This window comes from Styela clava, chromosome 4 (genome assembly GCF_964204865.1).
Source record: "Styela clava chromosome 4, kaStyClav1.hap1.2, whole genome shotgun sequence".
NCBI lineage: Eukaryota > Metazoa > Chordata > Ascidiacea > Stolidobranchia > Styelidae > Styela > Styela clava.
Window position 1 is genome coordinate 11,494,074 of NC_135253.1, and position 72,089 is coordinate 11,566,162.

A 72,089-nucleotide genomic window follows, 5' to 3' on the forward strand; every position below is an offset into this window, starting at 1 on the left:
TATATGCATTCCTTGTCAGATAGATGACACATACATATTAGGATCGGGAATTAGCTGATTCATATAAATTACATACAAACATGTTTATGTGTGAATTTCACACCCTCAATTTTGCTGTATTTCCAAACCATATACTAATTATCAATCATCATTAAAAATGATTATTCCGGAAATTAAGTACCAGTAAGTTAAAATCTTGATATAAATTTTGTGACTGGTGCATTCAACAATTTTTAATGTTATCATACTTTATTTTTACTCTTCTACAAATACAATAAATGTGTTTTTCAAGGGTTAAAACTGAATTGCAAAAAATATGGAAATATTTGTTATAAACTTATAATATCAAGCAAACAAAGATTTTTGTTAGTTCCACTAAGCCACATATAAGCAATGATCCTATTCAGTATGCTTAAACCCAGAACCTTAAATCTGAGAAAACAACATAATTATGCAAGACTTACCAAAATGCTGATACTTTGTCACCGAGTATCAAATTAGGCCAGTGTATTTCTAAATCAGGTTGAATATCCTGAAAATATTTTGCATATAAGTTGTTGCAAAAAAATCGAAAAAAATTGGAAGTATGGGACCAACTGATGCTTGCAAGATTCATGTAGCTCGTGAGATTATTTATGATTCATGCTACCAACGTAAAAAAAATATCACACATATAAAAAAAAACAAAATGTTTATATGTAAATGCGTTCATAAAATGACATTGCCAATGGTGGTATTCCATTTAATGTAAGCATTGCTAATCAATACATTTGAGAAGTTTTGACTACTACAAAAATTCTATTTTCAGCATAGCTAGTAAGCTTCTTTCCGGTTCAGCATTGCCTGCCAGCTTATTAAACCCTATGTGATATGGTGGGCATGGGATGTCGACATAGCTATAAATACAAAGCTTTCAGTACTCCCATAGTATGTGTACCAGCCAGGTTAGCGTTAGGCCATAATTTTATTCTGATATTCCTATTTTAGTTTTATAACGAGTTCGGGGACTGTTTCCGTTAGCTAAGTGAATATACCCCCGGCCCATAGGCTCTCCTCCCTTTACACAACTTGATGTAAAGTAGGCGAATAAAATTAGTTATCTTCATATTGGTACACATACTTCTGGATCACCAAGCTTTTAACCACAAAGCCCTAGTGTTTATGAGAATTTTATAATAAAATCTGCCCTACCTAGTGCCTACTAATTTTCAAAGTTTGTGTAACCTGCTATACTGTGCTGGTCACCCACTCTTTGATTAAAAATAAAATGAATTTTTCGACTGATTGTGTAGGATACATGTAGGGGGAATGTGATACTCACCGCTCGGAATACACTTGCTGATTTATATTGAAACTTTAGACTTAGACCACTTATATAATCATTTCCTAAACCTTTGTTACTATTTTTGAAAGTGTAGTTGTCAACCTGTTTTGATTAAATTCAAAAGCTGTTGTCCTATTATGATCCTTGTTAAATATGATTTCACTGACTCCTATGAGTGTAACAGTGAGTAAAAATTCCAGTAGAAAATGCTAACCAAATAATTTGAACAAAATCATCATTTGACTGACCTTTATATCATTAGGAACAAATGGCCAAGAATCATTGCAATATGATGGATTTTTTCCTATATGTACATTTGGCCTGTAAAAAAAATATTAAAAGCTTTAAATAAGTTGATTAACAAAAATGATTTACCCGCCATTCAAAAACAGTCCAGATCTATGTCTGAAAATAACTAGAATTATTATCCTATCCTTGTTGAACATGCAATGACATGTGTTTGCTGCGATGGAGAAAACATTGTTTGGATTCGGAGTCACCATTTATCAAAGACCTCAAGTGAAATCACTTGAACTCGTACTCTAATATCAGCCAGTAAAACCTAACTCAGAGATTGACTAGTTTTTGAATTACCAAAGGCCTCGTATAAAATATAACAGATTGATATTTTATTTTGGAACTCCGCTATGGTTCATGGTATGAAAATACAATACACAAGATAAACACGCCAAAAATTCAGCAAAGTTGCCAAATCTCCAGGTTTAAAACACGTGACGTAACAGTACTACATGGAAAATCTTAGATTTGAGTCATATAATATAAATACTCATGAGATTTTAAGCTTATGCAAGCATTTTGAAAGCTATTTATGACAAATGGACCAAAGGTCACAAGTTGTTATTATCAATGAAATGCAATATGAAAATAAAAATGCTGCAAGAAGCATTATATTCATCATCATTTAGTCAGATTTGCTTTTGAATCAAGTCCATAAACAGCCTTGTCATTGTTCATGGTCATGCAGCCTAGAAGATTATAAGTTTTTGAATACTGGTCTTAAACTTTAAAAATAGGTCTGTTCATAGAACGAAGTGCGAGTTATCAAGCAATTTTACAAAAATAATTTAAGGGTAGTTGAAAGTTTGTAACAAAATTAGTTCTTATTTACTTCAAGCATCAATATTAGCAAAATGTTCTCCACTTACCATATACCATGGATTGTCCAGGACTTAACATTGTTAGGCATCACACATTTGCCATCTCCTATTGTTTCCTGGAAATACGAATTACAAAGTTATAACATTTGAATATTAGACAACATGGAATTTAGATAAGATTCCTTGCGGATGTAAATCCTTTTGAAATTTATTTGATGATTCAATATATCACATGAAAATTTGTGATATATATGAAGTCACATTATTTATTCATTTAAAAAAAAAAAATTTAAAATTTTAATTTTTTTTAAGTTTTTGTCCACTCTTATCCAGGTTGAATGAATTGAATGAATATGTGCTAGCTGCTAAAAAATTTTGACCATAACTCCAGCTCGACTTCACAACCCCAATCAAGAATGTTGCTCGAAAGAAACAATAGTTATTTTATTTATACTTTTGTGTAATCAATATATGAAAGTTTCAATTTGACATGATTGAATTCAGTTCATTCATTTCTATGAAAAAAATATTGATAAATAAACTTACATTTATTTCAATACAAGCAGATTGTGGCCAGATCTGGGTATATACAAGATAGTCCCATTTCACTTCATTCTTTTGCATAATTGTAAAAATACCGCCGAACCCAAGAACGAAAAGTACCCTGAGCAAAGTTTGCATGCATGTTCGTAAAGGCTGAAAAAGTGAACACAACATTGAAGGACACATTTACTTGCCACTCATAGCAATAACCATAACAAAATCTCAAATCTCAAACTTCAAATTTCAAAAATTAACAAATTCACTTTCCAATCTGCATGAATCTTTGCCACATTGCATTATGTATGCATAGACTATATGGATTCACCTCAAAAGCATAGCGGTAATCAAATTTTAAATTGCTTGGTAACAGATTCAGTACATTCATATATGTCTAGAAAGGCTAGGATATTGATTCTTGCAAACATATGAAAAAGGTAGGTTTCAGCCGACTCTAAACAATATAATCCGGAGGATTTGATGATATGCAAATCCTTTTTCCACATCTATGGAATACATTTCTAAATAAGAGAATTCTAATAATCTACACAATTCATCCAACATGCGTTAAATAACTCGGCACACTTCAGTCAGATGAAGGGTACAGAGAACAGTAGCTTCAAATCCAAAATTATATAGAAATACATATAACAGTCAGTAAATATCTATTTTGCAAGCTATAAAATGGGTGAATCAATCAGACAAATTTATTAAAGAGTTCGCTAATGACGATGTAAAACTGCAAACTGGTAACAATTGATTTTCGAATAGCACAATAGTCTCAAATATTCAATAGTTTTAAAAAATATTTTTTACCATTCTTCCACAAAATATTATCCAACGCATAGAAGATTCGGTCTCTTCTTTTGCTGAACTACTCAGCAACTGACAGCTGGAGAGAGTCAGATTATTTTCCGATAATCTTTCAATTTTTGTTCGCTAATATCTTGCTAACCAATTCAGTTCTTTGTCTGTAGAAAATAAGAATACCAAGATGAGCATAATCTAATGCCTAATGGTTTGAATTCCCCTTCCTCCTCTCCAGGTTGAGAGAAATTTTGAATCATACTCACGCTTTGAGAAACCAAATTTAAAAAACAATAGCTTTCTCTAATTTACTGTAAAAACCGCTTAATCCAGTAATCAAAAACGCTAAATTCAGATTCCAACAAATCAAAAATTTGAAAAAAAGAATATCAGCACTTACTGGACACAAGGTTAAGATGAGATTTCTCTGACCCTCTTCAGCTCCTTCTTTACCTTTTTGCTTAGATCCTTTCTGGCCACTACTTTTTCACCAATAAAGTCCATTGATAAACATAATTTTTAAAAAAAAAAAAGTTATACAAAAACATATAGTAAATTGAATTTTTATTCATCAATTCATAAGTCACAGAGTCTGGGTTATATAGTTAGACCGTAGACTGTGTTACACCAATCTGTCAATCCTGCAATCCTAAAATCATCAATTCTCAGATACCGGTACTGCAGTCTGGCAGTACGGTACTGTAGTATATGCCAGTATGCGGTAACGTTAACGTATAGGTGCTAGCCTACCATACTTAAACCTAAAATTTATAACAGTGAAAAACGATCGATAGTTTCCCATGTCTGAGTCTGCCAGGACAAAGAAGTCAAAAAACCAGACCAGTCCAAATTCTGCAAATGAATGACCCTTGGAATAAAAGTTGGATATATAAATTGGAATGATTGACATTTTAAAACACATCCCACGCGGAATGAAAGTTTATTTCATAAATTAAATTACAATTACATCAAATTTGAATCCAGCCATCACTGCATCAATAGAAACAGTTCTCTTTGTCAAAGTAGCATGCTGGGCCCTTTCTTTCTCTTATAGGTCATAGCACAAAATCTAATAGACTATATTCCTCCCTTTCTTCCCCCCATGAAACTATATTACTCTATTGCAGGGGTGGGCAATATACGGCTGCGGGCCGGACGAGATTTTGACCGGCCCGCTGACTGTACATCAGTACACTATGATATTACATTATTACAGTTTTAGTACCTACATTATGATAAATTCATTATGTGTTTTTTGGTCTCTATTTTTTTGTAGTTCAAACTTTACTTTAAACGCAAATTATAATTTTCTTTCTTGCATTAGCGAATAAATATGTCATTAAGATATTGAATACTATTCATGTTATAATCGGGCCCGCCGAAAAACTTCATTTTCCCACATCTGGCCCGCCGACTAGAGAAGTTGCCCATCCCTGCTCTATTGTGATCCTAATACAATTAGGGCAATCCATGACATGGAAACAATGCTTCTTTTTATAAAATATTAGCCTTAATTAAATATTACTTTTATACAGTTATTTTCTTCTGACAAAAATGCAATCATGACAGGCTTTGTTGAAATGCCTTTCTTTAAGATTATTTTTTCTTTAATTTTTACCACATTCGGCTTCAATTTTATAAATAAAACAAGAATACCTAAGAATTTGACACTTGAACTGAAGTATTGCAACAAAATCTGTATGATTCACATTTTTGCTGAAATAGATATATTCTATCAAAGACTCTACTAGCACTCTTGAGTAACGCATACCATATACAGATAGGGAGGCGGACAACTCGACTACACGGACAACTCACCAGAGACAACTCGACTACCTTGAGACCTGGTGAGTTATCCGTCTTTTCGCATTTTCTACGGTGGTGTTTTAGGTCTTTAGAAATGCGTTTTCGCTATTTTTAGTGCTCAAATGTTGAGAAAAATACATAAATATTCTCTAGAAAGCATTTTTATTTGTATAAGTGGCTTATTTTCTTCATGTTGTATGAATACAAATACAGTCTACAGACGAAATTGGAGTAACGTTAGCGAAGTTAGACTGTTGACTTATAGGACTGTGTTCGTTTAATTTTATGAACTTTATTGGTATTAAATGTTTTGAATGAGCACATTTGAATATATTAAAACCTTTATACTTCACAGTAACACTTAAATACTTATGAATGTGAGCTTAGTAGTCTGTGGTTGCAGTAGTCTAAAGTCGCCTACGGCAGTCGCCCGTCAACTCACCAGTCGAGCAAACGCTCTGCGACGTGACGTCATCGATGCTCGAGGTAAAGACAACTCGACTACCGAGCAACCTCACTAGTCGAGCAATCGCTCTGCGATATCGATGCTCGAGGAGAAGACATTGCTTTGCAAAACGCAGACTCAATAGTTGCATAGCATTTACTTAGTGCCGACTGATATTAGTTGTTAAGCCAACTCACCACGGCAAGGTTTCAGTCATAGAGTTGGAATTTCTTTTTGCAGAAGAAAACCAGGAACAGATAGGCACTGTCGCTGCGCCTGGCAAAAAAACTGGGCCGAAGAATGGATAAAAGATGTTTACTTTTTGTTACGATTAATGAATTTAATATGATATTTGAATACTGAACGTTATGGGGAAATTTAATGGATGGAAGGTTTTGTTTTCTTTTTCGTTACGAATATTGAATTTTATTTGAATACTAAACGTTATGAGAAATTTGCTGCGATACATACTTACTCTTTGCAATACTGCGGCCCGTAGATTCTTGAACACCTCCGAAGAAGAGAGTCCACAGATAACTCTCCTTCCTTAAACTGTTCCCAAACATGTTTCACCCTCTCGTTGATTTCCGCATACCTGCCGTTGACATGCCCCACAACATTCTCTTCCAAAATATCCACAACGACCGCCTCTATCCCTATACTTACCTCGTACATTGTTGAGATTAAACTGTGAAAAGGCATATTTTTCTGAGTTATACTGTTGAAATGGCGGTGCCAACCTTCCAGATGATTGTTAGTTTTTATTGGACACGTTTAGTGGCCATGACGATCGTTTCAAAATTTTGTTGTTATTGTTATTGGTCTCCGTCTCCATTTTTAAAAAAATCGCTTTTCTCTTCGAATACTGGACCAATTGCTTTGATATTTTCAGTGGTTAAAGATAAAATTTTTCTCCAGAAGGCTATAACTTTTTTTTTCTCGCTATGACGTCATCAAAATTATTGCCACTGTGTGGCGCTACGTGTCCATATTTGAGCATAGCTCTCTTGTTTCTACGTCGAATACTGACCTATCCTTGGGAGTCCGGACACTGTTGTATAACCATGTGTTTTGAAAATATTCGGCGAAGTTCTTGAGATCTTGAGTATGCATTTTTTCTTTCAGTGATTTGAACCTGGACGTGATAAACATAGCAGGTATATAGCACAGCGCCATGACATGCTTTATTAGGTCTCTTGTTCCAGCGTCCCTAAAACAAAATAAAACATGTTGAAACAAAAGAAGTGGAAGAAGTACAAAGACATGTATGAATATGGTTAACCACTCCATTGTTGTATAGGCGAGCCAAATTATTGTGGCGCACATTCTTCATGATGGCCTGAGTGAAGTGGAAAGAGCATCCCTGCTTTTCGACGTCCGGCCATACTGAAGAAAGTGCTTGTCACGTTGCGGCTTCGAAGTCCAGTACGAATCTCTTCACACGTGCACCGGAAAACGAAAGGGTGAGTAGGTTGTAATTACATTGAAGATGTGGACGTAGTCAATTTTCCTGCGCCGGGACATAAGGACAAAAACCAACGGAATTTGTTTCGAGCATTCGCCGCTCCTCCCAGGGGCGGATTAAGCCCCTTTGGTGCCCTAAGCACTGAAGACTTTAGCGCCCCCTCATGTGTAATTTAATTATAAAAACAATAAACCACATAAGTGTATTATCCATTAAAAATAATCACAGCCAACAGTAAATAAACAACTTTTACGAACATTTTTAGGTTTTTTAACTGTTGTATATAGCCGATATACATATATCGGCCGTTCACTGCCGATAATATATATGTGCAAACACGCAATATCGGGCCGATATATCGATTGAGCTCTAATCCTGAGGAAGTGTGACAATAAAGATTCATGCCTCCAGTCTCAACGTGAATCGAAATGCCAAAGGATACAAGTCACAACTGTAGTTTGAAATTTTACCGGTATCTAGTAGTCTACCTCAGAGTGGTTCAAGGGAGCTAGGTTGAAAGACCGCAAAAACTTTTGAGGAGGTCTCGCGGGCCGCAAGTCGGAGAAAACTCAAAAGTGATCAAAATATCGCGAGTTTACTTACTTTAAATTTATTAAACAACGAGAGTTTACCGTTCTAATCAGACTATTATTATGTTGCATGGTTGGGGTCCGTTTAAAGAAGATATATATATAAAGCCTTCAGGTATTTTAAATTTAATTCCCGAGAATTACCGCTGTATGTTGCGCATCTCGCGTTTAATGTCGCTTCAAATTATATTCTTTCGTGACAGATATTACCTGAAATCAAACCAGACACTGCGTGATGGGCAAGGAAATACATTTCCGCCGTGTTCTCTTATGTCACCTTTCTTGCAACACTCATTTTATTACGAATTGTTATATTGAGTAATTTAAAAACTTGCAGCGTGAGCAAGCTTAGTGACATCGTCAAATACCAACCAAGTCAGTCTAAGTTGGTTTTCGAGACCTAGCTAAAAAAAACTGGATTACGCGGCGTTATGTCGGCTTTGCGTTTCGTCACTACTGTCACATGGCCGACGCTTGTAAACAGAGGAGTGTTTTTACTAAAATAAAGGCACAAAACGTTAGAAAAAGGGTTTGAATTTCGGGATCCCAACCCCAGTTGAAATATCTAAAAAAAACTCAAAAACGTTACTCCATTAGATTCAAATATACGCTAAAATTGTTCTGTGAGCCGCACGGAATGTATCAGCATGACAGAGTTTGGACCACCCTGGTCTACCTTATCAAGAAACTCCCGACTTTGCTGACCAATATATCGTTGAAATGCGATCGTGGAACCGCCACATAGTGTAAATAGTTCATTGGTCCAATTGTTGAAGAGAATAGAAATTTTTTCAAAATAAAAATGCGGCAACAAGGTGAATACTAAAAAGAAAAAACAACAACAATTTAAGAAAACGACTCTCAAGGTCCATTTCGTGTCCAATAAATAAGTTTCAGTGTTTATTTTTAGTAAAGAAGGTTAATATGATACTTGAAGACAAAAAATAAGCGAACATGTTGAAGTTTGAGTCGCCTGGTGAACTCGTAATATTTTAATAAACACCGATAAACTATATAAAATTCTGCTCTAAAGTTTCTGTGGTGTCCCTCTTTGCTTGGTGCCCTAAGCACATGCTTATATTGTTTAGTGGTTATTCCGGCGCTGATTAGAGGTGATGTCACATTCAAATCGATTAAAGTATTCCTGGCGCCAAGAAGATCTTCCGCTGTTGGATATATGATGTTGGTTTATACACTCCGATCCATCGAATACCTGAAAAATTTGAAACTATGTTATAAATAGCGTTGCATTTCGAAAATAATTATCATAGCGAATATTGGTATGAACTAATCACGGCGCCACAATTCAGTTTTGAGACCTTATTTTACACACTTTGGAATTATTTCATTTTATATGATTATGGCATCATTTATTTTGTGCTGAAAAAGTACTATAGTTTTATTTCATTTAATGCGTTTGATGTTTTCTGAAGCGGTTACTTAATAAATAAGATCTTCGCCCAAGTTCCTAAACTTGCGGTTGTATGCAAAGTAAAAGTTAATTTGTTTCCTGCACTTGTTACACTTCAAAAATTACCTTCAAATTTATTACAATCAACAGTCAGGATAAATGTTGAATAATCTGATGCAAACACGATCAGCTGTGATAATAAGCACATAAATTAAACAAATGTTTGTGTTACAAGTGGTCACAGTCACAAGTAATTGTTTACTTACAGTATACAAATATTGAAGGGATTAGATCATAAACAAGAGAGCTATGCTCAAATATATAGACACGTTACGCTGAAATTCACTGTGGTACGGTACGGTAACTTACCAGCAGGCTTGACCACGGAACCTGTTCGTTGATCAAGTGATCGATGTATGTTTGCGGAATCGCCACATGGTGGCAAATTCTGATGAAGTCATAGCTCAAAATAAAAACGAATCTCATAAAGCTCACAGGAATATTTTAAATTAATAAAAGTAATAGCCTTCTAGAAAAAAATCCATCTTTAACTACTGAAAATTTCAACGCAATTGATCCAGTAACCAAAATGAAAAGCGACTTTTTAAAAACGTGTCAAAAAACAAGAACAGGAACAATAAGTACAACGACTATATTGCGGAAACTGGCTGTAATCCAATCACAATGTTGGGTTGCATTAAAAAGTACTTCTATTATAGCGTTACAATCCCAGTGTAACGAAATGCCTTTACATATTATACATTATAGAAAATGTCTACATTACAAATGCAGAAAGATTCCTAATGACAGCGAAATTACAGCACAATTATTCAAACAGTCGTGGGAAGAATATTTTTCTGGCAAACCGTCATTTGCAACGTTTATTATGAAAACAACCAACAGCTTTTTTACCGACTTCTCTGTTGCAAAAGATGACAATTTCAAGATTCCTCCCTGGATAATAAAGCCACCGCAAATTGATACATCGTTAACGATTTATGGTACAACATGTTCACCAACAATACTTCAAACGTCATTTCTTGACCATATACACGAAAACTATCGAGACTATGTACAAGTATTTACTGACGGTTCGAAAAATCCATTTGGCGTAGGTGCTGCATATTATGTGCCTCAAGCGAAAGTAGACAAAACACTGAAATTACATCATAAAAAGTTTTAATATTCCGTGGCGAAAAAAGTTTGGGAAGCGCTAGCTTAGGGTAGGGATGGTGGGAAGAAGCCGCCAGCAATCATCTGGTACTAAACTATCCGTAGTCAACTGCAGTGCACTGGCTGACATAGATACTAAACACATTAATATACGTCTATACCCTTACGCTGGATGACGAAATCTCAGGATTGTTCTTTATGGCCGTACATACCTGTATCATATTCGCTTTTTACCAAGAGGTCTATTGTAAAGACAAACTCAAAGTGCTTCATACAGAACTAGAGTCTCCGTTAACTATTAATTTACTCAAAATGACATTAATAAAATTTAAGAAGCAGCAAATACATCCGAGTTATTTAAATAGAGTAATTTCAAATCACTCATTAATATTAATCGGTAGGTAACAATTTGTTTTTGTTACGTTCTTATTTTGGGGCTCCGTAAATAACAGTCTACCTCTTCACGAGCTCCATAACACCAAATATGTGAATCAGTCGTTGTCGTCGGTATGCACTTGTCTTGAGCAGTCAATTACCGTATTTACTTCACATAGAACCGTGATTAATGCTGTTGCTGATGTTATGTCTCTGCCGTTTGGTTTGGGCGGAGAAATTACCTTTACTGTAGGGGTAGGCATCGAAACAACGTCACATTGTGACTCCACCTTTAAGGACATCGCCGACACGTTATTGTATGAAAACATTCTCGGCTGCGAAAGTCAATAAGCTAAGATTTGTACGTCAATTAGAGAATGCTTTGATATACGCTAAACACGCCGTTATTCTTTCATTGAGTGGAAGGAAGGTTACATTTTTGATGACATCCACGAGCAAGTTTACTCGACAAATATGAAAAGACAAATATAATGGAAATGCTGGATTCTTTGTACTAAGCTCCCGTCACTGATGTAAAAATGTGAGATCTGATATGAACGGTTCCATTACATTTGAACCCGTGTACATTTGAACCCACGACAATTGCACCTGCGTACTATTGCACTTATGGATTTTTTTTTGTTTTACGGTTATTTGAACCCATACTAACCCTAACCCATGGGTCTTAGCACCCGCGTATAGATTGAACCCGCGGATATACACATCGGTTCAAATGTACATGGTTCAATGTACGTGGGTTCAAATGTACGGTCACCGAGATAAACACCCCCGAAAATACTATGAACTAGGTATTATGCGATCAGAAAATGTATGAAGCAAATCCCAACCGTCATCTTCATTCTGCAACTTTGAGATCACGCGTTAGAAGCGTGGTCGGCACGTAACGGCAACCTGGAGTAATTAAAGTAATCAGTTAAAACTATTTGATTACTAACAATCAGTTAGCCTTTTTCGTCAAATATTTGTGCGCGGGAAGCCACAAGCGACATCGCAGTCACAAGTGTTCGTCGTAGGAGGAGATTCGATTTTGTGTAAGATGTATGGATAAGCTGACTGTTGGGTTATGACAGCGATTTCAAAACGATATTCAGGTGAGCTAAATGTTTTTTATACTTATTGTTTTCATTGCTATTCTATTGCTTTCATTTTTCTATTGTATAAGTGGTAAATTAAAGGTTTTCGGGCCTATACGAATTGGAATTATTAACCTAATACAGAAGTCTAGATTGGTGGGGGATTCTCTTTTGTATCGAACTCACTAACATCGGGTTCCATCGTTTTCTCACAACTAGTCGAACTTTCAGGGCTATATGGCAATACATAGACTTATCATATTAAGAAACATAAACGTAATATACTGATCTACGTCACTACGTAAGCTGCATTCAACAGGACAAGATTTACATGAATGTATTGCATAACTTTCAAAACTTTCGCAAATGTAGCGCAAAATCAATGGTTTATTAGAGATTCGCGTAGCCTTTTCACTTTCATATTTTATTGTGTATAGGGTGCTCCCATAGTATTCGTACCAAGAAGGCGCACAACCTGAACACAGTATGTGTACCTGGTTAGGGTTCAGGTTGTGCGCCATCTTGGTGGTTTAAGTTAGGAATGCAGATTGTGCTGGAAATTCAAATTTTTAAATCATTCCTAACCCCAAATAGATAATTACTAATATGTCATTTTAAAACATGGCGGGAGCCTTGTGCAAAAGATCCGATAGATTCAGCCCCGCTGTTCATTGAATATGCTAGCTACAGTTCTGCGACAGTTTATTTATCAATATTTTAACTTTTTTTCAGATGCAAAACTATTAAAGGTTGGAGGTTTAAAGACACAAAGCAACGAACGAGGAATGATACAAGTAAATATCATTTAAACATTTTATTTGACTTTTGACGCCTATTTTATTCCTGTACACCACTGTTTTCGTTTAGAATGCTAAACAATTAGATGCGAGCGCACCGCGTCTCGGGTCTTGCGATCAAAGTCGGCATCGTTATGCCACATATTTGATCGTGTGTTTTCCCTCGAGATTTATATTTTTACAAGTTTTAATAATTGTCTTTCGAATCAAAATTTCAAAAAAGTAAGACCCACATTCACGTTTAAAATGCTAAATAGTTCGATGCGAGCCAACATTGTTATTGCGCTTATTTTATCCTGTGCATTCTATCGAAATTTGAGATTTAGATTTTGCACATGTTTTAATAATTTTGTTTTGAGGTCCGAAATAGTACTATAAATATAGTACCTTGTATCAAATTGGTGTACTCTCTTGAGACCCCTAAAATTCGTTGCTCGCTTCTCTGCTGGATAGCGATCTCCAGTTTGCGATCCCCACCGTGAACAAGGTGATAATTCTACAAGTTACTGATCAGAGGTAATTAGTCATATACTCCACGAAACAGTTATAAAAGTTCATTAGGTGTTTTACTTTTATTGTAATATTTGCAACTCGTGCAGTTTGAAAACTACACCTGATATGTTATAAAATATTAAGCTGAATTTATGAAATTGAATAATTACATATACTTGTAACTGTTGAGTTGATGAATAGCAATTTTTATGGTAATCTATAATATTTGAAATTTTATGGCAATCGCTGAATAAATTTTGTTCGTTCAAATTTTCTTAGTTTTGTGTATTTCGGGAAATCTACATACAAATATTACTTTCAATATACTGAGTATAAGCTCAGTTTTGGTTTGTGTGTCAAATGAAATTTTCTAAAAATTACAATCTCAAAATTTCATAATAACATAATACGCACAACTACCGTTTTATTCTGGCTATTGAGTCGGCCCAGTGAATAAGGATAGGGCCATGTTTTAGAAATAAAAATTAAGCTTTTATTCGTTCCCGCCCAATAGTCGAGATACAGGAATGCATTAAATTGATCTTATTTTTGTCAGTTTGGGCACCAATGCGCGCTCATAATTGTTTATGGCAAAATCTGTTAAACCAAACCATGCTCATTTCGTAGAATCGCGGAATTAAATATTCTGTCATACGAATTAACTGTAGCAATATCCGGTGAATAATGACATAGTCAGTACAGCGCAGGGGCTAAATTTTTTCATAGTGATACTTTTAGCTCAGCAGTGTATATCTGCAGAGATACTGGAAGAATTTGAACTATGCCTCGTTAAGTGCAATTCGGTTAAAACACAACCCCAACTTGATAACCATGCGAATATTAAAACTTATTGTTTAACTTGTTGTTTATCATAGGGTGTCTATATATACTAATATGTCTGACATCTTTGAAATCGTAGTCCTGGCCTTTTTCATTAATCTGATGAGCGTTTTTGCCACAAATGATAGTTGACACTAACTAACATACTATATAAAGTAATCAGGCTAATTTTTTAAATGTAACTGTGGCTCATTGTGACCTGTACGCTCTGGTAGTTCACAGTTGATATTCATGGAATCGTCCCAAATTTCCAATAATGATATTATAAGAGTGAGTCATACTATGTGAATTAAGATAGCCGTTAATCTTACACCTTAAAGAACTCGTGTTTCAACTAAATTTTCCAAGAACGGTAATGTATAAATTATATTCAACCAAGTGTAAACTCCTTTTTGGTTCTTATCCCCTTGCTAAAAGTTCTATGTCATCATAGCATCCATGTTCATAACTATTTAAAAATAGAGAAATAGAAATATATGTCATATTTTCCCCATTGTTAGTGCGGGTCACGTCATGTTATGCCTAATCATGTGTATTAAGAAGAGCTTAATTAATATAAACTCTCCTATATAATTTCTACTGAATGGTCTCTTTTATATACGTCACTCACCGTCAATATAAGATATAGTAGCTTCAAAACTTTAGAATTCTTACATTTTTAATTAGATATTAGGAGCTTTGGTGTCGCTGCTCGATAATCAGTTTGGTTCCCCGCGACGTCCCTTCCCCAGTAAAACGGTGTAAATTTTCTTTGTGTCGTATTTTATGGTTGTGATACTTTTTACTGGTTGGAAAAAATAAACTTGACTTGACTTGACTTGATTAATCGTGTATCTTATCCCCTTTGGTACTAGTTAACCATGACATTCGTGTTCATATGTGTTTCGAACTAAAATCGCATTAAGTTTCCAAAAACGATATTATATGAGTGAGTAGAATCAAGTGCATCAATATGCATCAATATAACCGGGAATTGTACACCCTTTAGTACTGGTTAACAATGGGATTTGTGTCCAAAACTAAAATTTCTATATATACGTGAGATCCCACCAATTGTAAATCTACTATAGTCAGCCTATATCCCTATTGCTAGTAGCCTTATGTTCATTAGCGTTTGAATCTGGAAATATATTCCTTATTTCTCTATCGTTTATTACCTAGTTATGATCTGTCATGTTCTTATATTTATATATATAATGTCTAAAATGTCTTTAGCTGAAGTTATTTATAGATGTATATTTTCAGGTCTCTGGGATGGGAAGGAAAGACTATAGAGAACTTGAAGGTAAAATATAACACACTAATAAATAATTCACTAGTTAAGATATAGATAATGAGATACAACATAGCACACTGACAGATCATTCTGAATAAGTAATATTTATAATATTGAAAATCTGCAAATAATATAGAATGAACGTAAATGAATATCAGTACAAGTTGTCGTCCGTGTATCTTTAGAATAAGCATAGCTTATCACAAGAGCGTGGAGAATTTTTCGAGGGGCGTAAAGGTAATTAGAAACAGAAATATTTGTTAAATTTTATCTTTTCCGCCCTATTTTTGATATTTACATTTCTTAATAGCTGTATTTTCAACGTGTTTTTCTATGAATATAAATATAATTTATATGATGTGTTGCAATATTATACACTGACAGATCATTCCAAAGTAATGTTAGTAAATAAGGGGGAAATCTGAATAATTTGTCAATGAACTGAAATTAATATTTTTATTTTATGTATCCAAAGTATAAGCATAGCTTCTCTGTCAAATTACATTTTCTGTAACTTATAAATCTAAAACTTAATAATGACTTAGTTCGAACAACTATATTTATTCAAATCAATATTATACAAAATTTACTTACAGTTCATTATCTCGCATAAATTTCAGCTTTCTGAAACTCTTCTTGAAAGCGGAAAAGACAGTTTATCATTACACATCAAAAGACATGCGGAGTTATTTGTCCGATTATGCATCACTGAGAGAGGTGGTTGCATCGAGTCCAAAGAGCAAGTATGTTTTTAAAATCTTCTGAATCTTTCTAATTTACATTAATCACAAACAAGTTAGAATACAATATTATAAAAATCGGTGAAGAAATAAATGATAAAGAGGTGAATTCGCAACCCAATTTCTTGATTGCGGCATTATAAAATATTAAAATTGAAATATAAAGCGGAAGATATCACCATAAGTTTTGTTTTAGCAGTCTCGCAGCAGGTTGAAAACGCTTTTTAGACATTGTAAATCACAAAATTTGGTGTTATGTTAGGATTTCTTTAAAATATATACCATAATAGTAACTGAAACCGAAACACCGTAAATTGGTCACGCGATGTACCCTTTGTCTATTTTGAAATTAACTACCTATGGAGCCGCATACGACGTTTTCTCGGTATGTGACGATATATAAAACAATTAATGCAAAATATATCGATTGATTTTTTTTCGCAATAATTTAAATTACAATCGTTCATATTTTGTCTATATCTTGGGATATTTCAAACGGTGAAACCTTAAAAGGAATCAGAGTGACAGGCCTGCGGCGGGGCGGATTCAGTGTTGTTACACTTGGTTTCATTGTTCTTCATTTTAAGTCCGCTGATTGACGCGGTAATTTTGAGTTGTAATGATTTTATATTGTCGTAAGACGTAAGTCGTCGCAACTGCAGGTTTCATTGAACACAATTAAGCCAATAAATACCGCATTTTAAATATTGCCGCATCCAGGGGTGCAGCCAGGATTTTCCAATGGGGGTTACGTTGTAGCCCGTCTTTCTTTGCCTGATGGTGTTGGTGAATATTTTACAAGTCGTATTTCAAACGTCGACTATTAATCCGTAGTCAGCGGGTACCCGCATTTGGAAATAAAACATCAAAAATTCGGGAAAATTAATTTCAGAGAGAACTAAATCTCGCAGATGTCAGTAGTGTCATAATGGTTTATATGTACAAAAATACGCTCGCATGTAGCGCCGATCAAATGAATGAAATGTGAAACTATTACTTGGAATTTATTGTTATGAAGTTGAAGTTTTATTTCCATTCAATGATTATTTACTTGCGCCGTGATCACTGGCGGGCAAAATCGTATTTTTTAATCGAGTTAATCGAATATTTTTAACGGACACCGAATAATCAGTATTGTCATTTTGAACGACATCAATTGGGATGTCGGCCGCCGAAACCATCGCCGTGACAATATTTTTTTTTCGGATTTTACTAGAACAGTACGGCTTTTTTTATTTCATAATTTTGTCGTAATCGAAGGCCTCAGTGAATTATTTGTCACCGCGATCGTTTTGGCGGCCGACAATCCAATTAATGTTGTTAGACTATATTAAAGCACATTTTTATTCACTAGTAAATATTAATTATTACGGCGGATATCGTAGTTTTTATATTTCGGACATGATTGTGAGTTCACAATCACGTACAACAAGTGCATTCACAACACAAATTAATTTTATTATGATTTCTATCTTCTGTGTAGGATTTCTATCACAGTTTGTAAATTACGGTCCCAATTTTAGGCGAACAATACAATCAATATTGACCCCGGGGTGCGATATTTTTGAAGCGGATAGTTGGACATTTCTATGCGTTTAATTTTAGATCGTGTCGGTGTTACTTTTGTGTTAAATAATAATTACAGAACTTCGCAAATTGGTAATCACTACAATACTCACTGTTGACTGTTCACGTAACTCAACTTTGTTAAAACACTTTTTTAATTGATACTAACCCACTTACTTACTAACTTACCTTTGCTTTACCTCTGTTGATAAGCATTTTTTGTGATTTGTAACTCCAAAACTTGATAATGAAACTATATATTTATTTTCAGTTTTCTAAGTCACTGCTTGAAAGAGTCATTGCATCAAACGGACATTGTTATTCGTCTGGTGCCTCACGGAGTGAGATGGAAGCCTATATAGTGTAAAGAGTAAAGAGCAAGTATAAAATCTTATAAATCTTTCAATTCATATTTTGTCAGGTATAAACTGATATATCATGTTAAATCCCGCTAGTCCGGAAGAACTGCAAATATTTGAATTATCCTCACAATATGTCCATAATATTCCGCCCAATTTTATTTATTTAATTTCGTAAAGTCATATAATGCAATGGTTTCCACCCGCTAGCTCACGGAAAGTGTGCAGTTTTTAGCTGGTATGCAATAAATGTTCCTGCTTTGTTAGTTCGTATGCACAATTCCCGAAAAGACGCGGGTTATGTTTCTTTTCGGGCGTTCTCCCATCGTTTGACAAGTATCGTCAGCAATCGGGTTATAATACTGGTAATGGGGCAATTGCGGCTGCATTAATACAGTTAGTCGGGCCTCATTTTATAGCATTTATTGTATTCGTACTTTATGGGTTTATTTCGTTGCCATAGCGTTTTGTTAGTTTTTCAATAGTCTAGAAGTGTAGTTTTTAACCAGGGTTCAATCGACTATTTGTTTTTTGTTGGAGTAACAGGGGTTCGACGAGCTTCCTTTAAATTAAAGCAGTTTTCTATTATGGGAATTTCTATCCCAGCGTCTACTAATTATGCAAATTTAACTACAATTCAACTCAGATATTTAAACTTACACTTTCAACAACTTATAAATTAGCGTTGCTGTTTGTATAGCGTTGCGCAGTTATAAGTTTTAGTGAACCCGTCATCTCCACGGATGTCGCGCGCTTTGGTGTTTGTGCTTATATCATAGTGCCCTTTGATGCTTTCTGCTTATGACTTTAAAACATCTTTGATTGCTATGGCAAACCAAGAATTTTCAACCTGAATCCTTTCATTTTCTATAACCTTGCACGAAATTATGCTTCCCCTTTATAAAGTCTTAATTGGCACCTAATTTCAACCATCTGGTACAATGGGGTTTGGCGGGAGCTTTCAGGATAGCGCAGGAGTTCGACAGGCTTGGAATGGTTAGGGTTTAGAATTTGGAAAATCTACGGTGTATTATTTTATTTGATGTTGCCATATCGCTAGAGCATACAGGTACGAATAGATTTGTTTAAATATATCTTCAATTCATATCTAATTTATCAAATTACATTTTCGGTCATTCATAAACCCAAAACTTGACATAGTTCATATAGTTCACATAATGTCATAGTTTGAAAAATTATTGGTACATTCAAATTTTAACCCCCAAGCCGAAATTAGATCGAAATAATTAAATATTTTTCTGAAATCAATCAATTTTTGTAAAATTTACCATCTTCGAATACCACATTGTGCCACCGCAAGTTTTTGTTGAATTAAGTTTTTGGACACGTCAGTGTACATAACGATCGTTTCAATATTATGTTGTTGTTCTTATTAGTATTCTTCTCTATCGTCATGATGAAATCGCTTTTCTTTTAGAATACTGAACAATTGCTTTGAAATTTTCAGTGGTTAAAGATTGATTTTTTTGCCAGAAGGCTATTACTTTTACTTATTTCAATAATTTCTGTGGACCTCAAAGATTCGCGTTTTTTATGTGTCGGAATAAAAATTAGCGACACCTTGTGACGTGTCCAAGTATTTGAGCACAGCTCTCTTGTTTATATTAGTCCTCGATTTAATGGAATATTCAAATATTTCCCCGCTAGATCGGAAAAGTTCGGAATAATTCAATATTTTTGAAAAAACTTATAGTGCAATATACCAATTATCTAAGTATATTACCACAGTTGTGAATGTTTCTTTGAAAAATGAGAGATTTGATTTGAAACTAATGCTTCCATTGAATTGAATTTAAATCCGTCGTTAACAAATTAGTGGTTGTCCGGCTTGGGTTAGGTTTCGGGTTAGGAGAAATTGAAAAATTTGAAATCTGCATTCAGGGGTGTTTTTTGAAATAAGTGCTTTCGTTGAATTGAATTTAAATCTGTTGTTAACTTAAATGCCCAACCCATAATTGTATTTGGTAAATTTTTATTTAAATACAAAAAATTCTGATAAATAATAATTTATTTCTAAGTCATTGTCGCGTGAATGTCTTAGCCGTACAAAAATACATTTGTGAATGCTAAATGACGTGAATTGATGCAAAGTAAGAATGTTAAGCTAAATAGTGGGGTAATGAAAGAAAACGTATTAACAAAAAAGTGCTGGATGTTTCCACGAATTTAAGAAATAAATGAAATGGTCACTTCCAATTCTCCGATGCAGCGTAATAAATTGGTAGATTCGAAAGCACGCAACATGAGGACTTTTTATCAAATTTTCAGAATTTTCTGATTTTGTCGCAACGACACTGATCAGTTTGTTCTTCATTAGGGATTGCGAATACTTTAGAATAGTTCTGTTTTATTAGCTGAATTGGTATTTATCCGACGCTGACACTGAATATTCATAGTTTCTAATATGTGTGTTGAAATGGTTTATTTTTGAACGAAAAGTTAAAATGTTTTAAGCAAGCTGACAAGCTAGAAAAATCTTAGTTACACTGCACGCATGTCAGGTCATATTTATTAATCCCTCGCTCAATCGTATGTTATTCTTTTTTAGCTGATCCTCTGCTAATAAGTGCTAATACAATACAATGCAGCAATAATCGCGAAAGTCGTTCAGGTTCATTCTTGGGCCGTTTTTCCAGAGTTTCTAACATTTCAAATTTTTCATTTTGTCAAGGCTAGTTTTTTATTTCACATTTTGTTTTGTCTCTGTACAAAATATTTCATATAGTTTATAATTGTAATCAAATTGCTGTGTTCGATTATTGCTCGATCTGTTTATCCTCGGTTTGTGCGCTCGATATTCCAACGGTTGTTGTTCTGACTCCTTTTCAGAAGGTGCAGTCTGGTTGTCGGGTATTCAATGTAGTAAAAAAAAGATTTCCTGTGATTGGTTGCTAAATCTGTTCTAGGCTGCACTGTTGTATATTTTACGCTTACACTGGATATTCATATTTTCCAGCGCATAGAAAACAGTCCCAAACAGGCTGGCAAGGCAGGAAATATCCAATTTACATTGCACACATGCCGAGTCATATTATTTAAGCCTTCGCTTAATCGTTTGTTCTTCTATTTTAGAACATTTCCCTCTTTACATAATTTTAAAGATGGAGAGTGTTAGAATATTTTAGGATAAAACACGTCCAATCAACTGTTAACTGAAGGCGCTTGTTGAATGTAATTGTGACAAAATTATACCAGTTTGAGCTTTTAAAAAAAATAAAAATGCGAATTCTACTGATGGCTTTCATGTCGGTACATCCTAAAACTCTTATTTTTAGTGCGATTGCTTTAATTAAAATCATATTTTAAAATATGTTAACGTGACTATAAATATTATAGAAAACAAATCTCCCAAATCAAATAAACCCTCTTTGGGTTTAGTACAAAATATAGAACGCCGTTAACATTATAAAGAGGAAAATATGGGATATCTGTAAAGAAGAAAAATGTCCGTTCATTTTATATTTCTACGAACATTTTCTGCAGTTCTTTGCGTTTCATACTTTTTCATTTCTTTTTGTTGTCAAGACTTTATGATTTTTTTTTACAGTTTTTTGCTCTTGGTTTAAATAAGACCATAATATTATAGTGTGAATTTTTACACGCATTTTCTACTTGAGTCTCTCGCTTATCGTTTGTTCTCCTTTTCCCCCCTAATAATAGTTCATCTATAAACTTGTTTTGGTATCACGATGCCATGAAAATATAATGTCATTTGAACTTACGGGTTATGTTCTGATATTTGCGTTTTTTTACTGTAACTTGGTTCTAATTTTATTGCTCGATTCAAATTAGAAGGATTTTAAGTCGAATCACTTCCAAATATTAACTGAGGACAGCTAAATTAACCCAATATGATATGTTCATTTTGCAATATTATTTTTTGCCTTGAATGGTAATTTTTTAACAAATGTTCATATACCTATCGTGTATTATTTACTTGTTTTATTTTATCATTAATTGCGATAAATTGACTTTTCATTTATTTCAATTTCGGTTTGGAATGATTAAAATGAGTGTTTTACCTTCTGCTTAAAACAAACATCAGTGTCGTTATACAGTCAGTGCTTGTCAGAACTAATTTAAAAAGCTTTCGGTAAAAGGTATCGGGTATCGGTAATATCGGCAATTTTTTTGGTATCGGCATTCGTATCGATATCGGCTAAATGTAGACTGATATTTTCAAGATAATTAACTTTTATTCTATTCCAGAATGTTTTAAAAAGTAGGTTGAAATACTGACATGAAAATTATTTTTTGCTTGGAGTGATCGTGTTCGCGGTATTAGCCTCGTTAGGTAGGAACAATGTTGTTTCCCAACCGCACGAATAGAAACGGGAATATGATTATGACATGATTTTAGCCATTTATCACCTCAACTAATTTGGCTATTTTTGCAGCCAATTTTTTATATTGACATTTTTAACATTGCACGGGAATTATGAAGAAATATATCGAATGGGAATTTTTTGATGTGCAAAATACAAAATACGACGTTATAATGGCATAAAATTCTGTGCATGCAACTCAGTATGTATCAGTTAGATAGAATGAGTGAACATTTATTTATTTTATCACCCACAGTAGCCAAACCCGAATAGCCAAAGACATAGTTCGGACAACTATATCTCTTCTCTGTATCTCTGTCTTGTGAATTAAATAATTTGATAATGTCTTAGGTCAACGAAATTTAGTTCCACCTAGAGTAAGATGGACTCGGTATGCACATAATATGGCATTAAATTGATATTTTTACGTATTTTATTATAAGATTACCTTTGCTTTACCTTTGTCAAACAGCATTTTTTTGGGATTTATAACTTCAAAACTTGATAATAAAATCATATATTTATTTCCAGTTTTCTAAAACACTGCTTGAAAAAGTCATTGCAGCAAACGGAATCGACAGTGTTAATAGTATGGTGCATCACAGAGTTAGATGGAAGCCTATCTAGAGAGTAAAGAGCAAGTATGTAATCTTGTAAATCTTTCAATTCATATTTTTTGTCTGGTATAAACTAATATATGATGTTAAATCCCGCTTGAACTCAAAACTTGGGTTAGGATTCGGGTTAGGAATAATTAAAAAAATTGAAATCTGCATTCGGTGGTGTTTTTTGAAATTAATGCTTTCGTTGAATTGAATTCTGTTAACTTGAATGCCCGACCCAGATTTGTCTTTGGTAAATTTTTATTTAAATACAAAAAATTCTAATAAATAATAATAATTTATTTCTAAGTCATTGTCGCGTCCATGTCTTAGCCGTACAAAAATACATTTGTGAATGCTGAATGATGTTATTGTAAGAGTAAAACAATAAAGATGCAAAGTAAGAATTTTAAGCTAAATAGTGGGGAAAATGAAAGAAAACGTATCAACAAAAAAGCGTTGGACGTTTCCACAAATTTAATAAAGAAATGAAATGGTCACTTCTAATTCTCTGATGAAGCGTAATAAATTGGTAGATTTGAAAGCACGCAACATGAGGACTTTTAGGAGGTAAATTTTCAGAATTTTCTGATTTTGTCGCAACGACCTTGATCAGTTTGTTTTTCATTAGGGATTGCGAGTACTTTTGCAGAGCAATGCTGTATTATATAGTGATATTTTGCGAAAATCTTAATCTATGTAATGAAGAGAGATAAATGAACTGCAAAATTCTTGTTTCTAACACCCTTTTTTACACAAAATTCCTCACACTATATCTCCGCCATAACAAAAACGCTTGGTCAGATGTTTGAAAGCTGCACAGCAACAGATTCATAAAAAAACGCAAGTTACTTTTCGGATTTTGTCTCCCTTATATTCTTCATTAGACACGACTTAGTTTTGGTGGTAAAAAATGTAAATCAAACAGCAGGGTTGTACAAATTATAATACAGGAAGACCAGAAAGAAATAACTGGGTGAAAAGTAATTACTTAGTATCTCACGAGCCAACATTGAGTTTCTCGTGAAATTTAATCGTATTTTCAACCCTAAATATCAACTTTTTAATATGCTTGTAGGAAGTAAAATGATATTTTCTGTTGTTTGCTGTCTAGTTCTGTTTTATTAGCTGAATTGTTATTTATCCGACGCTGACACTAAATATTCATAGTTTCTAATATATGTATTGAAATGGTTTATACTTGAACGAAAGGTTAACAAATTAAGTTGTTTTAAGCAAGCTGACAAGCTATAAAAATCTTAGTTACTCCCTCCTCGCTTAATCGTATGTTTTTCTTTTTAGCTCATCCTCTGCTAATAGGTGGTCATTTTGTACACGAAACTGGAAGTAATGAAATACAATAATATGCAGCAATAATCGCGAAAGTCGTTCGGGTTCATTCGCGGGCCGTTTTTCCGGGGTTCCTAACATTTCAAATTTTTCATTTTGTCAAGGCTAGTTTTTTCTTTTACATTTTGTTTTGTCTCTGTACAAAATATTTTATATAGTTTATAATTGTAATCAAATTGCTGTGTTCGATTATTGCTCGATCTGTTTATTCTCGGTTTGTGCGCTCGATATTCCAACGGTTGTTGTTCTGACTCCTTTTCAGAAGGTGCAGTCTGGTTGTCGGGTATTCAATGTAGTAAAAAAAAAGATTTCCTGTGATTGGTTGCTAAATCTGTTCTAGGCTGCACTGTTGTATATTTTACGCTTACACTGGATATTCATATTTTCCAGCGCATAGAAAACAGTCCCAAACAGGCTGGCAAGGCAGGAAATATCCAATTTACATTGCACACATGCCGAGTCATATTATTTAAGCCTTCGCTTAATCGTTTGTTCTTCTATTTTAGAACATTTCCCTCTTTACTTAATTTTAAAGATGGAGAGTGTTAGAATATTTTAGGATAAAACACGTCCAATCAACTGTTAACTGAAGGCGCTTGTTGAATGTAATTGTGACAAAATTATACCAGTTTGAGCTTTTAAAAAAAATAAAAATGCGAATTCTACTGATGGCTTTCATGTCGGTACATCCTAAAACTCTTATTTTTAGTGCGATTGCTTTAATTAAAATCATATTTTAAAATATGTTAACGTGACTATAAATATTATAGAAAACGAATCTCCCAAATCAAATAAACCCTCTTTGGGTTTAGTACAAAATATAGAACGCCGTTAACATTATAAAGAGGAAAATATGGGATATCTGTAAAGAAGAAAAATGTCCGTCCATTTTATATTTCTACGAACATTTTCTGCAGTTCTTTGCGTTTCATACTTTTTCATTTCTTTTTGTCAAGACTTTATGATTTTTTTTTACAGTTTTTTGCTCTTGGTTTAAATAAGACCATAATATTATAGTGTGAATTTTTACACGCATTTTCTACTTGAGTCTCTCGCTTATCGTTTGTTCTCCTTTTCCCCCCTAATAATAAGTCATCTATAAACTTGTTTTGGTATCACGATGCCATGAAAATATAATGTCATTTGAACTTACGGGTTATGTTCTGATATTTGCGTTTTTTTACTGTAACTTGGTTCTAATTTTATTGCTCGATTCAAATTAGAAGGATTTTAAGTCGAATCACTTCCAAATATTAACTGAGGACAGCTAAATTAACCCAATATGATATGTTCATTTTGCAATATTATTTTTTGCCTTGAATAGTAATTTTTTAACAAATGTTCATATAACTATCGTGTATTATTTACTTGTTTTATTTTATCATTAATTGCGATAAATTGACTTTTCATTTATTTCAATTTCGGTTTGGAATGATTAAAATGAGTGTTTTACCTCCTGCTTAAAACAAACATCAGTGTCGTTATACAGTCAGTGCTTGTCAGAACTAATTTAAAAAGCTTTCGGTGAAAGGTATCGGGTATCGGTAATATCGGCAATTTTTTTGGTATCGGCATTCGTATCGATATCGGCTAAATGTAGACTCATATTTTCAAGATATTTAACTTTTATTCTATTCCAGAATGTTTTAAAAAGTAGGTTGAAATACTGACATGAAAATTATTTTTTGCTTGGAGTGATCGTGTTTGCGGTATTAGCCTCGTTAGGTAGGAACAATGTTGTTTCCCAACCGCACGAATAGAAACGGGAATATGATTATGACATGATTTTAGCCATTTATCACCTCAACTAATTTGGCTATTTTTGCAGCCAATTTTTTATATTGACATTTTTAACATTGCACGGGAATTATGAAGAAATATATCGAATGGGAATTTTTTGATGTGCAAAATACAAAATACGACGTTATAATGGCATAAAATTCTGTGCACGCAACTCAGTATGTATCAGTTAGATAGAATGAGTGAACATTTATTTATTTTATCACCCACAGTAGCCAAACCCGAATAGCCAAAGACATAGTTCGAACAACTATATCTCTTCTCTGTATCTCTGTCTTGTGAATTAAATAATTTGATAATGTCTTAGGTCAACGAAATTTAGTTCCACCTAAAGTAAGATGGACTCGGTATGCACATAATATGGCATTAAATTGATATTTTTATGTATTTTATTATAAGATTACCTTTGCTTTACCTTTGTCAAACAGCATTTTTTGGGGATTTATGACTTCAAAACTTGATAATGAAATCATATATTTATTTCCAGTTTTCTAAAACACTGCTTGAAAAAGTCATTGCATCAAACGGAATCGACAGTGTTAATAGTATGAAGCATCACAGAGTTAGATGGAAGCCTATCTAGAGAGTAAAGAGCAAGTATGTAATCTTGTAAATCTTTCAATTCATATTTTTTGTCTGGTATAAACTAATATATGATGTTAAATCCCGCTAGTCATGAAGAGCTGCAAATATGTGAATTATTCTCACAAGATGTCCAAAATATTTCGCCCATTTTTTTTTATAATTTCGTAGAGTCATGTAATGCAATGGTTTCCACCCTCTAGTTCACGGGCGAGTGTGCAGTTTTTAGCTGGTATGCGATAAATTTTGCTAATTGGTTAATTTCGTATACATAATTCCCGGAAAGACGCGGGTTATGTTCCCTTTTGGGCGTTCTTCCATCGTTTGACAAGTATCGACGTATGCGCCAGTCGCCAACAATGGGGTTATAATACAGGCAATTTGCAGCTGCATTAATACAATTGGTCGGGCCTCATTTCATAGTATTTATTGTATTCGTACTTCATGGGGTTCCTTTAAACTAAAACAGTTTTATATTATGGGACTTTTCTATCACATTGTCTATTAATTATGCAAATTTAACTACAGTTCATCTCAGATATTCAAAGTTACACTTTCAACAACTAATAAATTGCTGTTTGTATAGCGTTTCGCAGTTGTAAGTTTTAGTGAACCCCTCATCTCCACGGATGTCGCGCGCTCTGGTGTTTCTGCTTATATGATAGTGCCCTTAGATGCTTTCTGATGATGACTTTGAAACATCTTGGGTTGTTATGGCAAGCCATGGTTAGGGTTTAGAATTTGAAAAATCTACGGAGTGTTGTTTTATTTGATGTTGCCTTTTCGCTAGAGCAGACAGGTACAAATAGATTTGTTGAAATATGTATCCAATTCATATCTAATTTATCAAATTACATTTTCTGTCATTCATAAACTCAATACTTGACATAGTTCATATAGTTCACATAATGTCATAGTTAGAAAAATTTTTGATACATTCAAATTTTAACCCCCAAGCCGAAATTAGATCAAAATAATTAAATATTTTTCTGAAATCAATCAATTTTTGTAAAATTTATCATTTTTAAATACCACATTGTCCCACCACAACTTTTTCTTGAATTAAGTTATTTATTCAATCCTCGATTTGATGGAATATTCAAATTTTTCCCCGCTGGGTCGGAAAAGTTCGAAATAATTCAATATTTTTGAAAAAACGTATAGTGCAATATACTAATTATTTAGGTATATTACCACAGTTGTAAATGTTTCTTTGAAAAATGAGAGATTTGATTTGAAAAAATGCCGCCATTGAATTGAACTCAAAACTTGGGTTAGGATTCGGGTTAGGAATAATTAAAAAAATTGAAATCTGCATTTGGTGGTGTTTTTTGAAATTAATGCTTTCGTTGAATTGAATTGAATTCTGTTGTTAACTTGAATGCCCGACCCAGATTTGTCTTTGGTAAATTTTTATTTAAATACAAAAAATTCTAATAAATAATAATAATTTATTTCTAAGTCATTGTCGCGTTTATGTCTTAGCCGTACAAAAATACATTTGTGAATGCTGAATGATGTTATTGTAAGAGTAAAACAATAAAGATGCAAAGTAAGAATTTTAAGCTAAATAGTGGGGAAAATGAAAGAAAACGTATCAACAAAAAAGCGTTGGACGTTTCCACAAATTTAATAAAGAAATGAAATGGTCACTTCTAATTCTCTGATGAAGCGTAATAAATTGGTAGATTTGAAAGCACGCAACATGAGGACTTTTAGGAGGTAAATTTTCAGAATTTTCTGATTTTGTCGCAACGACCTTGATCAGTTTGTTTTTCATTAGGGAGTGCGAGTACTTTTGCAGAGCAATGCTGTATTATATAGTGATATTTTGCGAAAATCTTAATCTATGTAATGAAGAGAGATAAATGAACTGCAAAATTCTTGTTTCTAACACCCTTTTTTACACAAAATTCCTCACACTATATCTCCGCCATAACAAAAACGCTTGGTCAGATGTTTGAAAGCTGCACAGCAACAGATTCATAAAAAATCGCAAGTTACTTTTCGGATTTTGTCTCCCTTATATTCTTCATTAGACACGACTTAGTTTTGGTGGTAAAAAATGTAAATCAAACAGCAGGGCTGTACAAATTATAATACAGGAAGACCAGAAAGAAATAACTGGGTGAAAAGTAATTACTTAGTATCTCACGAGCCAACATTGAGTTTCTCGTGAAATTTAATCGTATTTTCAACCCTAAATATTAACTTTTTAATATGCTTGTAGGAAGTAAAATGATATTTTCTGTTGTTTGCTGTCTAGTTCTGTTTTATTAGCTGAATTGTTATTTATCCGACGCCGACACTAAATATTCATAGTTTCTAATATATGTATTGAAATGGTTTATACTTGAACGAAAGGTTAACAAATTAAGTTGTTTTAAGCAAGCTGACAAGCTATAAAAATCTTAGTTACTCCCTCCTCGCTTAATCGTATGTTTTTCTTTTTAGCTCATCCTCTGCTAATAGGTGGTCATTTTGTACACGAAACTGGAAGTAATGAAATACGATAATATGCAGCAATAATCGCGAAAGTCGTTCGGGTTCATTCGCGGGCCGTTTTTCCGGGGTTCCTAACATTTCAAATTTTTCATTTTGTCAAGGCTAGTTTTTTCTTTTACATTTTGTTTTGTCTCTGTACAAAATATTTTATATAGTTTATAATTGTAATCAAATTGCTGTGTTCGATTATTGCTCGATCTGTTTATTCTCGGTTTGTGCGCTCGATATTCCAACGGTTGTTGTTCTGACTCCTTTTCAGAAGGTGCAGTCTGGTTGTCGGGTATTCAATGTAGTAAAAAAAAGATTTCCTGTGATTGGTTGCTAAATCTGTTCTAGGCTGCACTGTTGTATATTTTACGCTTACACTGGATATTCATATTTTCCAGCGCATAGAAAACAGTCCCAAACAGGCTGGCAAGGCAGGAAATATCCAATTTACATTGCACACATGCCGAGTCATATTATTTAAGCCTTCGCTTAATCGTTTGTTCTTCTATTTTAGAACATTTCCCTCTTTACTTAATTTTAAAGATGGAGAGTGTTAGAATATTTTAGGATAAAACACGTCCAATCAACTGTTAACTGAAGGCGCTTGTTGAATGTAATTGTGACAAAATTATACCAGTTTGAGCTTTTAAAAAAAATAAAAATGCGAATTCTACTGATGGCTTTCATGTCGGTACATCCTAAAACTCTTATTTTTAGTGCGATTGCTTTAATTAAAATCATATTTTAAAATATGTTAACGTGACCAGGGATGGCCATTTCCGAATACTAAACTATTCCGAATACATTCTAAAATAATGTTTTCGAATCTGGAATTCCGAATACATTCTAAAATCGAAAATAACACATTTTTGTTTTAGTTGATTAAAACCCAGTAAATTAGGAAATAAGCTTCAATAGAAATATCAGAATGAAGCCACAAACCAACAGTATATGTACACAATGAAATTGATAGTTTATAGCTATCAATAAAAAATAATAACAACCTGTGACACAGTCAGTTTATTAAAATTATTCACTCTGTACAAATGACCATATGAAAAGATAGCCAAGGAGTTCTAAGTCTATTGACAAAAATACTACTTGTATTCAGATAATTGTGTATATTTTCTGAGAGTAATAAAATTTATTGGCAATACAGGCAACAACAATCGAAAATCCATTATGCTTTTAAAAATTCTAATATTTAGGCCTGAGATATTCTACTACCTACCAGTATATTTGTATATTAATTTATGTGAACCATATTGTTATTATGTGTAACATATTGTTGTGTTTGGAATTAGAAATAAATTAGTAGAGAATAGATGACCACCACTGCCAGCGCGCAGCCAGGATTTTCGAAATTGGAAATTCCCATTGCCGCCTGTAACACCCACCGCGATTTCGCGCTCGTTAAATGAGCCGTCTTTTCAGCGTATAATGATCATTCTGTTACGTAAAATATTCAATCCATGACAACTACGAGATTCTAAAATATCTTTATATATTATATTAATGTGTCCAACGTAACTCGCGGTTGCTTCTTCTTACGTCAAAAAAAAAACATTACTATTCGGTCCACGGCGATCTGTGACTTAAAATTACGGGATAAACTGCCTGATATATTTAATTTTAATACGTATTTCTGCAATCTTGCCAACTCGTTATCGCCGTTAGAAAAATCTCAAATAATTATATAAAATGCTGTTAAGTGTAGAGTATAATTTATTTAGATATACTTTAGATTAATTATATTATATACATCCTCACAACCCGGGAAAAAGTCGCGTTTCAAACCTTGTATCGTGTTAACACGAAAATATTCGACGGCAATTTGAGGTAATGGATAATCAGGCAAATCCCGCCCTCAATTAGTGACGATATGTTTCTAAACGCCGACCAAACATAATGTGTGCCAGAGGCACACAAAATTTTGCGATTTTCATTGCCTAGAAAAGCGTTTTTTAAATTTTCGCGGGCCTCAATAAAACTTATATTGTTTACGATTTTATTTTCAGTATTTTAAATTGCCGCTTTTCAATCAAAAAGATGCGTTGTCTTTAGGAACTCGCCGCCAATGAACGTATTTGACAGATTCACAATTCCGTGCACGTACAAAAATAAAATAAATGTTATCGTTATCGTGGAACAAATTTGTGGAAAATTTTCGTTTTAGAGAAAATAACACAATCGTAAAGGCGTTTACGGGCCTAAAAAACACATTACGCTGATGAGTGATGAAAACAATAACGCGCAAGTTTCTATTGAGAATGTTTTCATTCAACGGAAACGTCTTGAAAGCGGCGTCGAAAATGTGTGACGCCACACAAATATCCGATATTCTTATGAACGTGAATTCCGATATTCGAATGACGAGATATTCGAATACATTCGAATACTTTATTCGAATTGGCCATCCCTGAACGTGACTATAAATATTATAGAAAACGAATCTCCCAAATCAAATAAACCCTCTTTGGGTTTAGTACAAAATATAGAACGCCGTTAACATTATAAAGAGGAAAATATGGGATATCTGTAAAGAAGAAAAATGTCCGTCCATTTTATATTTCTACGAACATTTTCTGCAGTTGTTTGCGTTTCATACTTTTTCATTTCTTTTTGTCAAGACTTTATGATTTTTTTTTACAGTTTTTTGCTCTTGGTTTAAATAAGACCATAATATTATAGTGTGAATTTTTACACGCATTTTCTACTTGAGTCTCTCGCTTATCGTTTGTTCTCCTTTTCCCCCCTAATAATAGGTCATCTATAAACTTGTTTTGGTATCACGATGCCATGAAAATATAATGTCATTTGAACTTACGGGTTATGTTCTGATATTTGCGTTTTTTTACTGTAACTTGGTTCTAATTTTATTGCTCGATTCAAATTAGAAGGATTTTAAGTCGAATCACTTCCAAATATTAACTGAGGACAGCTAAATTAACCCAATATGATATGTTCATTTTGCAATATTATTTTTTGCCTTGAATAGTAATTTTTTAACAAATGTTCATATAACTATCGTGTATTATTTACTTGTTTTATTTTATCATTAATTGCGATAAATTGACTTTTCATTTATTTCAATTTCGGTTTGGAATGATTAAAATGAGTGTTTTACCTTCTGCTTAAAACAAACATCAGTGTCGTTATACAGTCAGTGCTTGTCAGAACTAATTTCAAAAGCTTTCGGTAAAAGGTATCGGGTATCGGTAATATCGGCAATTTTTTTGGTATCGGCATTCGTATCGATATCGGCTAAATGTAGACTGATATTTTCAAGATAATTAACTTTTATTCTATTCCAGAATGTTTTAAAAAGTAGGTTGAAATACTGACATGAAAATTATTTTTTGCTTGGAGTGATCGTGTTTGCGGTATTAGCCTCGTTAGGTAGGAACAATGTTGTTTCCCAACCGCACGAATAGAAACGGGAATATGATTATGACATGATTTTAGCCATTTATCACCTCAACTAATTTGGCTATTTTTGCAGCCAATTTTTTATATTGACATTTTTAACATTGCACGGGAATTATGAAGAAATATATCGAATGGGAATTTTTTGATGTGCAAAATACAAAATACGACGTTATAATGGCATAAAATTCTGTGCACGCAACTCAGTATGTATCAGTTAGATAGAATGAGTGAACATTTATTTATTTTATCACCCACAGTAGCCAAACCCGAATAGCCAAAGACATAGTTCGAACAACTATATCTCTTCTCTGTATCTCTGTCTTGTGAATTAAATAATTTGATAATGTCTTAGGTCAACAAAATTTAGTTCCACCTAAAGTAAGATGGACTCGGTATGCACATAATATGGCATTAAATTGATATTTTTATGTATTTTATTATAAGATTACCTTTGCTTTACCTTTGTCAAACAGCATTGTTTTGGGATTTATGACTTCAAAACTTGATAATGAAATCATATATTTATTTCCAGTTTTCTAAAACACTGCTTGAAAAAGTCATTGCATCAAACGGAATCGACAGTGGTAATAGTATGGTGCATCACAGAGTTAGATGGAAGCCTATCTAGAGAGTAAAGAGCAAGTATGTAATCTTGTAAATCTTTCAATTCATATTTTTTGTCTGGTATAAACTAATATATGATGTTAAATCCCGCTAGTCATGAAGAGCTGCAAATATGTGAATTATTCTCACAAGATGTCCAAAATATTTCGCCCATTTTTTTTTATAATTTCGTAGAGTCATGTAATGCAATGGTTTCCACCCTCTAGTTCACGGGCGAGTGTGCAGTTTTTAGCTGGTATGCGATAAATTTTGCTAATTGGTTAATTTCGTATACATAATTCCCGGAAAGACGCGAGTTATGTTCCCTTTTGGGCGTTCTTCCATCGTTTGACAAGTATCGACGTATGCGCCAGTCGCCAACAATGGGGTTATAATACAGGCAATTTGCAGCTGCATTAATACAATTGGTCGGGCCTCATTTCATAGTATTTATTGTATTCGTACTTCATGGGGTTCCTTTAAATTAAAACAGTTTTATATTATGGGACTTTTCTATCACATTGTCTATTAATTATGCAAATTTAACTACAGTTCATCTCAGATATTCAAAGTTACACTTTCAACAACTAATAAATTGCTGTTTGTATAGCGTTTCGCAGTTGTAAGTTTTAGTGAACCCCTCATCTCCACGGATGTCGCGCGCTCTGGTGTTTCTGCTTATATGATAGTGCCCTTAGATGCTTTCTGATGATGACTTTGAAACATCTTGGGTTGTTATGGCAAGCCATGGTTAGGGTTTAGAATTTGAAAAATCTACGGAGTGTTGTTTTATTTGATGTTGCCTTTTCGCTAGAGCAGACAGGTACAAATAGATTTGTTGAAATATGTATCCAATTCATATCTAATTTATCAAATTACATTTTCTGTCATTCATAAACTCAATACTTGACATAGTTCATATAGTTCACATAATGTCATAGTTCGAAAAATTATTGATACATTCAAATTTTAACCCCCAAGCCGAAATTAGATCAAAATAATTAAATATTTTTCTGAAATCAATCAATTTTTGTAAAATTTATCATTTTTGAATACCACATTGTCCCACCACAACTTTTTCTTGAATTAAGTTATTTATTCAATCCTCGATTTGATGGAATATTCAAATTTTTCCCCGCTGGGTCGGAAAAGTTCGAAATAATTCAATATTTTTGAAAAAACGTATAGTGCAATATACTAATTATTTAGGTATATTACCACAGTTGTAAATGTTTCTTTGAAAAATGAGAGATTTGATTTGAAAAAATGCCGCCATTGAATTGAACTCAAAACTTGGGTTAGGATTCGGGTTAGGAATAATTAAAAAAATTGAAATCTGCATTTGGTGGTGTTTTTTGAAATTAATGCTTTCGTTGAATTGAATTGAATTCTGTTGTTAACTTGAATGCCCGACCCAGATTTGTCTTTGGTAAATTTTTATTTAAATACAAAAAATTCTAATAAATAATAATAATTTATTTCTAAGTCATTGTCGATTTTATGTCTTAGCCGTACAAAAATACATTTGTGAATGCTGAATGATGTTATTGTAAGAGTAAAACAATAAAGATGCAAAGTAAGAATTTTAAGCTAAATAGTGGGGAAAATGAAAGAAAACGTATCAACAAAAAAGCGTTGGACGTTTCCACAAATTTAATAAAGAAATGAAATGGTCACTTCTAATTCTCTGATGAAGCGTAATAAATTGGTAGATTTGAAAGCACGCAACATGAGGACTTTTAGGAGGTAAATTTTCAGAATTTTCTGATTTTGTCGCAACGACCTTGATCAGTTTGTTTTTCATTAGGGATTGCGAGTACTTTTGCAGAGCAATGCTGTATTATATAGTGATATTTTGCGAAAATCTTAATCTATGTAATGAAGAGAGATAAATGAACTGCAAAATTCTTGTTTCTAACACCCTTTTTTACACAAAATTCCTCACACTATATCTCCGCCATAACAAAAACGCTTGGTCAGATGTTTGAAAGCTGCACAGCAACAGATTCATAAAAAAACGCAAGTTACTTTTCGGATTTTGTCTCCCTTATATTCTTCATTAGACACGACTTAGTTTTGGTGGTAAAAAATGTAAATCAAACAGCAGGGTTGTACAAATTATAATACAGGAAGACCAGAAAGAAATAACTGGGTGAAAAGTAATTACTTAGTATCTCACGAGCCAACATTGAGTTTCTCGTGAAATTTAATCGTATTTTCAACCCTAAATATTAACTTTTTAATATGCTTGTAGGAAGTAAAATGATATTTTCTGTTGTTTGCTGTCTAGTTCTGTTTTATTAGCTGAATTGTTATTTATCCGACGCTGACACTAAATATTCATAGTTTCTAATATATGTATTGAAATGGTTTATACTTGAACGAAAGGTTAACAAATTAAGTTGTTTTAAGCAAGCTGACAAGCTATAAAAATCTTAGTTACTCCCTCCTCGCTTAATCGTATGTTTTTCTTTTTAGCTCATCCTCTGCTAATAGGTGGTCATTTTGTACACGAAACTGGAAGTAATGAAATACAATAATATGCAGCAATAATCGCGAAAGTCGTTCGGGTTCATTCGCGGGCCGTTTTACCGGGGTTCCTAACATTTCAAATTTTTCATTTTGTCAAGGCTAGTTTTTTCTTTTACATTTTGTTTTGTCTCTGTACAAAATATTTTATATAGTTTATAATTGTAATCAAATTGCTGTGTTCGATTATTGCTCGATCTGTTTATTCTCGGTTTGTGCGCTCGATATTCCAACGGTTGTTGTTCTGACTCCTTTTCAGAAGGTGCAGTCTGGTTGTCGGGTATTCAATGTAGTAAAAAAAAAGATTTCCTGTGATTGGTTGCTAAATCTGTTCTAGGCTGCACTGTTGTATATTTTACGCTTACACTGGATATTCATATTTTCCAGCGCATAGAAAACAGTCCCAAACAGGCTGGCAAGGCAGGAAATATCCAATTTACATTGCACACATGCCGAGTCATATTATTTAAGCCTTCGCTTAATCGTTTGTTCTTCTATTTTAGAACATTTCCCTCTTTACTTAATTTTAAAGATGGAGAGTGTTAGAATATTTTAGGATAAAACACGTCCAATCAACTGTTAACTGAAGGCGCTTGTTGAATGTAATTGTGACAAAATTATACCAGTTTGAGCTTTTAAAAAAAATAAAAATGCGAATTCTACTGATGGCTTTCATGTCGGTACATCCTAAAACTCTTATTTTTAGTGCGATTGCTTTAATTAAAATCATATTTTAAAATATGTTAACGTGACTATAAATATTATAGAAAACGAATCTCCCAAATCAAATAAACCCTCTTTGGGTTTAGTACAAAATATAGAACGCCGTTAACATTATAAAGAGGAAAATATGGGATATCTGTAAAGAAGAAAAATGTCCGTCCATTTTATATTTCTACGAACATTTTCTGCAGTTCTTTGCGTTTCATACTTTTTCATTTCTTTTTGTCAAGACTTTATGATTTTTTTTTACAGTTTTTTGCTCTTGGTTTAAATAAGACCATAATATTATAGTGTGAATTTTTACACGCATTTTCTACTTGAGTCTCTCGCTTATCGTTTGTTCTCCTTTTCCCCCCTAATAATAAGTCATCTATAAACTTGTTTTGGTATCACGATGCCATGAAAATATAATGTCATTTGAACTTACGGGTTATGTTCTGATATTTGCGTTTTTTTACTGTAACTTGGTTCTAATTTTATTGCTCGATTCAAATTAGAAGGATTTTAAGTCGAATCACTTCCAAATATTAACTGAGGACAGCTAAATTAACCCAATATGATATGTTCATTTTGCAATATTATTTTTTGCCTTGAATAGTAATTTTTTAACAAATGTTCATATAACTATCGTGTATTATTTACTTGTTTTATTTTATCATTAATTGCGATAAATTGACTTTTCATTTATTTCAATTTCGGTTTGGAATGATTAAAATGAGTGTTTTACCTCCTGCTTAAAACAAACATCAGTGTCGTTATACAGTCAGTGCTTGTCAGAACTAATTTAAAAAGCTTTCGGTGAAAGGTATCGGGTATCGGTAATATCGGCAATTTTTTTGGTATCGGCATTCGTATCGATATCGGCTAAATGTAGACTCATATTTTCAAGATATTTAACTTTTATTCTATTCCAGAATGTTTTAAAAAGTAGGTTGAAATACTGACATGAAAATAATTTTTTGCTTGGAGTGATCGTGTTTGCGGTATTAGCCTCGTTAGGTAGGAACAATGTTGTTTCCCAACCGCACGAATAGAAACGGGAATATGATTATGACATGATTTTAGCCATTTATCACCTCAACTAATTTGGCTATTTTTGCAGCCAATTTTTTATATTGACATTTTTAACATTGCACGGGAATTATGAAGAAATATATCGAATGGGAATTTTTTGATGTGCAAAATACAAAATACGACGTTATAATGGCATAAAATTCTGTGCACGCAACTCAGTATGTATCAGTTAGATAGAATGAGTGAACATTTATTTATTTTATCACCCACAGTAGCCAAACCCGAATAGCCAAAGACATAGTTCGAACAACTATATCTCTTCTCTGTATCTCTGTCTTGTGAATTAAATAATTTGATAATGTCTTAGGTCAACGAAATTTAGTTCCACCTAAAGTAAGATGGACTCGGTATGCACATAATATGGCATTAAATTGATATTTTTATGTATTTTATTATAAGATTACCTTTGCTTTACCTTTGTCAAACAGCATTTTTTGGGGATTTATGACTTCAAAACTTGATAATGAAATCATATATTTATTTCCAGTTTTCTAAAACACTGCTTGAAAAAGTCATTACATCAAACGGAATCGACAGTGTTAATAGTATGGTGCATCACAGAGTTAGATGGAAGCCTATCTAGAGAGTAAAGAGCAAGTATGTAATCTTGTAAATCTTTCAATTCATATTTTTTGTCTGGTATAAACTAATATATGATGTTAAATCCCGCTAGTCATGAAGAGCTGCAAATATGTGAATTATTCTCACAAGATGTCCAAAATATTTCGCCCATTTTTTTTTATAATTTCGTAGAGTCATGTAATGCAATGGTTTCCACCCTCTAGTTCACGGGCGAGTGTGCAGTTTTTAGCTGGTATGCGATAAATTTTGCTAATTGGTTAATTTCGTATACATAATTCCCGGAAAGACGCGGGTTATGTTCCCTTTTGGGCGTTCTTCCATCGTTTGACAAGTATCGACGTATGCGCCAGTCGCCAACAATGGGGTTATAATACAGGCAATTTGCAGCTGCATTAATACAATTGGTCGGGCCTCATTTCATAGTATTTATTGTATTCGTACTTCATGGGGTTCCTTTAAATTAAAACAGTTTTATATTATGGGACTTTTCTATCACATTGTCTATTAATTATGCAAATTTAACTACAGTTCATCTCAGATATTCAAAGTTACACTTTCAACAACTAATAAATTGCTGTTTGTGTAGCGTTTCGCAGTTGTAAGTTTTAGTGAACCCCTCATCTCCACGGATGTCGCGCGCTCTGGTGTTTCTGCTTATATGATAGTGCCCTTAGATGCTTTCTGATGATGACTTTGAAACATCTTGGGTTGTTATGGCAAGCCATGGTTAGGGTTTAGAATTTGAAAAATCTACGGAGTGTTGTTTTATTTGATGTTGCCTTTTCGCTAGAGCAGACAGGTACAAATAGATTTGTTGAAATATGTATCCAATTCATATCTAATTTATCAAATTACATTTTCTGTCATTCATAAACTCAATACTTGACATAGTTCATATAGTTCACATAATGTCATAGTTCGAAAAATTATTGATACATTCAAATTTTAACCCCCAAGCCGAAATTAGATCAAAATAATTAAATATTTTTCTGAAATCAATCAATTTTTGTAAAATTTATCATTTTTGAATACCACATTGTCCCACCACAACTTTTTCTTGAATTAAGTTATTTATTCAATCCTCGATTTGATGGAATATTCAAATTTTTCCCCGCTGGGTCGGAAAAGTTCGAAATAATTCAATATTTTTGAAAAAACGTATAGTGCAATATACTAATTATTTAGGTATATTACCACAGTTGTAAATGTTTCTTTGAAAAATGAGAGATTTGATTTGAAAAAATGCCGCCATTGAATTGAACTCAAAACTTGGGTTAGGATTCGGGTTAGGAATAATTAAAAAAATTGAAATCTGCATTTGGTGGTGTTTTTTGAAATTAATGCTTTCGTTGAATTGAATTGAATTCTGTTGTTAACTTGAATGCCCGACCCAGATTTGTCTTTGGTAAATTTTTATTTAAATACAAAAAATTCTAATAAATAATAATAATTTATTTCTAAGTCATTGTCGCGTTTATGTCTTAGCCGTACAAAAATACATTTGTGAATGCTGAATGATGTTATTGTAAGAGTAAAACAATAAAGATGCAAAGTAAGAATTTTAAGCTAAATAGTGGGGAAAATGAAAGAAAACGTATCAACAAAAAAGCGTTGGACGTTTCCACAAATTTAATAAAGAAATGAAATGGTCACTTCTAATTCTCTGATGAAGCGTAATAAATTGGTAGATTTGAAAGCACGCAACATGAGGACTGTTAGGAGGTAAATTTTCAGAATTTTCTGATTTTGTCGCAACGACCTTGATCAGTTTGTTTTTCATTAGGGATTGCGAGTACTTTTGCAGATCAATGCTGTATTATATAGTGATATTTTGCGAAAATCCTAATCTATGTAATGAAGAGAGATAAATGAACTGCAAAATTCTTGTTTCTAACACCCTTTTTTACACAAAATTCCTCACACTATATCTCCGCCATAACAAAAACGCTTGGTCAGATGTTTGAAAGCTGCACAGCAACAGATTCATAAAAAAACGCAAGTTACTTTTCGGATTTTGTCTCCCTTATATTCTTCATTAGACACGACTTAGTTTTGGTGGTAAAAAATGTAAATCAAACAGCAGGGTTGTACAAATTATAATACAGGAAGACCAGAAAGAAATAACTGGGTGAAAAGTAATTACTTAGTATCTCACGAGCCAACATTGAGTTTCTCGTGAAATTTAATCGTATTTTCAACCCTAAATATTAACTTTTTAATATGCTTGTAGAAAGTAAAATGATATTTTCTGTTGTTTGCTGTCTAGTTCTGTTTTATTAGCTGAATTGTTATTTTCTCCGACGCTGAAACTAAATATTCATAGTTTCTAATATATGTATTGAAATGGTTTATACTTGAACGAAAGGTTAACAAATTAAGTTGTTTTAAGCAAGCTGACAAGCTATAAAAATCTTAGTTACTCCCTCCTCGCCTAATAGTATGTTTTTCTTTTTAGCTCATCCTCTGCTAATAGGTGGTCATTTTGTACACGAAACTGGAAGTAATGAAATACAATAATATGCAGCAATAATCGCGAAAGTCGTTCGGGTTCATTCGCGGGCCGTTTTTCCGGGGTTCCTAACATTTCAAATTTTTCATTTTGTCAAGGCTAGTTTTTTCTTTTACATTTTGTTTTGTCTCTGTACAAAATATTTTATATAGTTTATAATTGTAATCAAATTGCTGTGTTCGATTATTGCTCGATCTGTTTATTCTCGGTTTGTGCGCTCGATATTCCAACGGTTGTTGTTCTGACTCCTTTTCAGAAGGTGCAGTCTGGTTGTCGGGTATTCAATGTAGTAAAAAAAAAGATTTCCTGTGATTGGTTGCTAAATCTGTTCTAGGCTGCACTGTTGTATATTTTACGCTTACACTGGATATTCATATTTTCCAGCGCATAGAAAACAGTCCTAAACAGGCTGGCAAGGCAGGAAATATCCAATTTACATTGCACACATGCCGAGTCATATTATTTAAGCCTTCGCTTAATCGTTTGTTCTTCTATTTTAGAACATTTCCCTCTTTACTTAATTTTAAAGATGGAGAGTGTTAGAATATTTTAGGATAAAACACGTCCAATCAACTGTTAACTGAAGGCGCTTGTTGAATGTAATTGTGACAAAATTATACCAGTTTGAGCTTTTAAAAAAAATAAAAATGCGAATTCTACTGATGGCTTTCATGTCGGTACATCCTAAAACTCTTATTTTTAGTGCGATTGCTTTAATTAAAATCATATTTTAAAATATGTTAACGTGACTATAAATATTATAGAAAACGAATCTCCCAAATCAAATAAACCCTCTTTGGGTTTAGTACAAAATATAGAACGCCGTTAACATTATAAAGAGGAAAATATGGGATATCTGTAAAGAAGAAAAATGTCCGTCCATTTTATATTTCTACGAACATTTTCTGCAGTTCTTTGCGTTTCATACTTTTTCATTTCTTTTTGTCAAGACTTTATGATTTTTTTTTACAGTTTTTTGCTCTTGGTTTAAATAAGACCATAATATTATAGTGTGAATTTTTACACGCATTTTCTACTTGAGTCTCTCGCTTATCGTTTGTTCTCCTTTTCCCCCCTAATAATAGGTCATCTATAAACTTGTTTTGGTATCACGATGCCATGAAAATATAATGTCATTTGAACTTACGGGTTATGTTCTGATATTTGCGTTTTTTTACTGTAACTTGGTTCTAATTTTATTGCTCGATTCAAATTAGAAGGATTTTAAGTCGAATCACTTCCAAATATTAACTGAGGACAGCTAAATTAACCCAATATGATATGTTCATTTTGCAATATTATTTTTTGCCTTGAATAGTAATTTTTTAACAAATGTTCATATAACTATCGTGTATTATTTACTTGTTTTATTTTATCATTAATTGCGATAAATTGACTTTTCATTTATTTCAATTTCGGTTTGGAATGATTAAAATGAGTGTTTTACCTCCTGCTTAAAACAAACATCAGTGTCGTTATACAGTCAGTGCTTGTCAGAACTAATTTAAAAAGCTTTCGGTGAAAGGTATCGGGTATCGGTAATATCGGCAATTTTTTTGGTATCGGCATTCGTATCGATATCGGCTAAATGTAGACTCATATTTTCAAGATATTTAACTTTTATTCTATTCCAGAATGTTTTAAAAAGTAGGTTGAAATACTGACATGAAAATAATTTTTTGCTTGGAGTGATCGTGTTTGCGGTATTAGCCTCGTTAGGTAGGAACAATGTTGTTTCCCAACCGCACGAATAGAAACGGGAATATGATTATGACATGATTTTAGCCATTTATCACCTCAACTAATTTGGCTATTTTTGCAGCCAATTTTTTATATTGACATTTTTAACATTGCACGGGAATTATGAAGAAATATATCGAATGGGAATTTTTTGATGTGCAAAATACAAAATACGACGTTATAATGGCATAAAATTCTGTGCACGCAACTCAGTATGTATCAGTTAGATAGAATGAGTGAACATTTATTTATTTTATCACCCACAGTAGCCAAACCCGAATAGCCAAAGACATAGTTCGAACAACTATATCTCTTCTCTGTATCTCTGTCTTGTGAATTAAATAATTTGATAATGTCTTAGGTCAACGAAATTTAGTTCCACCTAAAGTAAGATGGACTCGGTATGCACATAATATGGCATTAAATTGATATTTTTATGTATTTTATTATAAGATTACCTTTGCTTTACCTTTGTCAAACAGCATTTTTTGGGGATTTATGACTTCAAAACTTGATAATGAAATCATATATTTATTTCCAGTTTTCTAAAACACTGCTTGAAAAAGTCATTACATCAAACGGAATCGACAGTGTTAATAGTATGGTGCATCACAGAGTTAGATGGAAGCCTATCTAGAGAGTAAAGAGCAAGTATGTAATCTTGTAAATCTTTCAATTCATATTTTTTGTCTGGTATAAACTAATATATGATGTTAAATCCCGCTAGTCATGAAGAGCTGCAAATATGTGAATTATTCTCACAAGATGTCCAAAATATTTCGCCCATTTTTTTTTATAATTTCGTAGAGTCATGTAATGCAATGGTTTCCACCCTCTAGTTCACGGGCGAGTGTGCAGTTTTTAGCTGGTATGCGATAAATTTTGCTAATTGGTTAATTTCGTATACATAATTCCCGGAAAGACGCGGGTTATGTTCCCTTTTGGGCGTTCTTCCATCGTTTGACAAGTATCGACGTATGCGCCAGTCGCCAACAATGGGGTTATAATACAGGCAATTTGCAGCTGCATTAATACAATTGGTCGGGCCTCATTTCATAGTATTTATTGTATTCGTACTTCATGGGGTTCCTTTAAATTAAAACAGTTTTATATTATGGGACTTTTCTATCACATTGTCTATTAATTATGCAAATTTAACTACAGTTCATCTCAGATATTCAAAGTTACACTTTCAACAACTAATAAATTGCTGTTTGTGTAGCGTTTCGCAGTTGTAAGTTTTAGTGAACCCCTCATCTCCACGGATGTCGCGCGCTCTGGTGTTTCTGCTTATATGATAGTGCCCTTAGATGCTTTCTGATGATGACTTTGAAACATCTTGGGTTGTTATGGCAAGCCATGGTTAGGGTTTAGAATTTGAAAAATCTACGGAGTGTTGTTTTATTTGATGTTGCCTTTTCGCTAGAGCAGACAGGTACAAATAGATTTGTTGAAATATGTATCCAATTCATATCTAATTTATCAAATTACATTTTCTGTCATTCATAAACTCAATACTTGACATAGTTCATATAGTTCACATAATGTCATAGTTCGAAAAATTATTGATACATTCAAATTTTAACCCCCAAGCCGAAATTAGATCAAAATAATTAAATATTTTTCTGAAATCAATCAATTTTTGTAAAATTTATCATTTTTGAATACCACATTGTCCCACCACAACTTTTTCTTGAATTAAGTTATTTATTCAATCCTCGATTTGATGGAATATTCAAATTTTTCCCCGCTGGGTCGGAAAAGTTCGAAATAATTCAATATTTTTGAAAAAACGTATAGTGCAATATACTAATTATTTAGGTATATTACCACAGTTGTAAATGTTTCTTTGAAAAATGAGAGATTTGATTTGAAAAAATGCCGCCATTGAATTGAACTCAAAACTTGGGTTAGGATTCGGGTTAGGAATAATTAAAAAAATTGAAATCTGCATTTGGTGGTGTTTTTTGAAATTAATGCTTTCGTTGAATTGAATTGAATTCTGTTGTTAACTTGAATGCCCGACCCAGATTTGTCTTTGGTAAATTTTTATTTAAATACAAAAAATTCTAATAAATAATAATAATTTATTTCTAAGTCATTGTCGCGTTTATGTCTTAGCCGTACAAAAATACATTTGTGAATGCTGAATGATGTTATTGTAAGAGTAAAACAATAAAGATGCAAAGTAAGAATTTTAAGCTAAATAGTGGGGAAAATGAAAGAAAACGTATCAACAAAAAAGCGTTGGACGTTTCCACAAATTTAATAAAGAAATGAAATGGTCACTTCTAATTCTCTGATGAAGCGTAATAAATTGGTAGATTTGAAAGCACGCAACATGAGGACTGTTAGGAGGTAAATTTTCAGAATTTTCTGATTTTGTCGCAACGACCTTGATCAGTTTGTTTTTCATTAGGGATTGCGAGTACTTTTGCAGATCAATGCTGTATTATATAGTGATATTTTGCGAAAATCCTAATCTATGTAATGAAGAGAGATAAATGAACTGCAAAATTCTTGTTTCTAACACCCTTTTTTACACAAAATTCCTCACACTATATCTCCGCCATAACAAAAACGCTTGGTCAGATGTTTGAAAGCTGCACAGCAACAGATTCATAAAAAAACGCAAGTTACTTTTCGGATTTTGTCTCCCTTATATTCTTCATTAGACACGACTTAGTTTTGGTGGTAAAAAATGTAAATCAAACAGCAGGGTTGTACAAATTATAATACAGGAAGACCAGAAAGAAATAACTGGGTGAAAAGTAATTACTTAGTATCTCACGAGCCAACATTGAGTTTCTCGTGAAATTTAATCGTATTTTCAACCCTAAATATTAACTTTTTAATATGCTTGTAGAAAGTAAAATGATATTTTCTGTTGTTTGCTGTCTAGTTCTGTTTTATTAGCTGAATTGTTATTTTCTCCGACGCTGAAACTAAATATTCATAGTTTCTAATATATGTATTGAAATGGTTTATACTTGAACGAAAGGTTAACAAATTAAGTTGTTTTAAGCAAGCTGACAAGCTATAAAAATCTTAGTTACTCCCTCCTCGCCTAATAGTATGTTTTTCTTTTTAGCTCATCCTCTGCTAATAGGTGGTCATTTTGTACACGAAACTGGAAGTAATGAAATACAATAATATGCAGCAATAATCGCGAAAGTCGTTCGGGTTCATTCGCGGGCCGTTTTTCCGGGGTTCCTAACATTTCAAATTTTTCATTTTGTCAAGGCTAGTTTTTTCTTTTACATTTTGTTTTGTCTCTGTACAAAATATTTTATATAGTTTATAATTGTAATCAAATTGCTGTGTTCGATTATTGCTCGATCTGTTTATTCTCGGTTTGTGCGCTCGATATTCCAACGGTTGTTGTTCTGACTCCTTTTCAGAAGGTGCAGTCTGGTTGTCGGGTATTCAATGTAGTAAAAAAAAAGATTTCCTGTGATTGGTTGCTAAATCTGTTCTAGGCTGCACTGTTGTATATTTTACGCTTACACTGGATATTCATATTTTCCAGCGCATAGAAAACAGTCCTAAACAGGCTGGCAAGGCAGGAAATATCCAATTTACATTGCACACATGCCGAGTCATATTATTTAAGCCTTCGCTTAATCGTTTGTTCTTCTATTTTAGAACATTTCCCTCTTTACTTAATTTTAAAGATGGAGAGTGTTAGAATATTTTAGGATAAAACACGTCCAATCAACTGTTAACTGAAGGCGCTTGTTGAATGTAATTGTGACAAAATTATACCAGTTTGAGCTTTTAAAAAAAATAAAAATGCGAATTCTACTGATGGCTTTCATGTCGGTACATCCTAAAACTCTTATTTTTAGTGCGATTGCTTTAATTAAAATCATATTTTAAAATATGTTAACGTGACTATAAATATTATAGAAAACGAATCTCCCAAATCAAATAAACCCTCTTTGGGTTTAGTACAAAATATAGAACGCCGTTAACATTATAAAGAGGAAAATATGGGATATCTGTAAAGAAGAAAAATGTCCGTCCATTTTATATTTCTACGAACATTTTCTGCAGTTCTTTGCGTTTCATACTTTTTCATTTCTTTTTGTCAAGACTTTATGATTTTTTTTTACAGTTTTTTGCTCTTGGTTTAAATAAGACCATAATATTATAGTGTGAATTTTTACACGCATTTTCTACTTGAGTCTCTCGCTTATCGTTTGTTCTCCTTTTCCCCCCTAATAATAGGTCATCTATAAACTTGTTTTGGTATCACGATGCCATGAAAATATAATGTCATTTGAACTTACGGGTTATGTTCTGATATTTGCGTTTTTTTACTGTAACTTGGTTCTAATTTTATTGCTCGATTCAAATTAGAAGGATTTTAAGTCGAATCACTTCCAAATATTAACTGAGGACAGCTAAATTAACCCAATATGATATGTTCATTTTGCAATATTATTTTTTGCCTTGAATAGTAATTTTTTAACAAATGTTCATATAACTATCGTGTATTATTTACTTGTTTTATTTTATCATTAATTGCGATAAATTGACTTTTCATTTATTTCAATTTCGGTTTGGAATGATTAAAATGAGTGTTTTACCTTCTGCTTAAAACAAACATCAGTGTCGTTATACAGTCAGTGCTTGTCAGAACTAATTTAAAAAGCTTTCGGTAAAAGGTATCGGGTATCGGTAATATCGGCAATTTTTTTGGTATCGGCATTCGTATCGATATCGGCTAAATGTAGACTGATATTTTCAAGATAATTAACTTTTATTCTATTCCAGAATGTTTTAAAAAGTAGGTTGAAATACTGACATGAAAATAATTTTTTGCTTGGAGTGATCGTGTTCGCGGTATTAGCCTCGTTAGGTAGGAACAATGTTGTTTCCCAACCGCACGAATAGAAACGGGAATATGATTATGACATGATTTTAGCCATTTATCACCTCAACTAATTTGGCTATTTTTGCAGCCAATTTTTTATATTGACATTTTTAACATTGCACGGGAATTATGAAGAAATATATCGAATGGGAATTTTTTGATGTGCAAAATACAAAATACGACGTTATAATGGCATAAAATTCTGTGCACGCAACTCAGTATGTATCAGTTACATAGAATGAGTGAACATTTATTTATTTTATCACCCACAGTAGCCAAACCCGAATAGCCAAAGACATAGTTCGAACAACTATATCTCTTCTCTGTATCTCTGTCTTGTGAATTAAATAATTTGATAATGTCTTAGGTCAACGAAATTTAGTTCCACCCAAAGTAAGATGGACTCGGTATGCACATAATATGGCATTAAATTGATATTTTTATGAATTTTTATTATAAGATTACCTTTGCTTTACCTTTGTCAAACAGCATTTTTTTGGGATTTATGACTCCAAAACTTGATAATGAAATCATATATTTATTTTCAGTTTTCTAAAACACTGCTTGAAAAAGTCATTGCATCAAACGGAATCGACAGTGTTAATAGTATGGTGCATCACAGAGTTAGATGGAAGCCTATTTAGTCTAGAGAGTAAAGAGCAAGTATGTAATCTTGTAAATCTTTCAATTCATATTTTGTCTGGTATAAACTAATATATGATGTTAAATCCCGCTAGTCATGAAGAGCTGCAAATATGTGAATTATTCTCACAAGATGTCCAAAATATTTCGCCCATTTTTTTTTTATAATTTCGTAGAGTCATGTAAAGCAATGGTTTCCACCCTCTAGTTCACGGGCGAGTGTGCAGTTTTTAGCTGGTATGCAATAAATTTTGCTAATTGGTTAATTTCGTATACATAATTCCCGGAAAGACGCGGGTTATGTTCCCTTTTGGGCGTTCTTCCATCGTTTGACAAGTATCGACGTATGCGCCAGTCGCCAACAATGGGGTTATAATACAGGCAATTTGCAGCTACATTAATACAATTGGTCGGGCCTCATTTCATAGTATTTATTGTATTCGTACTTCATGGGTTTATCTTGTTGCCATAGCGTTTTGTCAGTTTTTCAATAGTCTAGAACAGTAGTTTTTAATTAACCAGGGTTAAATCGAATTTTTGGTGTTTGTTGGTGTTGTTCCAGGGATTCGACGAGGTTCCTTTAAATTAAAACAGTTTTATATTATGGGACTTTTCTATCACATTGTCTATTAATTATGCAAATTTAACTACAGTTCATCTCAGATATTCAAAGTTACACTTTCAACAACTAATAAATTGCTGTTTGTATAGCGTTTCGCAGTTGTAAGTTTTGGTGAACCCCTCATCTCCACGGATGTCGCGCGCTCTGGTGTTTCTGCTTATATGATAGTGCCCTTAGATGCTTTCTGATGATGACTTTGAAAAACATTTCGGGTTGTTATGGCAAGCCAAGGATTTTCAACCTGAATCTTTTAATTTTTTATAACCTTGCACGAAATTATGCTTCCCCTTTATAAAGTCGGGAATTGAGCTCCTAATTTCAACCATTTGGTACAATGGGGCTTGGCGGGAGCTTTCAGTATAGTGCAGGAGTTCGACAGGCTTGGAATGGTTAGGGTTTAGAATTTGAAAAATCTACGGAGTGTTGTTTTATTTGATGTTGCCTTTTCGCTAGAGCAGACAGGTACAAATAGATTTGTTGAAATATGTATCCAATTCATATCTAATTTATCAAATTACATTTTCTGTCATTAATAAACTCAAAACTTGACATAGTTCATATAGTTCACATAATGTCATAGTTCGAAGAATTATTGATACATTCAAATTTTCACCCCCAAGCCGAAATTAGATCAAAATAATTAAATATTTCTCTGAAATCAATCAATTTTTGTAAAATTTATCATTTTTGTATACCACATTGTCCCACCACAACTTTTCCTTGAATTAAGTTATTTATTCAATCCTCGATTTGATGGAATATTCAAATTTTTCCCCGTGGGTCGGAAAAGTTCGAAATAATTCAATATTTTTGAAAAAACGTATAGTGCAATATACTAATTATTTAGGTATATTACCACAGATGTAAATGTTTCTTTGAAAAATGAGAGATTTGATTTGAAAAAAATGCCGCCATTGAATTGAACTTAAAACTTGGGTTAGGATTCGGCTTTCGTTGAATTGAATTGAATTCTGTTGTTAACTTGAATGCCCGACCCAGATTTGTCTTTGGTAAATCCCAACGCTGCCGGTACATCTAAGCCCAATTTTTTTTTACTTTCAATTTATAATTTCTCGTTAACCAATAACGCCTGACACATCACTCAGGGCTCGTTGGAAGCTATGTTTTGTTTTCTACAGGCTAGATGTCGCTCCTGGACCATTATTCGTACGACGTCACGCTTATGCTTGAGTAAGCATCAGCTTGTAAACAAACAATCAACCTTTTTCAATTCCTGCCGAACGCGTCATTCTTTATCATAACAGCACTCTCGCATGTTTGGTATCGTTGATTTCCTAGTTGTTATAGCAACAGAATGAGACCGTAAGAGGTCTTATAGCTTACGCCGTCACATAGTGAAGACGTGTTATGTTTGGGTAGGTCGTGTCTTCGCGTCAGGTTGTGCGACATAAGAAATGTCCGATTCCACTGAATCATTTGCATCTGAATGGTTAGGAACAAATTTTTTGTTCTCTATTTGCCAGAGGACACTCTCTAACGAATAACTGCGACTGCTGACGAGACGTAATGTGATAGTATATCTGCCTACTATTGCATAGCACATTTCGTAATGTGATAGTATATATTCTTGGAGTTTTTGGTTGTATTAAGGTAGATTTTCCTATTATGACGCATGAATCGATATGATCCGCTCGAGTTCAATCCCGTCATATTTATATAACTAGCCAATTCCCACGCGGAAATAATCCACGCAGATATAATACTATTTGTTTTTTTAAAAATTATGTTTTTTTCTCAAGATAATAAATAAACTAAAATTACTAATTATAATTACTAAATATATGCCATCCGGCTGTAATGGGTATATAAAAAATTCTAATAAATAATAATAATTTATTTCTAAGTCATTGTCGCGTTAATGTCTTAGCCGTACAAAAATACATTTGTGAATGCTAAATGATGTTATTGGACACGTAGTGGACATAACGATCGTTTCAATATTATGTTGTTGTTGTTCTTGTTGTCCTTGTTGTTGTTCTTGTTCTTTGACACGTTTTTAAAAAGTCGCTTTTCTCTTCGAATACTGGACCAATTGCTTTGAAATTTTCAGTGGTTGAAGATAAAATTTTTCTCCAGAAGGCTATTACTTTTTTTTTCGCTATGACGTCATCAAAATTATTGCCATTGGGTGGCGCTACGTGTCCATATATTTGAGCATAGCTCTCTTGTTGTAAGAGTGAAACAATAAAGATGCAAAGTAAGAATTTTAGGCTAAATAGTGGGGAATGAAAGAAAACGTATCAACAAAAAAGCGTTGGACGTTTTCACAAATTTAATAAAGAAATGAAATGGTCACTTCTAATTCTCTGATGAAGCGTAATAAATTGGTAGATTTGAAAGCACGCAACATGAGGACTTTTAGGAGGTAAATTTTCAGAATTTTCTGATTTTGTCGCAACGACCTTGATCAGTTTGTTTTTCATTAGGGATTGCGAGTACTTTTGCAGAGCAATGCTGTATTATATAGTGATATTTTGCGAAAATCCTAATCTATGTAATGAAGAGAGGTAAATGAACTGCAAAATTCTTGTTTCTAACACCCTTTTTTACACAAAATTCCTCACACTATATCTCCGCCACAACAAAAACGCTTGATCAGATGTTTGAAAGCTGCACAGCAACAGATTCATAAAAAAACGCAAGTTACTTTTCGGATTTTGTCTCCCTTATATTCTTCATTAGACACGACTTAGTTTTGGTGGTAAAAAATGTAAATCGAACAGCAGGGTTGTACAAATTATAATACAGGAAGACCAGAAAGAAATAACTGGGTGAAAAGTAATTACTTAGTATCTCACGAGCCAACATTGAGTTTCTCGTGAAATTTAATCGTATTTTCAACCCTAAATATTAACTTTTCAATATGCTTGTAGGAAGTAAAATGATATTTTCTGTTGTTTGCTGTCTAGTTCTGTTTTATTAGCTGAATTGTTATTTATCCGACGCTAACACTAAATATTCATAGTTTCTAATATGTGTATTGAAATGTTTTTCTTTTTAGCTCATCCTCTGCTAATAGGTGGTCATTTTGTACACGAAACTGGAAGTAATGAAATACAATAATATGCAGCAATAATCGCGAAAGTCGTTCGGGTTCATTTGGGGCCGTTTTTCCGGGGTTCCTAACATTTCAAATTTTTCATTTTGTCAAGGCTAGTTTTTTTCTTTTACATTTTGTTTTGTCTCTGTACAAAATATTTTATATAGTTTTTGATTGTGATTAAATTGATGTGTTTGATTATTGCTCGATCTGTTTCTAATCGATTTGTGCGCTTGATATTCCAACGGTTGTTGTTCCGACTTCTTTTCAGAAGGTGCAATCTGGCTGTCGGGTATCCAATGTAGTAAAAAAAATGATTTCTTGTGATTGGTTGCTAAATCTGTAGTAGGCTGCACTGTTGTATACATGACGCTTACATAGAATATTCATCTTTGTTCTTCTATTTTAGCTGATCCTCTGCTAATAAGTGGGCATTTATAAACTCATTTTACTACTTTAACTTGCTTCTAATTTTAATGTTGGAGAGTGTTAGAATATTTTAGAATAAAACACGTCCAGCTAACTGTTAACTGAAGGCGCGTGTTGGATGTAATTGTGACAAAATCATATCAGTCTGAGCTTTTAAAAAAATAAAAATGCGGATTCTACTGGCTTTCATGTAGGTACATCCTGAAGCTCCTATTTGTAGTGCGATTGTTTTAAAATCAAATTCTAAAATATGTTAACGTGACTATAAATATTAAAGAAAACAAATCTCCCAAATCAAATAAACCCTCTTTTAGTTTAGTACAAAATATAAAACGCCGTTAACAATATAAAGAGGATAATATGGGATACCTGTAAAGAAGAAAAATGTCTGTCCATTACATACTTCTATGAACATTTGTTTCTGTAGTTCTTTGCGTTCCATACTTTTTCATTTTTTTTGTTGTCAAGACTTTATGATGGTTTTTGATTTTACAGTTTTTTGCTCTTGGTTTAACTTAAATAAGAACATAATATTATAGTGTGAATTTAAAAAGTAGGTTGAAATACTGATATAAAAATCATTTTTTGCTTGGAGTGATCGTGTTCGCGGTATTAGCCTCGTTAGATAGGAGCAATGCTGTTTCCTAACCGCGCGAATAGAAACGGGAATATGATTATGAACTGATTTTAGCCATTTATCAGCCCAACTAGCTCAACTAATTTGGCTATCTTTGCAACCTATTTTTTATATTGACAATTTTAACATTACATGGAAATTATGAAGAAGTATATCGAATGTGAATTTTTCGATGTGCAAAATACAAAATACGACGTTGGCATGGCATAAAATTCTGCGCACACAACTCGATTTATCAGTTGGATAGATTGAGTGAACATTTATTTTTTTTACCACCTACAGTAGCCAAACCCGATGGGTTTTCTAACCAAACATTGATATAATTAACATCAGTGTACAATGTATTTAAATCAAAAAACGTAGCAGGATCCAAAACATTAACTTCTTTTTATCTGAAATATGGCTTTTTCAAATTTGAAAAATTGTGTGGCATGAATAATGCTTGCAAACTGTTACTTTAACTTGTTTGGAGTGAACACCTGAGATAATAATTACATAGCATGTAAATGTCGGCAATTTTTGCTTTAAAATATTAATATCGTCGTTTTATCGTTGTTGTCGGATTGGTATCGGCGACAAAAGGTATCGGTACATCTCTGAGTTGGAATCTCTAGTATGATGTAATGGACGTTAATGTAATGTTCAAAATAGATATACACTTCATGCGTTATTGTATCAAATGATAAGTTTTAAAACAATGTACTCTTTTACTGCAAACCTCGTATGATATCAAATACCATCTTTTTTAAGCCATCTCAAGCATGTAATAGTATGTTACACATACTACTACTAAGATTTATTTCCTTAGCAACAGACAAAGTTTAATTGTTTTCTTCCGTATATATATTCGACTCGGGGTTATTTCAAAAGTTATCGGGCGTTGTACTTTCAGTGAATGATCGCTCATAGACTTCTCTCTTTAAGGCAATTCATCTTCTGTTTGTGGGGAGAAAAGAGGCATGTTGACTTCAACAAAATCTTGTATCGGTTTTGTTAATTCGCATTGGAAGCTTGTCGTTCAAGTAGTGTTAATTTAATTGCTGTAATAATCGGATTGTTTGCTTGTTTTATATTTTGGTTAAATGATAGGGTTTATTCAAATTGCATAAATTAATGTTGCTATTGTTTGCATCTTCTGGAATTAAGTATGTTGTAGACATACTTAGGTTGGTCGTAAACTTTAGCAACCCAATACATTATGACCGAGTATGACAGATGTCCCAATATATTGGCTTATGTGAAAAGTAGGGTTAATTGTTTTGGCTTCTACATTATGCGTTTCGACCTCTACAATAATCATTTTTATCAGCACACTATTTGACGTTTTTCATCACATATTATTCGTTTCTCGTACTTTGGTTCATGTAGACTGGATATTTCATTGCCAGTAACAGACTTCAATCATATTCAAAGATGTGTAGTTGTTAATATCGAGAAAACTGGCAGATTATAAGTCTTAAGGGAGTTGATGTCGCGCAGCGTCACCACCCAACACGTTATAGGCGTCTTGTAGAGCCTCATCATACGTAAAAAGTTGCTCATAATTTACTTCCTCTACTATAAAAGTGCATAAGAAATAAATGTATATATATTTTTACAGGATTCTTCAATTATGGAACTTGACGAATCTTTCTGTTTTTCAAAAGAAAATACAACTCAATTATTTGGATAAGAAGAAGAGTTTTATTAAACATAACTGAGATGTGCTAGCCAACAAATGCATCGAGTCCACACACAAGATTTTGATATAGAAAAATAGACTGATGTTTGAAACTGTATTTCATTGCCATACGTACTTTAAGCTCGTATGTATGTGCACTGATTACTAATATGTGATCGCAAACAAATGCATTGGGCAGTACATACACGTGTCTTTTATATCAAATAAGACTGTTGTTTAAAACTATAACAAAATAACTATAAAAATTATATGCGGAAGTTTAACATGGGTCGACCCCTGAGGAACTAACTATTTATGAAATTTGAATGATTGCAAACGGATTTTTGATTGTATATTTATTAATGAATTGAATCATAGCTCAGAAACCTAAATACAATTGTTATTTGTATTTTAACACCCTGCAATGCAATCCTGTGTTTGATGTCCTGTCATGATAAGTTTAAAATGATTCTTTCGTTTTACGTTATTTTTATATTTTTATATTTTTATAACTGTTATTGTATATTACTGATTTATTAATTATATTGTCGTTTATTACTGATATTGTATATTTTTTAATAAGCTTTTTTTGTAATATGCTGTTTCCATATTTAGCTATCTTAATTGTCATATTCATTATTTTATATTGTATTTTTGGAGATATTTTCAACAGGTAAACAAGATATCGTGACAGCGACAAAGGAAGAAAATTATTAACAGGGCTTGCCATCTATAGTGTTCATTTTGATTTTAGTCGGTATCATATTTTTCTGAAGATATTGATCATGATACAATATTGCACGAAGTATGATGTTTATTGCTGATATTGAATATTTATTAATAAAGCTTTTTTAGTAATATGTTGTATCCATATTTTCTTATCTGTGTTTGTCATAATCATTAATTTCTCTTCTATTTTTAAGATATTTTCAACAGGAACCAGGATATCGTGACACCGACAAAAAAGTAAAGTATTAACGAATCTTGCCATGGCTTTTTTGTTTTTAATATTTTATTTGGTATAGATAGATTTAGACCCATTCCCGCCATTAGAAATAATAGGGTTTTTATTAGGCTTAGATATTTTTAATGTTATTCTAGCTTCTCAGGCACAGAACTATGAAGGGACTTGGAAAATTAGGAAAATACGGATGCAAGGAAAATCTACAAATTACATGTGAATATTTTTACCAATTTTATTAGGCTTAGATGTTGTTAATATTATCTTAGCTTCTCAGGCACAGAATTTTGAAGGCACTGGAGAAATTGAAAAAAGACGGAATCAGAGACAAATCTGAAATTCCGGTAAGTATGTTACAAGTGTTTCATTAGTCAGGCTTACTCCTATCTAGTGTTCATTTTGATTTCAATTCGATATAATGCTTTTTTGATTATATTAATACTGATAAAGTAAAGCACGAAGTATTATGTTCATTGCTGATATTGAATATTTAATAATAAAGCTTTTTTAGTAATATGCCCTATCCATATTTCCCTATCTTATTTGTCTTAATCATTAATTTCTCTTCTATTTTTAAGATATTTTCAACAGGAACCAGGATATCGTGACACCGACAAAAGAAGAAAAGTATTAACAGGGTTGCCATGGCTTTTTTGTTTTTAATATTTTATTTGGTATAGATAGATTTAGACCCATTCCTGCCATTAGGAATAATAGGTTTTTATTAGGCTTAGATACTCTTAATGTTATTCTAGCTTCTCAGGCACAGAACTATGAAGGGACTGGGGAATTTAGAAAAAGACGGATGTAAGGAAAATCTACAAATTACATGTAAATATTTTTACAAATTTTATTAGGATTAGATATTGTTATTATTATCTTAGCTTCTCAGTCTCAAAATTTTGAAAGCACTGGAGAAATTGGAAAAAGACTGGAATCAGAGACAAATCTGAAATTCCGGTAAGTAGGTTGCAAGTGTTTCATTAGTCAGGCTTACTCCTTCTATCTAGTGTTACTTTTGATTTTAGTTCGATATAATACTTTTTTGATTATATTAATACTGATACAGTAATGCACGAAGTACTATGTTTTTTGCTGATATTTAGTATTATTTAATAAAGCTTTTTTTTGTAATATGCTGTATCCATATTTTCCTATCTGTGTTTGTCATAATCATTAATTTCTCTTCAATTTTTAAGATATTTTCAACAGGAACCAGGATATCGTGACACCGACAAAAGAAGAAAAGTATTAACAGGGTTGCCATGGCTTTTTTGTTTTTAATATTTTATTTGGTATAGATAGATTTAGACCCATTCCCGCCATTAGGAATAATAGGGTTTTTATTAGGCTTGGATATTTTTAATGGTATTCTAGATTCTCAGCCAAAGAAATATGAAGGCAATAGGGAAATTAGGAAAAGACTGATACCAGGAAACAATGAAGAAAATAGGAAAAGACTGATACAAGGAAAGCCTACAAATTGAATGTAAACATTCTTACAAATTTTATTAGACTTAAATATTGTTAATGTTATCTAAGCTTCACAGGCACAAAATTCTGAAGACACTGAAGAAATTAAAAGAAGACGAAATCAGAGACAAATCCTAAATTGCAGTAAGTATATTACAAGTGTTTCATTAGTCAGACTTACTCGTTCATTTCAATTTTAGTTCAATATAATATTTTTTTGATTATATTAATACTGATACAGTAATGCACGAAGTATTATGTTCATTGCTGACATTGAATATTTAATAATAAAGCTTTTTTAGTAATATGCTCTATCCATATTTGCCTACCTTATTTGTCTTAATCATTATTTTCTCTTCTATTTTTGAGATATTTTCAACAGGAAACAGAATGTCGTGTCACCGACCAAAGAAGAAAAGTATTAACAGGGCTTGTCATGGCATTTTTGTTTTTAATATTTTCTTTGTTAGAGATAGATTTAGACCCATTCCCACCTTTAGAAATACCCGCCATTAGGATTAATAGGGTTTTTATTAGGCTTAGATATTTTTAATGGTATTCTAGATTCTCAGACAAAGAATATGAAGTCAATGAGGAAATTAGGAAAAGACTGATACAAGGGAACTGTGAAGAAAATAGGAAAAGACTGATACAAGGAAAATCTACAAATTGAATGTAAATATTCTTACAAATTTTAATTAGGCTTAAATATTATTAATGTTATCTTAGCTTCACAGGCACAAAATTTTGAAGACACTGGAGAAATTTAAAAAAGACGGAACCAGAGACAAATCTAAAATACCGGTAAATATGTTACATGTGTTACATTAGGCAGGATTACCATCTGGTGTTCATCAATAGTGATACAATAATGCACGAAGTATTGTGTTTATTGCTGATATTGAATATTTATTAATAAATCTTTTTTGGTAATATGCTGTATCCATATTTTCTTATTTTTGTTTGTCATAATCATTAATTTCTCTTCTATTTTTAAGATATTTTCAAAAGGAACCAGGATATCGTGACACCGACAAAAGAAGAAAAGTATTAACAGGTCTTACCATGGCTTTTTTGTTTTTAATATTTTATTTGGTACAGATAGATTTAGACCCATTCCCGCCATTAGGAATAATAGGGTTTTTCTTAGGCTGAGATACTTTTAATGTTATTCTAGCTTCTCAGGCACAGAACTATGAAGGGACTGGGAAAATTAGGAAAAGACGGATGCAAGGAAAATCTACAAATTACATGTAAATATTTTTACAAATTTTATTCGGCCTAGATATTGTTATTATTATCTTAGCTTCTCAGGCTCAAAATTTTGGAGGCACTGGAGAAATTTAAAAAAAAAACGAAATCAGAGACAAATCTGAAATTCCAGTAAGTATGTTACAAGTGTTTCATTAGTCAGGTTTACTCGTTCATTTCAATTTTAGTTCGATATAATATTTTTTTGATTATATTAATACTGATACAGTAATGCACGAAGTATTATGTTCATTGCTGACATTGAATATTTAATAATAAAGCCTACCTTATTTGTCTTAATCATTATTTTTTCTCTTTTATTTTTGAGGTATTTTCAACAGGAAACAGAATGACGTGTCACCGACCAAAGAAGAAAAGTATTAACAGGGCGGCCATGGCATTTTTGATTTTAATATTTTCTTTGTTAGAGATAGATTTGGACCCATTCCCACCGTTAGAAATACCCGCCATTAGGATTAATAGGGTTTTTATTAGGCTTAGATATTTTTAATGGTATTCTAGATTCTCAGGCAAAGAATTATGAAGTCAATGGGGAAATTAGGAAAAGACTGATACAAGGAAACTGTGAAGAAAATAGGAAAAGACTGATACAAGGAAAATCTACAAATTGAATGTAAATATTCTTACAAATTTTCATTAGGCTTAAATATTATCAATGTTATCTTAGCTTCACAGGCACAAAATTTTGAAGACACTGAATAAATTTAAAAAAGACGGAACCAGAGACAAATCTAAAATACCGGTAAATATGTTACATGTGTTTCATTAGGCAGGATTACTCTTTCCATCTGGTGTTCATTAATACTGATACAATAATGCACGAAGTATTGTGTTTATTGCTGATATTGAATATTTAATAATAAAGCTTTTTTAGTAATATGCTATATCCCAATTTTCCTATTTTTGTTTGTCATAATCATTAATTTCTCTTCTATTTTTAAGATATTTTCAACAGGAACCAGGATATCGTGACACCGACAAAAGAAGAAAAGTATTAACAGGGTTGCCATGGCTTTTTTTTTTAATATTTTATTTGGTATAGATAGATTTAGACCCATTCCCGCCATTAGGAATAATAGGGTTTTTATTAGGCTTGGATATTTTTAATGATATTCTAGATGCTCAGGCAAAGAATTATGAAGGCAATAGGGAAATTAGGAAAAGACTGATACAAGGAAACAATGAAGAAAATAGGAAAAGATAGATACAAGGAAAGCCTACAAATTGAATGTAAATATTCTTACAAATTTTATTAGGCTTAGATATTGTTAATGTTATCTAAGCTTCACAGGCACAAAATTTTGAAGACACTGAAGAAATTAAAAGAAGACGAAATCAGAGACAAATCTTAAATTCCAGTAAGTATATTACAAGTGTTTCATTAGTCAGGCTTACTCGTTCATTTCAATTTTAGTTCGATATAATATTTTTTTGATTATATTAATACTGATACAGTAATGCACGAAGTAGTATGTTCCTTGCTGACATTGAATATTTAATAATAAAGCTTTTTTAGTAATATGCTCTATCCATATTTGCCTACCTTATTTGTCTTAATCATTATTTTCTCTTCTATTTTTGAGGTATTTTCAACAGGAAACAGAATGTCGTGTCACCGACCAAAGAAGAAAAGTATTAACAGGGCGGCCATGGCATTTTTGATTTTAATATTTTCTTTGTTAGAGATAGATTTAGACCCATTCCCACCGTTAGAAATACCCGCCATTAGGATTAATAGGGTTTTTATTAGGCTTAGATATTTTTAATGGTATTCTAGATTCTCAGGCAAAGAATTATGAAGTCAATGGGGAAATTAGGAAAAGACTGATACAAGGAAACTGTGAAGAAAATAGGAAAAGACTGATACAAGGAAAATCTACAAATTGAATGTAAATATTCTTACAAATTTTCATTAGGCTTAAATATTATCAATGTTATCTTAGCTTCACAGGCACAAAATTTTGAAGACACTGAAGAAATTTAAAAAAGACGGAACCAGAGACAAATCTAAAATACCGGTAAATATGTTACATGTGTTTCATTAGGCAGGATTACTCTTTCCATCTGGTGTTCATTAATACTGATACAATAATGCACGAAGTATTGTGTTTATTGCTGATATTGAATATTTAATAATAAAGCTTTTTTAGTAATATGCTATATCCCAATTTTCCTATTTTTGTTTGTCATAATCATTAATTTCTCTTCTATTTTTAAGATATTTTCAACAGGAACCAGGATATCGTGACACCGACAAAAGAAGAAAAGTATTAACAGGGTTGCCATGGCTTTTTTTTTTAATATTTTATTTGGTATAGATAGATTTAGACCCATTCCCGCCATTAGGAATAATAGGGTTTTTATTAGGCTTGGATATTTTTAATGATATTCTAGATGCTCAGGCAAAGAATTATGAAGGCAATAGGGAAATTAGGAAAAGACTGATACAAGGAAACAATGAAGAAAATAGGAAAAGATAGATACAAGGAAAGCCTACAAATTGAATGTAAATATTCTTACAAATTTTATTAGGCTTAGATATTGTTAATGTTATCTAAGCTTCACAGGCACAAAATTTTGAAGACACTGAAGAAATTAAAAGAAGACGAAATCAGAGACAAATCTTAAATTCCAGTAAGTATATTACAAGTGTTTCATTAGTCAGGCTTACTCGTTCATTTCAATTTTAGTTCGATATAATATTTTTTTGATTATATTAATACTGATACAGTAATGCACGAAGTAGTATGTTCCTTGCTGACATTGAATATTTAATAATAAAGCTTTTTTAGTAATATGCTCTATTCATATTTGCCTACCTTATTTGTCTTAATCATTATTTTCTCTTCTATTTTTGAGGTATTTTCAACAGGAAACAGAATGTCGTGTCACCGACCAAAGAAGAAAAGTATTAACAGGGCGGCCATGGCATTTTTGATTTTAATATTTTCTTTGTTAGAGATAGATTTAGACCCATTCCCACCGTTAGAAATACCCGCCATTAGGATTAATAGGGTTTTTATTAGGCTTAGATATTTTTAATGGTATTCTAGATTCTCAGGCAAAGAATTATGAAGTCAATGGGGAAATTAGGAAAAGACTGATACAAGGAAACTGTGAAGAAAATAGGAAAAGACTGATACAAGGAAAATCTACAAATTGAATGTAAATATTCTTACAAATTTTCATTAGGCTTAAATATTATCAATGTTATCTTAGCTTCACAGGCACAAAATTTTGAAGACACTGAAGAAATTTAAAAAAGACGGAACCAGAGACAAATCTAAAATACCGGTAAATATGTTACATGTGTTTCATTAGGCAGGATTACTCTTTCCATCTGGTGTTCATTAATACTGATACAATAATGCACGAAGTATTGTGTTTATTGCTGATATTGAATATTTAATAATAAAGCTTTTTTAGTAATATGCTATATCCCAATTTTCCTATTTTTGTTTGTCATAATCATTAATTTCTCTTCTATTTTTAAGATATTTTCAACAGGAACCAGGATATCGTGACACCGACAAAAGAAGAAAAATAAAATACAGGGTTGCCATGGCTTTTTTGTTTTTAATATTTTATTTGGTATAGATAGATTTAGACCCATTCCCGCCATTAGGAATAATAGGGTTTTTATTAGGCTTGGATATTTTTATTGATATTCTGGATGCTCAGGCAAAGAATTATGAAGGCAATAGGGAAATTAGGAAAAGACTGATACAAGGAAACAATGAAGAAAATAGGAAAAGATTGATACAAGGAAAGCCTACAAATTGAATGTAAATATTCTTACAAATTTTATTAGGCTTAGATATTGTTAATGTTATCTAAGCTTCACAGGCACAAAATTTTGAAGACACTGAAGAAATTAAAAGAAGACGAAATCAGAGACAAATCTTAAATTCCAGTAAGTATATTACCAGTGTTTCATTAGTCAGGCTTACTCGTTCATTTCAATTTTAGTTCGATATAATATTTTTTTGATTATATTAATACTGATACAGTAATGCACGAAGTAGTATGTTCCTTGCTGACATTGAATATTTAATAATAAAGCTTTTTTAGTAATATGCTCTATCCATATTTGCCTACCTTATTTGTCTTAATCATTATTTTCTCTTCTATTTTTGAGGTATTTTCAACAGGAAACAGAATGTCGTGTCACCGACCAAAGAAGAAAAGTATTAACAGGGCGGCCATGGCATTTTTGATTTTAATATTTTCTTTGTTAGAGATAGATTTAGACCCATTCCCACCGTTAGAAATACCCGCCATTAGGATTAATAGGGTTTTTATTAGGCTTAGATATTTTTAATGGTATTCTAGATTCTCAGGCAAAGAATTATGAAGTCAATGGGGAAATTAGGAAAAGACTGATACAAGGAAACTGTGAAGAAAATAGGAAAAGACTGATACAAGGAAAATCTACAAATTGAATGTAAATATTCTTACAAATTTTCATTAGGCTTAAATATTATCAATGCTATCTTAGCTTCACAGGCACAAAATTTTGAAGACACTGAAGAAATTCAAAAAAGACGGAATCAGAGACAAATTTAAAATACCGGTAAATATGTTACATGTGTTTCATTAGGCAGGATTACTCTTTCCATCTGGTGTTCATTAATACTGAAACAATAATGCACGAAGTATTGTGTTTATTGCTGATATTGAATATTTAATAATAAAGCTTTTTTAGTAATATGCTATATCCCAATTTTCCTATTTTTGTTTGTCATAATCATTAATTTCTCTTCTATTTTTAAGATATTTTCAACAGGAACCAGGATATCGTGACACCGACAAAAAAAGAAAAGTATTAACAGGGTTGCCATGGCTTTTTTGTTTTTAATATTTTATTTGGTATAGATAGATTTAGACCCATTCTCGCCATTAGGAATAATAGGGTTTTTATTAGGCTTGGATATTTTTAATGGTATTCTAGATGCTCAGGCAAAGAATTATGAAGGCAATAGGGAAATTAGGAAAAGACTGATACAAGGAAACAATGAAGAAAATAGGAAAAGATAGATACAAGGAAAGCCTACAAATTGAATGTAAATATTCTTACAAATTTTATTAGGCTTAGATATTGTTAATGTTATCTAAGCTTCACAGGCACAAAATTTTGAAGACACTGAAGAAATTAAAAGAAGACGAAATCAGAGACAAATCTTAAATTCCAGTAAGTATATTACAAGTGTTTCATTAGTCAGGCTTACTCGTTCATTTCAATTTTAGTTCGATATAATATTTTTTTGATTATATTAATACTGATACAGTAATGCACGAAGTAGTATGTTCCTTGCTGACATTGAATATTTAATAATAAAGCTTTTTTAGTAATATGCTCTATCCATATTTGCCTACCTTATTTGTCTTAATCATTATTTTCTCTTCTATTTTTGAGGTATTTTCAACAGGAAACAGAATGTCGTGTCACCGACCAAAGAAGAAAAGTATTAACAGGGCTTGCTATGGCATTTTTGTTTTTAATATTTTCTTTGTTAGAGATAGATTTAGACCCATTCCCACCTTTAGAAATACCCGCCATTAGGATTAATAGGGTTTTTATTATGCTTAGATATTTTTAATGGTATTCTAGATTCTCAGGCAAAGAATTATGAAGTCAATGGAGAAAGTAGGAAAAGACTGATACAAAGAAACTGTGAAGAACATAAGAAAAGACTAATACAAGGAAAATCTACAAATTGAATGTAAATATTCTTACAAATTTTAATTAGGCTTAAATATTATTATTGGTATCTTAGCTTCACAGGTACAAAATTTTGAGGACACTGGAGAAATTTAAAAAAGACGGAACCAGAGACAAATCTAAAATACCGGTAAATATGTTACATGTGTCTCATTAGGCAGGATTACTCCTTCCATCTGGTGTTCATTAATACTGATACAATAATGCACGAAGTATTGTGTTTATTGCTGATATTGAATATTTATTAATAAATCTTTTTTAGTAATATGCTGTATCCATATTTTCCTATTTTTGTTTGTCATAATCATTAATTTCTCTTCTATTTTTAAGATATTTTCAACAGGAACCAGGATATCGTGACACCGAAAAAAGAAGAAAAGTATTAACAGGTTACCATGGCTTTTTTGTTTTTAATATTATATTTGGTACAGATAGATTTAGACCCATTCCCGCCATTAGGAATAATAGGGTTTTTATTAGGCTGAGATACTTTTAATGTTATTCTAGCTTCTCAGGCACAGAACTATGAAGGAACTGGGAAAATTAGGAAAAGACGGATGCAAGGAAAATCTACAAATTACATGTAAATATTTTTACAAATTTTATTAGGCTTAGATATTGTTAATATTATCCTAGCTTCTTAGGCTCAAAATTTTGAAGGCACTGGAGAAATTGAAAAAAGACGGAATCAGAGACAAATCTGAAATTCCGGTAAATATGTTACAAGTGTTTCATTAGTCAGGCTTACTCCTATCTAGTGTTCATTTTGATTTTAGTTCGATATAATACTTTTTTGATTATATTAATACTGATACAATAATGCACGACGTACTATGTTTATTGCTGATATTGAATATTTGATATTATTTAAAAAAGCTTTTTTCGTAATATGCTGTATCGATATTTTCCTATTTTTGTTTGTCATAATCATTAATTTCTCTTCTATTTTTAAGATATTTTCAACAGGAACCAGGATATCGTGACAACGACAAAAGAAGAAAAGTATTAACAGGGTTGCCATGGCTTTTTTGTTTTCAATATTTTATTTGGTATAGATAGATTTAGACCCATTCCCGCCAATAGGAATAATAGGGTTTTTATTAGGCTTAGATACTTTTAATGTTATTCTAGCTTCTCAGGCACAGAACTATGAGGGGACTGGGGAAATTTGAAAAAGACGGATGCAAGGAAAATCTACAAGCTACATGTAAATATTTTTACAAATTTTATTCGGCCTAGATATTGTTATTATTATCTTAGCTTCTCAGGCTCGAAATTTTGGAGGCACTGGAGAAATTGAAAAAAGACGGAATCAGAGACAAATCTGAAATTCCGGTAAGTATATTACAAGTGTTTCATTAGTCAGGTTTACTCGTTCATTTCAATTTTAGTTCGATATAATATTTTTTTTTAATATAATAATACTGATACAGTAATGCACGAAGTAGTATGTTCATTGCTGACATTGAATATTTAATAATAAAGCTTTTTTAGTAATATGCTCTATCCATATTTGCCTACCTTATTTGTCTTAATCATTATTTTCTCTTTTATTTTTGAGGTATTTTCAACAGGAAACAGAATGTCGTGTCACCGACCAAAGAAGAAAAGTATTAACAGGGCTTGCTATGGCATTTTTGTTTTTAATATTTTCTTTGTTAGAGATAGATTTAGACCCATTCCCACCTTTAGAAATACCCGCCATTAGGATTAATAGGGGTTTTCTTAGGCTTAGATATTTTTAATGGTATTCTAGATTCTCAGGCAAAGAATTATGAAGTCCATGGAGAAATCAGGAAAAGACTGATACAAAGAAACTGTGAAGAACATAAGAAAAGACTGATACAAGGAAAATCTACAAATTGAATGTAAATATTCTTACAAATTTTAATTAGGCCTAAATATTATTATTGGTATCTTAGCTTCACAGGTACAAAATTTTGAAGACACTGGAGAAATTCAAAAAAGACGGAACCGGAGACAAATCTAAAATACCGGTAAATATGTTACATGTGTCTCATTAGGCAGGATTACTCCTTCCATCTGGTGTTCATTAATACTGATACAATATTGCACGAAGTTTTGTGTTTATTGCTGATATTGAATATTTATTAATGAATCTTTTTTAGTAATATGCTGTATCGATATTTTTCTATCTGTGTTTGTCATAATCATTAATTTCTCTTCTATTTTTAAGATATTTTCAACAGGAACCAGGATATCGTGACAACGACAAAAGAAGAAAAGTATTAACAGGGTTGCCATGGCTTTTTTGTTTTTAATATTTTATTTGGTATAGATAGATTTAGACCCATTCCCGCCATTAGGAATAATAGGGTTTTTATTAGGCTTAGATACTTTTAATGGTATTCTAGTTTCTCAGACACAGAACTATGAAGGAACTGGGAAAATTTGAAAAAGACGGATGCAAGGAAAATCTACAAATTACATGTAGATATTTTTACAAATTTTATTCGGCCTAGATATTGTTATTATTATCTTAGCTTCTCAGGCTCAAAATTTCGGAGGCACTGGAGAAATTGAAAAAAGACGGAATCAGAGACAAATCTGAAATTCCGGTAAGTATGTTACAAGTGTTTCATTAGTCAGGCTTACTCGTTCATTTCAATTTTAGTTGATATAATATTTTTTTGATTATATTAATACTGATACAGTAATGCACGAAGTATTATGTTCATTGCTGACATTGAATATTTAATAATAAAGTCTTAATCATTATTTTCTCTTCTATTTTTGAGGTATTTTCAACAGGAAACAGAATGTCGTGTCATCGACCAAAGAAGAAAAGTATTATCAGGGCTGCCATGGCATTTTTGATTTTAATATTTTCTTTGTTAGAGATAGATTTAGACCCATTCCCACCGTTAGAAATACCCGCCATTAGGATTAATAGGGTTTTTATTAGGCTTAGATATTTTTAATGGTATTCTAGATTCTCAGGCAAAGAAATATGAAGTCAATGGGGAAATTAGGAAAAGACTGATACAAGGAAACTGTGAAGAAAATAGGAAAAGACTGATACAAGGAAAATCTACAAATTGAATGTAAATATTCTTACAAATTTTCATTAGGCTTAAATATTATCAATGTTATCTTAGCTTCACAGGCACAAAATTTTGAAGACACTGAAGAAATTTAAAAAAGACGGAACCAGAGACAAATCTAAAATACCGGTAAATATGTTACATGTGTTTCATTAGGCAGGATTACTCTTTCCATCTGGTGTTCATTAATACTGATACAATAATGCACGAAGTATTGTGTTTATTGCTGATATTGAATATTTAATAATAAAGCTTTTTTAGTAATATGCTATATCCCAATTTTCCTATTTTTGTTTGTCATAATCATTAATTTCTCTTCTATTTTTAAGATATTTTCAACAGGAACCAGGATATCGTGACACCGACAAAAGAAGAAAAATAAAATACAGGGTTGCCATGGCTTTTTTGTTTTTAATATTTTATTTGGTATAGATAGATTTAGACCCATTCCCGCCATTAGGAATAATAGGGTTTTTATTAGGCTTGGATATTTTTATTGATATTCTGGATGCTCAGGCAAAGAATTATGAAGGCAATAGGGAAATTAGGAAAAGACTGATACAAGGAAACAATGAAGAAAATAGGAAAAGATTGATACAAGGAAAGCCTACAAATTGAATGTAAATATTCTTACAAATTTTATTAGGCTTAGATATTGTTAATGTTATCTAAGCTTCACAGGCACAAAATTTTGAAGACACTGAAGAAATTAAAAGAAGACGAAATCAGAGACAAATCTTAAATTCCAGTAAGTATATTACCAGTGTTTCATTAGTCAGGCTTACTCGTTCATTTCAATTTTAGTTCGATATAATATTTTTTTGATTATATTAATACTGATACAGTAATGCACGAAGTAGTATGTTCCTTGCTGACATTGAATATTTAATAATAAAGCTTTTTTAGTAATATGCTCTATCCATATTTGCCTACCTTATTTGTCTTAATCATTATTTTCTCTTCTATTTTTGAGGTATTTTCAACAGGAAACAGAATGTCGTGTCACCGACCAAAGAAGAAAAGTATTAACAGGGCGGCCATGGCATTTTTGATTTTAATATTTTCTTTGTTAGAGATAGATTTAGACCCATTCCCACCGTTAGAAATACCCGCCATTAGGATTAATAGGGTTTTTATTAGGCTTAGATATTTTTAATGGTATTCTAGATTCTCAGGCAAAGAATTATGAAGTCAATGGGGAAATTAGGAAAAGACTGATACAAGGAAACTGTGAAGAAAATAGGAAAAGACTGATACAAGGAAAATCTACAAATTGAATGTAAATATTCTTACAAATTTTCATTAGGCTTAAATATTATCAATGCTATCTTAGCTTCACAGGCACAAAATTTTGAAGACACTGAAGAAATTCAAAAAAGACGGAATCAGAGACAAATTTAAAATACCGGTAAATATGTTACATGTGTTTCATTAGGCAGGATTACTCTTTCCATCTGGTGTTCATTAATACTGAAACAATAATGCACGAAGTATTGTGTTTATTGCTGATATTGAATATTTAATAATAAAGCTTTTTTAGTAATATGCTATATCCCAATTTTCCTATTTTTGTTTGTCATAATCATTAATTTCTCTTCTATTTTTAAGATATTTTCAACAGGAACCAGGATATCGTGACACCGACAAAAAAAGAAAAGTATTAACAGGGTTGCCATGGCTTTTTTGTTTTTAATATTTTATTTGGTATAGATAGATTTAGACCCATTCTCGCCATTAGGAATAATAGGGTTTTTATTAGGCTTGGATATTTTTAATGGTATTCTAGATGCTCAGGCAAAGAATTATGAAGGCAATAGGGAAATTAGGAAAAGACTGATACAAGGAAACAATGAAGAAAATAGGAAAAGATAGATACAAGGAAAGCCTACAAATTGAATGTAAATATTCTTACAAATTTTATTAGGCTTAGATATTGTTAATGTTATCTAAGCTTCACAGGCACAAAATTTTGAAGACACTGAAGAAATTAAAAGAAGACGAAATCAGAGACAAATCTTAAATTCCAGTAAGTATATTACAAGTGTTTCATTAGTCAGGCTTACTCGTTCATTTCAATTTTAGTTCGATATAATATTTTTTTGATTATATTAATACTGATACAGTAATGCACGAAGTAGTATGTTCCTTGCTGACATTGAATATTTAATAATAAAGCTTTTTTAGTAATATGCTCTATCCATATTTGCCTACCTTATTTGTCTTAATCATTATTTTCTCTTCTATTTTTGAGGTATTTTCAACAGGAAACAGAATGTCGTGTCACCGACCAAAGAAGAAAAGTATTAACAGGGCTTGCTATGGCATTTTTGTTTTTAATATTTTCTTTGTTAGAGATAGATTTAGACCCATTCCCACCTTTAGAAATACCCGCCATTAGGATTAATAGGGTTTTTATTATGCTTAGATATTTTTAATGGTATTCTAGATTCTCAGGCAAAGAATTATGAAGTCAATGGAGAAAGTAGGAAAAGACTGATACAAAGAAACTGTGAAGAACATAAGAAAAGACTAATACAAGGAAAATCTACAAATTGAATGTAAATATTCTTACAAATTTTAATTAGGCTTAAATATTATTATTGGTATCTTAGCTTCACAGGTACAAAATTTTGAGGACACTGGAGAAATTTAAAAAAGACGGAACCAGAGACAAATCTAAAATACCGGTAAATATGTTACATGTGTCTCATTAGGCAGGATTACTCCTTCCATCTGGTGTTCATTAATACTGATACAATAATGCACGAAGTATTGTGTTTATTGCTGATATTGAATATTTATTAATAAATCTTTTTTAGTAATATGCTGTATCCATATTTTCCTATTTTTGTTTGTCATAATCATTAATTTCTCTTCTATTTTTAAGATATTTTCAACAGGAACCAGGATATCGTGACACCGAAAAAAGAAGAAAAGTATTAACAGGTTACCATGGCTTTTTTGTTTTTAATATTATATTTGGTACAGATAGATTTAGACCCATTCCCGCCATTAGGAATAATAGGGTTTTTATTAGGCTGAGATACTTTTAATGTTATTCTAGCTTCTCAGGCACAGAACTATGAAGGAACTGGGAAAATTAGGAAAAGACGGATGCAAGGAAAATCTACAAATTACATGTAAATATTTTTACAAATTTTATTAGGCTTAGATATTGTTAATATTATCTTAGCTTCTTAGGCTCAAAATTTTGAAGGCACTGGAGAAATTGAAAAAAGACGGAATCAGAGACAAATCTGAAATTCCGGTAAATATGTTACAAGTGTTTCATTAGTCAGGCTTACTCCTATCTAGTGTTCATTTTGATTTTAGTTCGATATAATACTTTTTTGATTATATTAATACTGATACAATAATGCACGACGTACTATGTTTATTGCTGATATTGAATATTTGATATTATTTAAAAAAGCTTTTTTCGTAATATGCTGTATCGATATTTTCCTATTTTTGTTTGTCATAATCATTAATTTCTCTTCTATTTTTAAGATATTTTCAACAGGAACCAGGATATCGTGACAACGACAAAAGAAGAAAAGTATTAACAGGGTTGCCATGGCTTTTTTGTTTTCAATATTTTATTTGGTATAGATAGATTTAGACCCATTCCCGCCAATAGGAATAATAGGGTTTTTATTAGGCTTAGATACTTTTAATGTTATTCTAGCTTCTCAGGCACAGAACTATGAGGGGACTGGGGAAATTTGAAAAAGACGGATGCAAGGAAAATCTACAAGCTACATGTAAATATTTTTACAAATTTTATTCGGCCTAGATATTGTTATTATTATCTTAGCTTCTCAGGCTCGAAATTTTGGAGGCACTGGAGAAATTGAAAAAAGACGGAATCAGAGACAAATCTGAAATTCCGGTAAGTATATTACAAGTGTTTCATTAGTCAGGTTTACTCGTTCATTTCAATTTTAGTTCGATATAATATTTTTTTTTAATATAATAATACTGATACAGTAATGCACGAAGTAGTATGTTCATTGCTGACATTGAATATTTAATAATAAAGCTTTTTTAGTAATATGCTCTATCCATATTTGCCTACCTTATTTGTCTTAATCATTATTTTCTCTTTTATTTTTGAGGTATTTTCAACAGGAAACAGAATGTCGTGTCACCGACCAAAGAAGAAAAGTATTAACAGGGCTTGCTATGGCATTTTTGTTTTTAATATTTTCTTTGTTAGAGATAGATTTAGACCCATTCCCACCTTTAGAAATACCCGCCATTAGGATTAATAGGGGTTTTCTTAGGCTTAGATATTTTTAATGGTATTCTAGATTCTCAGGCAAAGAATTATGAAGTCCATGGAGAAATCAGGAAAAGACTGATACAAAGAAACTGTGAAGAACATAAGAAAAGACTGATACAAGGAAAATCTACAAATTGAATGTAAATATTCTTACAAATTTTAATTAGGCCTAAATATTATTATTGGTATCTTAGCTTCACAGGTACAAAATTTTGAAGACACTGGAGAAATTCAAAAAAGACGGAACCGGAGACAAATCTAAAATACCGGTAAATATGTTACATGTGTCTCATTAGGCAGGATTACTCCTTCCATCTGGTGTTCATTAATACTGATACAATATTGCACGAAGTTTTGTGTTTATTGCTGATATTGAATATTTATTAATGAATCTTTTTTAGTAATATGCTGTATCGATATTTTTCTATCTGTGTTTGTCATAATCATTAATTTCTCTTCTATTTTTAAGATATTTTCAACAGGAACCAGGATATCGTGACAACGACAAAAGAAGAAAAGTATTAACAGGGTTGCCATGGCTTTTTTGTTTTTAATATTTTATTTGGTATAGATAGATTTAGACCCATTCCCGCCATTAGGAATAATAGGGTTTTTATTAGGCTTAGATACTTTTAATGGTATTCTAGTTTCTCAGACACAGAACTATGAAGGAACTGGGAAAATTTGAAAAAGACGGATGCAAGGAAAATCTACAAATTACATGTAGATATTTTTACAAATTTTATTCGGCCTAGATATTGTTATTATTATCTTAGCTTCTCAGGCTCAAAATTTCGGAGG

General features: G+C 32.3%; 1 protein-coding gene and 1 long non-coding RNA gene across 2 annotated transcripts in view; one reads left to right on the forward strand and one right to left on the reverse strand.

Moving 5' to 3' along the window:
• Positions 1–4,341, reverse strand: part of LOC120326031 (ribonuclease Oy-like) — an 11,675-nt gene extending 7,334 nt beyond the window's left edge. The window contains exons 1-6 of the mRNA XM_039392238.2: positions 4,190–4,341; positions 3,799–3,953; positions 2,989–3,138; positions 2,491–2,558; positions 1,573–1,645; positions 465–532 (exon numbers count right to left, since the gene is read on the reverse strand). Coding sequence (XP_039248172.2) covers positions 465–532; positions 1,573–1,645; positions 2,491–2,558; positions 2,989–3,138; positions 3,799–3,828 — 389 coding nt within the window. The 5' untranslated portion in view covers positions 3,829–3,953; positions 4,190–4,341. The remainder of the gene's footprint in view (positions 1–464; positions 533–1,572; positions 1,646–2,490; positions 2,559–2,988; positions 3,139–3,798; positions 3,954–4,189) is intronic.
• Positions 4,342–12,067: 7,726 nt separating this feature from the next.
• On the forward strand, positions 12,068–23,169 carry LOC120326928 (uncharacterized). Its single transcript, XR_013475023.1, has 6 exons — positions 12,068–12,166; positions 12,881–12,942; positions 15,523–15,562; positions 16,174–16,296; positions 18,131–18,240; positions 23,096–23,169. It is a non-coding gene; the product is annotated as an uncharacterized LOC120326928 (long non-coding RNA).
• Positions 23,170–72,089: the final 48,920 nt, after the last annotated feature.